This window comes from Sceloporus undulatus, chromosome 2, assembly GCF_019175285.1.
Source record: "Sceloporus undulatus isolate JIND9_A2432 ecotype Alabama chromosome 2, SceUnd_v1.1, whole genome shotgun sequence".
NCBI lineage: Eukaryota > Metazoa > Chordata > Lepidosauria > Squamata > Phrynosomatidae > Sceloporus > Sceloporus undulatus.
The window spans coordinates 113,208,574-113,280,662 of record NC_056523.1 but is presented as its reverse complement, the minus strand read 5'-3'; the positions used below and the strand labels follow the sequence as shown (position 1 = coordinate 113,280,662).

General features: G+C 44.1%; 1 protein-coding gene across 1 annotated transcript; it reads right to left on the bottom strand.

Moving 5' to 3' along the window:
- Positions 1 to 33,432: 33,432 nt before the first annotated feature.
- Positions 33,433 to 39,513, bottom strand: LOC121922685 (sulfate transporter-like). The gene is made up of 2 exons (XM_042452396.1): positions 38,908 to 39,513; positions 33,433 to 36,633 (listed from the first exon to the last, which is right to left on the bottom strand). The coding sequence occupies exons 1-2, from the start codon at positions 39,508 to 39,510 to the stop codon at positions 35,017 to 35,019; spliced, it is 2,220 nt and encodes a 739-aa protein (XP_042308330.1). The 5' UTR covers positions 39,511 to 39,513; the 3' UTR covers positions 33,433 to 35,016.
- Between the last annotated feature and the right edge of the window lie 32,576 nt (positions 39,514 to 72,089).

Below are 72,089 nucleotides of genomic sequence, written 5' to 3'. Positions count from 1 at the left end.
AAAGTAGTTCACACGCAATTAATTCTGTACAAAGGAGAGAAGAGAGGAGATGAAGGGCCGAATCTTATCCTTTCGTAGAGGCTCAGGCAAAAGCAAACTGATGCAGCCTCTCCTACTTGTGTGTTTTTCCTCCTTAATAACTTTTGTCATCTTGACCACACTCTGATGTTGTTTGGCCACACATGTCCAGGTTTTCGTCTGTGAAATGCTGCAAGATTTGTAAAGAAACTCTTTGCTTCATGTTCTGGCAACATAAAAATCTCAGTGTTGATTTTGTGCTAAAGTTCCAGGACTCATAGCAATGGAAATAGAATTGGAATCATCTCCATGGATTGTATTTATTTGTTTGTTTAAGTATACAACAATATTTATCTTAAGACAGATTTAGAAGCTATACTTTGTATTTGTTTCTCTCTCTCCCTTGCTCCCTCCTTCTCTCTCCACTTTTTAATAGTTCTTTTTGCAGACCTTGCAGTTGTTGGCTAAGAGCTAGTGAGGTAGTCAGCGCTGTGAACAGATGATAAACATAATTTGTCACACACAGCTTTGCAATTTGTTGCAAAGTTTCCATAACCATCCTGCCACCCTGGGGAGGGGATTCAATCTGGCAGAAGTGTGTGTGTGTCTTCTGTACTTGACTTCTTTGTTGCTCTGCTTCAGAGCTGTTAGTTCACAGATTTATCAGTTTACAATAGTGTTTACTAATTTTTGAAACCCATGTGCATGAATAGGTCTTTAAGAAATTCATGGAATATGTGACACCAGAGGTATGTGTGCATGCACACCCATGCACATACATACAGTCGTCACCACCCTCCTTGCTTTCATATACATCTGAACACGGCATTTGATAAGGCTTTTCACAATTTGGCCTTATTAGCATTGGGAAATACAGTATGCTTCGTTCAAGGCACAAATGTAGGCCTGTTGATGGAAGCAGAAATAGTTACATGTGTAACCTCAAGAGATATGCAAATATTTGCAGGGTATGGGCCTTGTTTGCATTTCATAACTGACATGCAGTCAATTACATGATTAGACCAGTATACAAGTTATTTCTATTTTTACTTTGTTTGTCTACTGCATTGTGCAGCAATGTATTAAAGGTAAACCAAAGGGCATCATTTCTTCTTTCTAAATGAAAGTGAAATATAAGAAGGACTTCCTTGTTTCTTCTGTCTCCCAGGTTCCGTGAGTCACAAGAAAAGTCTAGGTATGCTGTGAAAGGCAAACAGGGAAGAGATCCCAATTCCTTTACTCCTATGACTGACCAACCATTTCTCAAAAGGTAATATTTAAAGGAGCCCCCCCCCCCCCAATATATGCTTGCCTGGGGGCTGAGATATCTGTCCCACTAGTGGGAGCAATACACTATGTGAGGACTTGAGAAAGGATCTTCTTTGCTGAGGCACCCTGGTTGTGGAATGCATCAATATTGGTTTCATTCCAGGACCAAATTAAGACTCTGCTTTTTATTTAAAACTTTGTGGCCTAATGATTTGATCAAGATTTGTGTCAGCAGCACTGTTCAACCTTTCCAACTGTTTCCGTTGTTTAATATGCCTTTAGAGTGTTTGAATTATTTTTAGTATTTTATTGTTTTAAATTTTCAATTGTTTAAACTGATTTTATTGTAAGTTTCCCATAGAGAGCCAGCGTGATGCGGTGGTTTGAATGTGGAACCAAGAATCTGGAGGCCAGGGCTTGAATCCCGGCTCAGCCATGAAAAACCCACTGGATGATCCTGGGCGTATCACACTCTCTCAGCCTCAAGGGATGGCAATGGCAAAACTCCTCTGAAGAAATGTGCCAAGAAAACCCCATGGCAGGGTCACCTTAGGGTCATAAATGACTCGAAGGCACACAGCAACAAGCCCATAGGGTGAGATATAAAATAGATAGGATATAGGGTGGGATATAAAAATTTAAAATCAATAAAATCAATAAAAGAAATGAGGCTATTCAACTGACTATTAAGTGCTGCTGCTCATGTTTCAATAGCAAGGACTAGCACAATCTGCACTACTAGAATGCAGAGGGAAAGTGTCACCACCAGTGCTGTGTGTTTAATGTTTAATCCTATCTTTTATATCTGTTGGAGAGCACAGCTTGAGAATAGGTTGTAAGGTAAGACTGTTTTAGTTGGGTTTTAAGTAAAAGCATCTTATAAAAACAAATAGTAGTTCATCCTGGAGAACAGGAGAGAGTTATCCCTTAGTGCCAGATATTAGCACACATAGACACTGCTGTGGTATATATGTGCAAGACACAAACTCAGATTTTATTATATTTACTTAATAATCTGATCTAGATATTGTCTCTCCACTCCCTATATCCAAATAACCAATAACAAACAAGCAATTGTCTTAGTTCTGCTGGTTGTTATGTGCACATGATTTTGAACACCGTCTGTTGTTTCTAGAGCACTACGAAGACTCAGTTGTGAGCAACCCCGCTATTAACATGTGAGCATAAATAAATAAGGCTGATGACTCAGTTGTTCCTGTTCTTTCATCTTGGGGAAATTTGTACTGTACTGTTAACCTATGCCAAAAATTCCAGGATTCGATTGTGATGTTTTTCTCTGAATGTGTTACTAAAATTTTCCGCAGAAACTATCAAATAAATAGCCATTCACAGACCAAGGGTTCAACTAGATGTGACAGAGAAAATCCATTATTATGATCTCTCTGTCATCGTGTCATCATGTAGCATCCTAGGACTCCTTCCCTACTTTGATTCCACTTTAACTCCATGGCTGCATCCTAAGGAATCCACACTCCCTCTGGCTGATAGTCCCTTCTTAAACTGCAAATTCTGGGATTTCATTGGATGTTAACATGGCTCTTAAACTGGAATCATAGTGCTATAATTGTGTAGTGTGAAAGGGCTACTAGATAGCAGGTATGTTCATATGGCAGTGCTAGAGATGGAGAGAGGCGCTTGAGGGATCTTCTACATAGACAAGTTGGAGGAGGTTTAGAAAAAGTCAACAATGATGTTCAGAAATATGGAGAACAAAGCATATAAGGAAAAGTTGAAGAAGCTGGGCATGTTCAGCCTGGTGACAAGAAGACTGAGGGGTGACATGTTTAAATATCTAAAGAGCTGTCACAGAGAGGAGGGTGCACACTTGTTCTCAGAAGGTAGAACCAGATATAATGGTTTTAAGTTACAGGAGAGTACATTTTGATTGAACATTAGAAGGAATTTCTTGATGGTAGGAGCAGGTCAGCAACTGAGCCAATTATTTAGAGAGATGCTATGGTCTCTGTTTCTGTAAATGTCTTCAGAAAAAGTCTGGATAGCTACCTGCTGGGGATGCTCTATCTGGAGTTCCTGAACTAAGCAGGGGGTGGACTCAATAGCCTATGGAGCCCCTTCCAACTTCATATAAATCTGTCTTGCTGTGTTCCTTATCTTTTATAGGCGGGGTCATCATTTGCTACTGTCCGACTTAGACAGCAAACTGTCTTGGGCTATCTGCCTAGAAAAACTCTTGGTTTACATAGCACAGGGGTGGAATCTTGCAGCCATCCAGATGTTGTTGGTCTGGAACTCCCAGAATGTATTACCATTGTTTCTGCTGGCTATGCTCTGGTTGCTGGGATTTTTGCCTAGCACTTTTTCTCCTAGTCAAATTATCTCATCTCTGCCTCAGTTTTAAATTTTGGGGACACTGCAATATGTAGACCATCTTTATGACAGTGTTTGAGTGGAAGCCAGTTAGGGTTCCTAGAGTGAAAACTGGGGAGAGCTTCTGCATCTTGAATAGTTGTACAGAAGAAGATATTTCAGCAAATGTTGCATTTTACCTGGTTGCACAACAAGCAACACCTGCTGAAATTCCTTCTACATCACGATTAAAGTTATAAGAGTCCTGTCCAACTTTCATTCTGACAACCCTAAATAATTTGAACATGAAGCTCTACTTGCTCAGAAACCTATTACATTAATTCATCCCTCAGAGAATGATTTAATAAGCTAGTTGAGTCCCCAGATAACTGAAGCTTCCAGCTGAATTTATGGCTTCCATATACAAAAATTAGTGTGTGCCTGAGTGATGCAACTAAGTTTTTGAAAAGCACTTAGTCCATCGGGCCTGGCCTGAACTAAGAAGCAGAGCCCTCCTTCCAGTCCATCTGATACCATCCGGCCTCGAAGAGAATAATTTCTGGTACCTGATCCTCTTCCCCACTGACATTCCCTTCTCTTTTTGTGTTATGTCTTTTTAGATTGTAAGCCTGAGGGCAGGGAACCATCTAATTAACTATTTGTAAGCTGCTCTGAAAGCCTTTCTGGCTGAAGAGCAGGGTGTAAATACTCTAAATAAATAAATAAAAGCATATACAAACATTTAACTCTTGCTGACTTTTTCTCCAGTATGAAAGCCATTACAAAGAGAAAGAGGAAAGGGGTGAGGAAAGGAGGAGGAAAACAAACAAAGTGAAACTCAAGACAAACACAAAAAGGAGGAAGGAAACAGGTTGTCCACACGGGCTGAAAGAAATAGCCCCACCCTGTTTCAGAAGTCAACTGTTTAAATGATGCATGGGGCCAAAACAAGAGGAAAATTGACCCAAGCCACACTCCAAGACTTAACACTGGAGCAAAATAAATCCCAGTTTGCTCCCAGTCAGAAAAAGTGAACTATCGCACCAGGGTGCAGATTGTGCACCAGTGTAGACAGGCAAGATGCCATTGTGGGCTATAACTATTTTATTACTCAACCATGAATCAATTACACAAGTGCATGAGTGGGCAGCTACATCATCGACCCATTGTACAACAAACACATCAGGTTACCACCAATACAATGGACATAATAAAAAAATTAACTGGCCGGTCCAACAGGGGGGCATGTGGGGACAGGGAGAAAGGGGGTATGTATGGGGGAGGGGGGCACCATGATCATATTGTGGCAATGTGTCACTGGATACACTAATGAGCCATACAGGCAGTTGATTGATCATGCAATCATGCAGCTGGTTGTGTAGGGCATCTAGTGGGCTGGTGGCTTGGTGGGATTGGCAAGCAATTGTCACCATCTGGTGCTATGTTATTATATGTGAAGAACTTCAGAGTGTGTAATGTGTGATAAAGCCAGGATATCTATGACAATGTCCTTGGAAGGAGCCAGACCACCAATGTGTATTGGACTGCACCTGTAACTGTATGAGTAATGTCTAACTGTATGATGTAATGCATGAGCAACCCTGTCTAGAGGTTGCATCAGCCAAGAGTACAGTGAGCCCTTGCTTTAGGCGGGGGATCTGTTCCAGACTCCCCCACGTAAAGCAAATTCCACCTATGCTCATGCCCCATTTAAATGAATGGGGCTCGTGCATGTGGTGGTGCGGCGGCACACATGCGCCACAGGTGCACGCCCCACTAGTCCCTATGGGACACGCCGCCACTTCTCCCTGCGGTGCTTTCAGCATATGATGAAAGCGGCGTAAAGCGTGCCCGCTTATGACATGGGCGCACTGTATAAAAATGTCACAACTCAGAGAAAGCGCAGTGGTTAAAGCCTGTACTGCAGCCATTCACTCAAAACCACAAGGTTGCGAGTTCAAGACCAGCAAAAGGGCCCAAGCTCGACTCAGGCTTGCATCCTTCCGAGGTCACTAAAATGAGTACCCAGACTGTTGGGGGCAAATTAGCTTACTTGCTAATTAGCTTACTTGCTGTTCACCGCTATGATCTTTGGAATAGCGGTATATAAATAAAACAAATTAATTGTTAATTGTGGAGAGACAGTGTAGTGTATGTATGTTAGCGAGTAGTCTGAAGAATTCCTGTATTGTTCTGTGTTGTTGAGAGCTGGAGAAGGAGGAAGCCTGCATTTTATTTTCATCCTGGAACTCTCCTCTGTATCTGTATATAGTCATCTCCTCTGTAAATAAATCCTTCACCTTGAGCAGCTGGTCCCATTTCTTTCTTTGGAGACTATCTCAAGGTCCTGCTGAAATACTGAAGCACATTCATGCCAAGCCTCAGCATGACAGCAATTGCTGGTAAAGCATTTGTGTGCTCATGCACATATGTTTGTAATGGAATTGGAGGGGGGATTAATGACACAGCTTGTAGCCATGAATGCTCCATTATGGTCAGTCCTTCCTCGTAGCGGGGGGGGGGGGACAATCCAAAATACATGTCAGTTATTGGGCTGTTGTGGGAGCTGGCAATGTGGTTAGTGATTTCATCCTGTGAATCAGGAAACTCTAAAACATATTTAGGTGCGTTACAGACCGCCAAGAAGCGGCGGTCTGCCACCACTGCCGGTTGCAGCATCCGGCAACCGCAGCAGCCAAACGGCACGGTTCCTGGATGCTGCCAAGAAGGAGCGTGAAAATCGCGCTCCTTCTTGTGGCCTGGAAGAGATGCCGCAAGGTGCTAGTCGTGCACTCGTGACGTCACTTCCGCCGCACGACATGCAGACGCACAGCGTCCGCTACGTCAAAATGGCAGCGGCCATGTGGAACGGCCGCCACCATTTGTTACAGACTCTGTCCATAATAGGAGTAGGGGCCTTGTGAATCTGAGCAGATGCACTTGTATCGGAAGGTTTGGCTGTAAACAATAAATTTGGCACAGTGTTCTGGGTGGAAACTGAAGTATGTGTCGTGATCAATTGGGTTTTGATAGAGTGTGATGCTTAGATGTTCATTTTTGCAGTTGCACAGTGGTGTCAAGAAAGTGAATTTGTTGGGTGGATTGTTCCAGGTTCTGGATTATGGTAGGGTGGAATTTGCTGAAATCCTGGTGAAACTTGTGAAGTGGTTGTTTTCCATGTGTCGAAATACAGATTTATATAGTAGAATTCAGGGAGAGAAGAACCCAAATTATCTCTCAGTAGAGTTGATGGACTGACCCTACTTCCCAAGTCTTTCTGTCAGTCACTCCTTTTGTCCCTCCCTCTCACTACCCCTCTCAAGATAGCACAATATGTCAGAAGGTTACACTATTTATTTGGGATTTTTTAAAAAAAAAAAAAAGCCACATGTTTCTGTTGTTCCAGACTGGTGAAACGTTTTATTCCCACTCTCAAGTGCATTTCTTCTTAATGTTGGAACAAAAATAATTCCCTTTCTTTCTTCTTCTTCATTTTAAAATTATCTTAGAATTATAGTACATCAGTGAAATGACACTTTTGTACTATGACCATAACTTTAAGAATTAAAAAAAAATCAAAGGAGAAAATTTGCCCTTCAAGCCATAGGATTAGTTCAGCAAACCATTTGCCAGTCTTCAGAAATTATCTTGGACTACTCTGGGCCTGACTTAGAAGCACAGTCAGAGGACTCAGACTCTGAAGGCATGGAGGATGCTGAGACAGGGGCAGATCTGGAGATGCCTGGATCAGAAGTCCCTGAGCAGGCTCAGGAAGCTACAGAAGGAGAAACAGACTCTAAACTCTTGGGTGCAGGTGCTAGGTCCTGTGGAGCAAAGACAGGTCAAGGAGTCTTTGAGGCATTCTTTCAGGCTAGAAGCCAAGAGGAGAGCTAATAGGTGTCAGCTGAGAGAAGCAGAGGCCTTTTAAAAGACCTCCAGCTGCAGTGCGTCCTTGCAGCTGATAACCAGTTTTGCATCTTTCTTGTTCCTTGCTCTTGATTCATGACTCTGGTTATCTGACCCCTGGACTTGCCTTGTGACTATGCTCTTGCCTCTGCCCTTTGCTCTGACTGACTGACTGACTGACTGGTATTATGTGACTTTTGGACTGGACTCCTTGTATATTCCCCTGCTGTGCTGCTCTCAGTAGAGGTAAGCAGTACGGAAATCTTGGGAATAGCCCTAGTGCACATCCGAGAAATTGTAACAACAGCCTCCTAAGAAAAATAGAACAAGTGGAATGCAGAGGCTCAAAGTCTGGATAGTGCTCTCCTCTCAACAGACACAGTAGAAAGACCCTGCTTCTCATATCTCCCTAGTGTAATTCCTATCCTGCTAGCAATATTAGCCCTAGTGAGGTATTTTGTATCTTGGGATACTACTGCGCCAAATGCGCGAGCCCCATTACTTCAAATGGGGCTCCAGCATACGCTGATTTCCCCTTATGTGGAGGGATCCGGAATGGATCCCCACGTAAGGCGAGGGCCTACTGTATCTAGACTACTACTAATAATAATAATAATAATAATAAAATTTATTTATATACGGCTATTCCAAATTCCAAATTCGATCACAGCAATGTACAGCTAAAAGTGATACAAGATAGCAACAACAGGTATCACCAACAACATATTAAAAACATCTCAATACAGCAATAAAACTTATAAACATACAAACTGTTAAAAACACACGAACAGAACTAGCTGGGTAACAATTGCATGTCAGGGGGGGAGAACAGCATAACATCAGAACACATGGGGGAAGGCTTGTCGGAAGAGAAAGGTCTTTAGTTTCTTCCTGAAAAGATCAAGGGAGGTGATGGAGCGGAGCTCGTCGGGAAGGGAGTTCCAGATCTGCGAGGTCGAGATGGAAAATGCCCTTTGTGAAGACGAGGTATATTTCGTCTTAGGAACCCTCAACAATTGCTTCCCGACTGATCTGAGAGTGCGGGGCGGATTATATGGGGAGAGGCGGTCCTCCAAGTACCCTGGGCCCAAGCCATTTAGGGCTTTATAGGTAATAACCAACACCTTGTATTGCGCCCGGAAGCGAAAAGGCAGCCAATGTAGGTCTTGCAAAATAGGTGTTATATGGCTAGTCCTGGAACAACCAGTGACCAACCTTGCTGCCATATTCTGTACTAATGGAAGCTTCCGGGTATGGTACAAGGGTTGCCCCATGTAGAGCGCATTACAGAAATCCAACCGAGAGGTTACCAGAGCATGTACAACCGTTTCAAGGTCCCCCCGGTCCAGGTAGGGTCGCAGCTGGCGTATCAGCCGAAGCTGGTAACAGGTGCTCTTGACTGTCGCATCCACCTGAGATGTCAGGTGAAGCGACGAGTCCAGAAGCACCCCCAGACTGTGAACAGAGTCCTTCAAGGGGAGCGTGACCCCATTCAGGACAGGTGGACACATCTCCTTTCCTGGGCCAGGAGAACCTATGACGAGTGCTTCCATTTTCTCTGGATTCAGACTGAGTCTGTTTTCCCTCATCCAGCCCATTACCGACTCTAAGCAGTTGGTACCCTTCTCCCCCTCCATAATCTGTGTACAGCGCACCCGTGTCATACGCGGGCGCACCATACGCGGCCTTGAGCATACGCGCTCAAGCCGCGGGGTGTGCGCAGGGAGGAAGGGGCGGCGCGTCCCATTCAATTGAATGGGCGCGCGCGCCGGTTGCGCCCCACGCACACCCGCGCCGACGCGCACGAGCCCCATTGTTTCCAATGGGGCTCGAGCATAGGCGGAATTCGCCTTACGCGGAGGGATCCGGAACGGATCCCCCGCGTAAGGCGAGGACGGACTGTAATTCATTTCTGTGAAGTGTCCTTTTTACTAGAGAGCTTGTATATTTTCATATATAAAGGTTGTCCATATTCCAGTTATTTAGCATTGTTGGACAAATATGGCACATAAATCAGTTATCAGCTAAATGTTGTTTGAGTAGGAGACATGTTTCCAACAGACGCTTTATATTCTGCAATGTGCATGACCTCCGGTGAGCTTTTCATTGGAGTGCAGCATAATCAGAGACTTTCCCTCTTTAAATTCACCTACTGTAAAAGTCCCATCTATCTCCTAGGAGGCAAAATAGTGCAGTGGCAGCCAGAAAGTTCCACTGAGACTGGAGATTAATTGGTTTTAAAATGCAAGACCTTTCATGTTGCAGAGTTGGCAGACTTTAGTTTGTGGAATCTTCTCCTTTTAAAAAAATTCTTTTACTAGAACTCTGAGGACTACCTACTCTGTGTGTGAGTGTGTGTGCCTTCAAGTCACCTGTTGACTTTTGTGACCCCATGAATTTCATAGACTTTTCTTAGGCAAGGAATATTCAGAAGTGTTTTTTCCTCCTTCCTTCCTCTGATATACAGCCTACAGCACCTGGTACTCATTAGCTATCTTCCATCCAAGTACTAACAAGGGCTGATCCTGCTTAGCTTCCAAGATCAGACATGCACTTAGAATGAGGTTTCTGCCACACTGCAAAATTAATACAGTTTGACACTGCTTTAACTGTCATGGTTCCATCCTATGGAATCGTGGAATTTGTAGTTTGTTGTGGTACCAGTGGTCTCTGACAGAGAAGGCTAAAAATCTCACAGAACTACAAATCCCACAATTCCATAGTGTGTGTCAAGCTACATTAATTCTGCAGTTTAGATACAGCCCAAATACATTCTGAGTTGAGCCTTTTCTGAACACTGTGTTGGAATAAAGATCAGTCTTTTTACATAAAAATCTACTACCTGTTGCCCAAGGTTTTCTCAAATCCAGCAGTAGAATTTAGGGTATAGGGGACCATGTTTAAATGTCTGCAACATTTAAACAACTATGGATTTTATCACATCAGCCTGCTGTCTGGCTCTGTTGTGTTAACCTAAGGAAATGGAAGCATCCCAGTTTGGGAACAGTATCACACTTCTCTGCAATAGTGCTAGGTGCTGCTTTGGCAATGTATGATTTTATGCTCTCTCTTCTGCATAGTCTCTATAACCCTGTCTTCTGCCATATGGCCAGCATGCATTTTGGGTATTATTAGTATTATTATTACTGCAATTGCATAATTATGGCAGTGGAATTAAAAAAAATGAAAATGAAAGGAAAATAGCCTGCTTGCACATAGCAAAGTGGAAACTGGAGAAGGGGAAAGGAGCAGAATCATACCCATTCATATCATATGACTGCCTGAGAACCAGAACTGTAGGAGGAAGCACTTATTTCAAGGAAATCCATAATGGAAAAGCAGTGCAATTGGGAAGCTGAAAAAGAGCACTCTGGGAATTGAGGGAATGCAAAGCAGTACCGGGACTGACATGACATTGTTACGGCAGATAAGTACTCAAGGAAAGACACTTTTGTCCTGTTGAAATTTCATTTTCCTACCCTTGTGTGATGAACTCCTAAGAATCAGAAAGTATTGCTGAACAAAAATAAAAATTAAAAAATCTCCTTCTCTGTCACACCTGACAAAAAAATCACGCACACACACACAAATTTTGTGTTCCTAGATTCTCCTCAGTCACATACATGCTGTTCCCAACAGTGCTGGAGATCTGCATAGGGTGAAGCATGTGCTGTTTTTGTGGTATCCTTGACTGAAAAATAAAGAAGAAAACCACTAACAATAAAAAGCAGTTTCAGCCGAGTATGTGCTTGCTAGGGCATTCCTAAGTTTCTCTTGCTTGCTTCCCATGTAAAAGCGTAACAGTACACATGGTACTTGAGCAGCTGGGAGAATGTGTGCTATTTACTTAGCATCACATTTATTTCAGGAAGTCTTATATCAGAGATTTGGCTCTGCAAGATTCATATTATGCAGATTCTAATGCAAATAACCACTGGGATCAGATGCTAGCATAGAATCATAGAGTTGGAAGAGACCACAAGGGCCATCCAGTCCAACCCCCTGCCATGCAGGAAATCACAATCAAAGCATCCCTGACAGATGGCCATCCAGTCTCTGCTCGAAGACCTCCAAGGAAGGAGACTCCACTACACTCTGAGGGAGTGTGTGCCACTGTCGAACAGCCCTTACTGTCACGAACTTCCTCCTAATGTTGAGGTGAAATCTCTTTACCTGTAGCTTGCATCCATTGTTCTGGGTCCTGTCCTCTGGAGCAGCAGAAAACAAGTCAGCTCCCTCCTCATCCCTTCAAGTATTTAAACAGGGCTAAACATCCCCAGCTCCTTAAGTTGTTCCTCATAGAGCATGGTTTCGAGACCTTTCACCATTTTAGTCGCCCTCCTTTGGACATGTTCCAGTTTTTCAACATCCTTTTTAAATTGTGGTGCCCAGAACTGGACACAATATTCCAGGTGGGGCCTGACCAAAGCAGAATAGAGTGGCACTGTTACTTCTCTTGATCTAGACACTATACTTTTATTGATGCAGCCTAAAATTGCATTGGCCTTTTTGGCTAATGCATCACACTGTTGACTCATGTTCAACTTGTGGTCTACTTGGACTCCCAGATCCCTTTCACATGTAGTTTCATTCAGCCAGGTGTCCCCCATCCTATATTTGTGCATTTCATTTTTCCTCCCTAAGTGCAGTACCTTACATTTCTCCTTGTTGAAGTTTATTTTGTTAGCTGTGGCCCAACTTTCTAGTTTATTCAGGTCATTTTGAATTTTGATCCTGTCCTCTGGGGTGCTAGCTACTCCTCCTAATTTGGTGTCATCTGTAAATTTGATAAGTATGCTCCTAATTCTGTCATCCAAGTCGTTGATAAAGATGTTCAATAGCACTGGGCCCAGGACAGAGCCCTGTGGGACTCCACTGGTCACTTCTCTCCAGGATGAAAAGGAGCCATTGTTGAGCACCCTTTGGGTTCGGCCGGTCAACCAATTACAGATCCATTTAACAGTTTCTTTGTCTAGCCCACATTTTACAAGCTTGTTTGCAAGAATGTCATGGGAAACCTTGTCAAAGGCCTTATTGAAATCAAGATATACTATATCCACAGCATTCCCTTCATCTACCAAGCTGGTAATTTTATGAAAGAAAGAGATCAGATATCTGGCATGACTTCTTTCTCTGAAACCCATGTTGATTTTTTGTGATTATGACATTGCTTTCTAGATGTTCTCAGACTCTCTGTTTAAAGATCTGCTCTAGAATCTTTCCTGGTATTGATGTCAGACTAACTGGACGATAATTGTTGGGATCCTCTTTTTTTCCCTTTTTGAAGATGGAGACAACGTTTGCCCTCCTCCAGTCTGTTGGGATTTCTCCTGTTCTCCAGGAGTTCTCAAAGATTATTAGCAATGGCTTCAATATTACTTTTGCCAGTTCTTTTAAATACCCTTGGATGTAGTTCATCTGGTCCTGGAGATTTATACTCGTTTAGATTAATCAGATATTCCTAAACTATTTCTTTACTTATTCTGTGTTGAAATTCCCCTATTCTTTCCTCCGCTCCATTATCCTCATGTTGAGCACCCTTTGCCTTTTCTGAGACGACTGAGGCAAAGAAAGTGTTGAGTAATTCTGCTCCTTGGAAGTGTGAAGAAGACGACATGCCCTCTCGACCCTTGCCCATTGTGGTTGACCATTGGGGGGGGGGGGGATGGGATGAAAATGTTGTTACATCTTATAATTAATACATCCCTTAAAGAGGGAATTTTCCCATCCGAATTAAAACAAGCAATAGTCAAACTACTATTGAAAAAAACCCTGTTTAGATCCCCTGATCAGAAATAACTACAGACCGGTTCCCTGTTACCATTCTTGGGCAAGGTTATCGAGAAGGCAGTATCCCTTCAACTCCAAGCTGTTTTGGATGAAACCAATTATCTGGACCCATTTCAAACCGGCTTCAGGGCAGGATACGGAGTTGAGACAGCCATGGTCGCCTTAGTCGATGATCTCCATCTGGGTATCAGTGAGGGAAGTGTGGCCTTGTTGATGCTCTTGGACATCTCAGCGGCTTTCGATACCATCAACCATGGTATCCTTCTGAAACGCCTGAGGGAGTTAGGTGTCGGGGGCACTGCGCTTCAGTGGATCCGTTCCTACCTCTCAGGCAGATTCCAGATGGTGATGCTGGGGGACTCATGCTCTTCCAAAAGAGAGCTGACATCTGGCGTCCCTCAGGGCGCCATCTTGTCCCCCATGCTGTTTAACATTTACATGAAACCGCTGGGAGAGATCATCTGAAGACATGGGGCATGGTGTTATCAGTACGCTGATGACACCCAAATTTATTTTTCTATGTCTCCGACTGCTGCAGTGACTAAGGATGGCATCTCTACTCTGGACACTAGCCTTGAGTTGGTAATGGGCTGGGTGAGGGAAAACAAACTCAGGCTGAATCCAGAGAAAACGGAGGTACTTGCAATAGGTTCCCCAACTCCAGGGATGGTGATTTGTCAACCAGTCCTGGATGGGGTAACACTTCCTGTAAAGGACAAAGTGCACAGTCTGGGGGTTCTTTTGGATCCATCACTACAATTATCATCTCAAGTAGATGCGATGGCCAGAAGTGCCTGGTACCAACTTCAGTTGATACGCCAACTGCGTCCCTACCTGGACCGAAAGGACCTTGAAGCAGTGGTGCATGCACTGGTAATCTCTTGTTTTGCCTTCTGTAATGCGCTCTATATGGGGCTACCTTTGTATCAAGTTCAGAAACTTCAATTAGTACAAAATGCAGCAGCCAGACTGGTCACTGGTACACCTAGGACTGACCATATAACACCAGTCTTAAGATCTCTTCACTGGCTGCCAATTAGTTTCTGGGCGCAGTACAAAGTGTTGGTCATTACCTTTAAAGCCCCATATGGCTTGGGCCCGAGTTACTTGAAGGAATGCATCTCCCTACACAATCCACCCCGCACGCTCAGAACTACAGGGAAGAACCTATTGGACTGCCCGAAGACTAGATTAAGATCTACTTCCCACAGGGCATTCACTGTGATGGCTCCCAAATTGTGGAATGGCTTGTCAGAGGAGATCCGTCTCATTACTACCTTAGATACCTTTAAGAAAGGCAATCAAGACAGATTTCTTCCGGCGAGCCTACCCCCCCAGACCTGCTTTAACAGCCTAAGATGATACTCCACTCAGAACTTGATGAGGAACCAGAATTTGATATTGCACATGTACAGGTATTTTAACGTGTTTTTAAATTTTGTTTTGTATAATGAGAATGTATTTTAACTATGTGTAAATGTATATATGTGCTGTTCTCCCGCCTTGAACCGTAGGGAGAGATGGGATATATAAATAAAAATTATTATTATTATTATTATTATTATTATTATTATTATTATTTTCTCTGTCCCCTGTTAGCATTTTGCCATCTTCTCCATGCAGTGACCCTACCGTTTCCTTTTTCTTCCTTTTGCAAAAAGCCCTTTTTGTTGTTCTTAACCTCTCTAGCAAGCCTGAGTTCATTCTGCGCTTTAGCTTTTCTGACTTTACCCTACATGTGCTTGCTATTTGTTTGAATTCCTCTTTGGTGATTTCTCCGTTTTTCCATTTCTTATACATGTTCTGTTTAAAACTTAGCTCAGTTGTAAGTTCTTTAGTCATCCATCCTGGTTTATTGAGACATCTCCCATTTTTCTTCCTCATTGGAACTGTTTGAAATTGTACCTTCAGTATCTCTCCTTTCAGAAACTCCCATCCATCTTGAACTCCCTTCTCTTTTAGTATTCCTGACTATGGGATCACCCCCAGTATTTCTCTAAGGCAGGTTACAGGCCGCCGCCAGTTAGTCCGCGGGGGAGCCGGAGCCTCCACACGGTGCGGCTCCCGTGCGGACCGAAAAAGAAGCTCCAAAATGGAGCTTCTTTTAAAGTCGCGTTTGCAACGTAGCGAGGTGCCAGGGGCGCACTCGCTACGTCACAAAGGACGCGACGCGTACGGACGCTCAGCGTCCGATACACAAAGATGGCGCCGGCCATGTAGAAGGGCCGGCGCCATCTTGTACGGACGGAGTCCGTATTAGGCCCAGGGGCGTCTAGAAGAGACGCCCCTTTTTTAAAATGGGATGTCCTCTGGACGTCCCAAATGCCGGTTTGTAACCGGCCTTTGTTTACTAAAATCAGCTTTCCTAAAGTCTAGAATGCATGTCTGACTATGTCTGGCTTCTCTTTTCCATTGTATAACAAACTCCAGGAGAACATAGTCACTTCCACCTAAGGATCCCACCACTTGCACCCCATTAACCAAGTCATCCTTGTTGGTTAGGATCAGATCTAAAATAGCTGACCCCCCCATTGCCTCTTCCACCTTTTGGACAATGAAATTGTCTCCAAGGCAAGTGAGGAATTTGCTAGACCTTGAGGATTTGGCTGAGTTTAACTTCCAGCAAACATCAAGATAGCTGAAGTCAACCATCACTAGTACATCTCTCTTTTCTGAATGTGTGGTCATCTGTTCTAGAAAGACATCATCCAATTCCTCAGTCTGACTTGGGGGGGGGGGCATATTTTGCAAAGTTACACCAAGAATGAAGCAGAGCAAAACATGCAAACCATGAAACAGAGAGCCAAAAGTTTTCCCATCGTGTAATTGGAAAGATTTGTGGCTAACATATATTCATACTATTTTTGACTTCTCAGAAAACATTTCCTTGCCTTTTCCAGTCATGTTGTTGTGAACTCACAATGCCATCTTGTGGATATTCAGTTTACACAACCAACATTGCTTTCTTATTATGCATCCTGACTATCTGCTTGAGTATAATATATAGAGAGAATCTTTGTAACATAAGATACAAGCAAAGCAACATGGCAGTTCCTCACACAAGCATGGCAGCTTGAAACAAGTGCTGGTGGAATAACAGAAATTGCTATCCATTAATGTTAACAACATAACATTTTCTTCAAAACAATGGTTGGTAGTGATTTCTGTTATTCTCTGGGAAACTGTTAGTGATTTCTGTCATTTAGTTATTTAACACTTGTGCTAATAATACAGTGAGCCCATGGTATCCATTGAAGTAAAATCAATGGGTGTTCAATTCCCATGGCAAAGGAAAAAGGTATTACTTATATAAAATGGCAACATTTTAATTGGTTTAATAAAATTTATTATGAAAAATAAAATAAAATGGCAAAGTCAAGGTTTGTTTGTTTGCTTTTTAAAAATATTTTCAAGGCATGGATGGTTGAATCTGTGGATGAGAATCCATAGATATGGAAGGCCAACTGTATACATAAGTGGCAATTCTGTGTATGTTTGCCGGGAAGTCCCGTGGAACTCTGTCCCCTTGAACTTGGAGAAACTTATTTCTGAGTAGCGCTTGTAGAAGTGTGCTGCTCATTTAAACACACACACAGAGAGAGAGAGAGAAAAAAAGAGAGAGTCCTATAAACATACTTGCTATGTAGAATTTGTCAGACAGTCTCTGTTACACATTCCCCTTCACTAACCTTGCCCCAGGCACATAAGATTTGTTTGTAGTTAAACATACTTATGGCATGAAGCAGAGCACTGGGATGCCAACCCATGAGTGAGTAGTCATCCATAAGTATCCCAGCCTCTGTTTCAAGCACCAAGCTTTCAAGAATTATTGTGTGGTAATTATAAACTCTCCAACGAGACAGTGGCTTCTCCAAGTTGCAGAAGTAGATGTCTAAATATAATGAACTGTAGGCTGCCCCAGCTGTGATCAGGTACCTGAAAGAAAGCCCAAAACCCCTTTGCACCTTGAATAAACATGGAGAAGACTGGGTTGAAATTGGATTAAAATCTCTGGGAACTTTGACCATAAATCCCAGTGCTGATCCTGTTATGTCTTCCAAGCATATAAAAGGATTTGCAGCAAGCTCATAAGACTATATTTGGTTTCTCTCTTCTTTAACGGAAGCAGTCCATCATGTACACTTTCAGTAAAACAACATCTGTGATGTGAGTACTGTTCTGAAACTTCCTGATATTTTCCTGCTGCATGGAACAGGACATTAATATTAATCAATATTGTTAACAATAACCTTAAGGACAAATGTCTAAAAAAAGAAGTTATGCAAGGGTGAGGACAAATAATGTGAGTTCTATGATATTTTGTTTTGTTGTTAACTGTCCTAGAGTTGATCCCAGCTCATGGATGAGACATCTCCAAGACCCCCTATCAACCACTGCTCTGTTTAGATCCTGCAAGCTCAGGCCCACAACCTCCCTGTCTGGCCATCTGATGTGAGGTCTTACTCACTCTACCTTTCCAAGCATTATTGTCTTTGCTGATGAGTTGTCCTCCTCATGATGTGTCCAAAGTATGACAGCCTCAGTTTGATCGTCTTGGCTTCCAGGGAGAATTCAGGCTTGAATTGTTCAAGGCCCCTTTGTTGGTCTTTTGGGCCATCCATGGTATCCTAAGCAGTCTTCTCCTGCACAACATCTTGAATGAGTTGATTTTCTTCTTATCAGCCCTCTTCTCTGTTTAGCTCTCACATCCATATATGGTGATGAGGAATACAATGGCTTGGATGATTCTAACTTTAGTACCCAGTTGCATTGAATTATTTCCCACACTTCCTCCTTCCCAAAATGCCAATAGCTTAATTTTGAGGTAAAAGATAGGCACAAAACCTACTCTTTCCTCCATTTCAACAGACATGTGCACAAGCACACTGAGAGAAATTTCAGTAACAGAAGATCATGAAAGGAAGGTATAAAAACAGAGATTTTCACCACTGCTGCTCAAGATCAGTCCACTCCTGTGGGCTTTTATGGTGAGAAGCATTCAGATGTGGATCTCCAATATTATGTATAGGTGGCCTCCCACATCACAAGTATTTTGGCCTTTAAAAACACAGCAAGTATTTCAGAAAAGATGCTTTCATCGTTATAGTGGCAACCCAGCTCTTGCTGATACATAATGGAAGCTGCAGTCTCTCCTTAAATGAACTGCTAAGTTGAGGAGGGAAACTAGGGAAATGATAACCTGTCAGTTGTGTTTGTCAGAAACCCATCTAGATCAGCTTGGAGATATTTTTCTCATTCCATATGGAAATTTGCATCCATTTTGGTACACATTTTTAAGAGTCAACATATTTTTCCTCCACTAATTAAAGCATGTTTGGTCACATTTTTAAAGTATGCACATTTTAGTTATGTATGGAATTTGTGTATATATTCAGAGAAATAGCAGTGTTAACATATAACAATGTAAAATAGATAGAAAAGAATCCTGTAGCATCTTTGAGTGTGAAAGAAAGAAGCCTCTATCATAAGCTTGCATAGACTCAGACTACTTTATCAGATGCTATACATCAAGTTAGTTGTACCCACCTGTACACAACAAAAATGGGCATATTTGGAAAAATGTGCCTAAACATGCTTTAGGCACTGAAAGGCAGTGAAAGGAATATACATAATTCAGAAAAGTATATACAGTCGGCCCTTCTTATACACAAAATTTTTTTTATACACGGATTCAAGCATCCACGATTTGAAAATGTTCCCAAAAAAAAGTATAAATTTCAAATATCAAGCCTTGATTTTCCATTTTTTATAAGGGGCACCATCTTTCTGTCATTATATTTAATGGGACTTGAGCATCCATGGATTTTGTTATCCACGGGGAATCTTGGTCCACTGTACCAAAATTATTGCTTGTGTATAGTTTGAAATAATAAAATAAAATAAAAAGAATTTGACCCTCATATTTTTCCTCCTAATGATGGGGAACTGAAATATATCTACATAATTTTTTTAACTGCCTTGTAGACTACAAAGTGGATACATTTTATTTTAATAATCTTCGTCAATATGAATTTCTTTCCCATCTCTATGATGCTGCCATATGGTTTCCCATATGGTAATTCCACCACTAGTTTCTTTTTTAAAAATTTAAATAAATTTTATTAGTCTATATATTGTAAAACATATTCATACAAATACAAATACATTCATACAAATACAATCAATAAAATTAGATCAGAGCATCAATAATAGAGCAGAGGCAAAACAAAGATATAATACATTGGTAATAATCACTTATTGCATTCTTCTTTATCATTGTGTCATCTCGGGTTTATCTCGTCTTGCCGTCTTCATCATTTCTTCAATTCCTCGTATACATCTATTCTACCTTTAGTACCTTTCATTCTTTTCCACAAACATACAACTTCCTCCCCCCTTAGTAACAAATCTATGAACTCTCTGATATCCTATTATCCAGCTTTTAATTAATATTTGTACTATAATTATAATCTATCCTAACATATCAAGTTATATATCCAGTTGTCTAATATATATTAAACAAATTGTAATTCTATGGATAAACTATTTGTCTACCCAGTCGTTTTCTCAAAATCAAGTTAGCTCCAAGAGATTACATATCTATTTCTGTGTTATTCTTTTACTAGCTATTCTTGTAGTCTAAAACATGTTTCCATCTATAGATTTCTTTAAGAAAAAGGATTGAGGTATTTAGATAGTCATAATCAAGATTGCGAGTCTAATCAATGTAATTATATAATTATGTAATTAATATAAAATCAGCTGATGACCCCACATCTTCTTTATAAATTTTAATACTTTCCTCCATTCGTCTGTTATTTCCCATGCTAGTTTCTTAACTAAATCCTAGTTTCTTAACAACAGATTGGCAACTGTAGAAGATCTGGGGCCACATATTAGTCTGTGCAAAGGCTGCACATCCTTATTTTTTATGTTAGTTAAAATTCAGGGGGAGGGGACCATTAAATGTATTAATTAAATGTATAAGTGCTACTGAAGATTAAATTCATTAAATTAATTTAAAACAAATTAACAGTAATTGAATTCATCAAAATTAATTCTTGGAGTCTCTGGTTAATTAAGGTTGAGGAATTTAAATTTAATTTATCTTGCTTGATTACTTGGGATGACACACTCTGTGGCTGCCAACATAATAAGCACATGGACTTCTTCAGTAGCAGAACTCTATGGCAGTTGAGGGAGGCCTGCTGGCGCCTTTTCCCCCCCTGCAGGGAAGTCATAGCCGCCAAACTGCGTGGCTTCCCTGCGGAGAAAAAAAAGGACCTGCGAAAAGCGGGTTCTTTTTGTGCCGCGCCAGTTACGCCTGAGTGCGCCAATGGTGCATTCGTGATGTAACTGGCACGGCGTGATTTGTGGATGCTATGCATCTGTCATGTCACAATGGCGGTGCCTGTATACGCAGGGCACCACCATTGTTACGGCGCCACACAATCCCTTAACCCTAGTACACCACCAGCACGGTGCATTTGGCCCATCTGGACCTGGCCATAGTTTATAAGTTGAATCTGTGCAATTAAATTTATTCCACCAAAGTATCGATATATTCCCTTTCTACCATACCCACAATCCTTGCACTTGCATTCTGGAACAAATGAAATTTGCAGAGACTCTTCAGACTGCACATGACAGATAATGTTGTTTTCTTATCCTGTCTAAAGGCATTGACGTACACTACAAAACAGATCCACAAGCACATTTTTCAGAACCATAGAGTCCACTGATCTCAATTCATAAAATTCTATAGAGCTAACATGGAAGCAACTATCCATTTTGGATGCTGTCAGTTGAGCAAATGCAAAGACCATATGCTGAGCACTGCTCCTTTGTATGATAGTTTGTTTTGTGTTTCCAGTTAATCACTGACTAACAGTAGTGTGACTCTGCGGTCATTGCCAGCTGTTAAGTGGCCTAGGAGATACAATGCAGCAGCTATAAATCTCTCCTTTGAGTTACTGAACTACTTCCTGTGGAAGGAAATGAAGACTGCAAGGATCATAAATCAGGTGGACCTTCCATTATCAATTCCATATAAAGAGCTTTAGAACGTGATCTAGTGGTTTGGACTATGACTCTAGAAACCAGGGTTCAAATCCCCACCTGGCCATGGAAACCCATTGGATAAGTCACTCTCTCTCAGCCTCAGAGGAAGACAAGGGGTCTGAACAAATCTTGCCAAAAGAGCCTATGACAGAATCACCTTAGGTTCACCATAAATCAGAAATGACTTGAAGGCACACAACAACAAGAGACAACTTACATTCCAATATGGAGTAGCATCATCTAGGCTAATGTCTAAGTCTGAAAAAACCCTCCTGGGACCACATATCTTTGGCTGTAGACTTGATCCACTTTCTTGATTTGACCCCCTTTTCACAAATAGCCAACTGGCTTGAAATGGCTTTGCTAGTTTACATCTTTGTTTTTTGTCATGTAAAGAAAAGGGAGACATATATTTCACTTCTGATTGGCTGCATGGACCATCCCAGATGGATCTCATTTTGCAAGTACTTCAAACAGCACTTTTATCTCAGAAAGAAAGCTAGCTTCCAAAGGCTTTAAATTCCTACATATATGCCGGGTTGGAGGCAGGGCAGCCTCACTGGCAGTCCCGATGGCTCCAACCCGGCGCTTTTCCTGGCCACAGAGAAGCAGCAAAATGCTGCTTCCCCGTGGCCTGGAAAAGGGGTGTCCTTGGGGCTTCATGCCCCAGGACACCCCAACAGCCACAGCCAGAGGAGAAAGGGGCCCTGTGGCCACTTGCTCCCTGGCACCATTCTGATAGCCATTTGGTGGCTGTGGGAACAAGGCATGTGCCAGAAGGAGCTCCATTTCGGAGGTGCCTTATGTCGCTGCCTGCATGTACTAGGGTTAGGGAGCATGTACATGGTGCCCCCCCCCCCACTTTCTACCCAGCCTAGAATGACCATGGGTTCAGGGACCAGCTAGCTCTAGAAGTTTAGGCCTTCAACTCCCATTAGCAATTTAGCATAACCAGTGGAAAAGGACTGTGGAAGTTGTAGCCCAAAATATCTGGTAGGCCAAAAGTTTCACACCTCTGAAGTAGATGGACTAGTGATCATAGTAATACAAAACAGTTTTTGATGTTCCTTCATATAACACTACCACATGTAAGTGACTCTGTGGGACTGGGAGGCAGCAAGCAGTATTGCACTAGTGCTACACTCCATGAACCAGTACTAAACCACAAGCCATCATCAGCTGGGCCCTGAAGAATTTTCAGAAAGAAAGAAACAGTTGGGACCAATGGGCACAAATCTGGTATTGATTCCTGGCACATGGGTGGGTGGGGGTGGGGGAATTGCTGATCCCCCATATCAGATAGCTTGAGATGCCCTGTCATATGAATTGAACATTCAGCTTTGCTGTAGGATGGATCTTTCTAGGATTGTGGATGTACATAGCTATTCATGAGGCACATTAACAGAAGAACAACTCAGACTATCTTCTCTACTGCAGATGATCTGCTTCCTTCACATGCAGTTGGTATAGCAAACACAAAATAATGCACTTAATATTGCTCTTGAAAAGCCCCAGTGGGGGGAAATACAAACCCTTAAAAGGATTTAAATCTATCCAGCCGCTTTCAGAACGTAATTAACAGCTGCTGTACAATCTGCTGCCACTTGTAGCACATGATGCTGTCTAAAATATTGTTCTCTTGGGAAGAGGCAGCCTATAAATCTTAGTGATGACAAGCACGCCCTGGGTTTTCATGTAACCAGGAGATGCAAGCTTCTAGAATGACCTGGGACAGCCAGGGAGAGAGCAGAATGAAGCAGCAGCAGAGCACAGACCACAGTAAACCTGAACATTGGTAAAGCAGCATATTTTAAGGGTCTGAAAATGCAGTAGCTTTATGTAAAGGTGAAGGTAGTCCCTTGACATGAATGTCTAGTCATAACTGACTGTAGGGGGGTAGTGCTCATCTCTGTTACTAAGTCAAAGAACCAGCCTTGTCCAAGGACTACTCTGGTGGTCATGTGGCCAGCATGACTGCAGCAAACGCTCTTACCTTCCCACTGAGAAGTGATACCTATTTATCTACTTGCATTTGCATGCTTTTGAACTGCTAGGCTGGCAGAAGCTGGGACTAGTGACAAGAGCTCATCCCATCATGCAGCACTCGGGCCTCGAACTGCCAACCTTCTAATCTTCTGATCATCAGAATTGGTGTCTTAACTACTTATCAGGTTGGTGCGGGACAGACCGCCAAGAAACGGCAGTCTGCCGGTGCCCATTTTTGCTCCTCAGGGACAGTGCAGCCCCCAAACAGCGTGCCACCACTGCAGAGGAAAAAGAACCCAGAATTTCCCGATTCTTTGCGCGGTGCCGCAGTGACGTCACGAGTGATCCATTGGTGCAGTCACAACGTAAGCAACATGCAGTGGTGTGGGATGCTGCACAGTGCTTACGTCACAATGGTGGCACCCGTGTACACAGGGCATCGCCATTGTTATGCTACCGCCACGTCGTAGGGTTGCGGGGCGTGCGGTTGCTCCACCCCCAGGCAATGCTACTATGTGTCCAGGCCAGTGCAAAGCACCAGTCTGGATTAGGCTGTTGTATCACACCATGCCCCATTTCATAATGAAGCCTCCCATTGCATAGTTGGACATCACATGGTACATCCCAATATTTGTTGTTGTTGTTGTTGTTGTTGTTGTTGTTGTTGTTGTTGTGTGCCTTCAAGTCCTTTTTGCCTTTACGGCAACTGTAAACTAAACCTATCATGTGGTTTTTGTGGGAGGATTTGTTCAGAGGTGGTTTGCCCTTGCCATCCTCTGATGCTGAGAGTGTGACTTGCCCATGGTCGTCCAGTGGGTTTCATAGCCAAGCTGGGAATTGAACCCTGATCTCCAGAGTCATAGTCCAATGCTCAGTGCATCATAAATTTGATGTATAAACTGTAGCTTCGGGATCACCACCACAATTTTTATTAGTTATATATAAACATAACAATAATAAAACAGTAGCATTCATAAAATTAATTTGGCCAATGTGACATTTCTGATAGCACAGTCCTTATCATGTGGAGTTTAATAAGTTCTTATTATGGAAAAGTAAGTTCATAAGTTTATTAGTTTTTGATGATATATTTATTGTTGTATCTTGAGGACTACCTGACAGTGCATCTTTCCATTGCTAGCCATGTGAAGTTGGAGGACTTATTTGTTAATGTGTTTTGCAAAGTGAAGTCAAAGGAACTGCAGGTTTAACTTCTCTATCATTCAAGAACAGGAATCAGACTTTTAAAAATATTTGTTCTTGCATATTAGTGGTGGAGCTGTTTCTACAGTGGAATCTTTTTGGTGCTGTATCTGGAAACACCAGATGGTGTTCAGTATATTCTCTGTAACAACTAACTAAAATAGGAAATTTGGTGACTTGTTCATTGTTGTTTGTTATCTGGATTTATTGATAGGGTGAGAGACACCTTGTCAAGCTGAAGGCAATTAAGCTTGAAATTCAAAACGGAGAAATGTAAGGTACTGCACTTAGGGCGGAAAAATGAAATGCACAGATATAGGATGGGAGACACTGAACGAGACTACATGTAAAAGGGATCTGGGAGTTCAAGTAGACCACAAGTTGAACATGAGTCAACAGTGCAATGCGGCAGCTAAAAAGGCCAATGCAATTTTAGGCTGCATCAATAGAAGTATAGTGTCTAGATCAAGGGAAGTAATAGTGCCACTCTATTCTGCTTTGGTCAGGCCCCACCTGGAATATTGTGTCCAGTTCTGGGCATCACAATTTAAAAAGGATGTTGAGAAACTGGAGCGTGTCCAAAGGAGGGTGACTAAAATGGTGAAGGGTCTGGAAACCATGTCCTATGAGGAACCATTTAGGGAGCTGGGAATGGTTAATAGGTGATATGATAGCCCTGTTTAAATATTTGAAGGGATGTCATATTGAGGAGGGAGCAAGCTTGTTTTCTGCTGCTCCAGAGAACAAGACCCGGAACAATGGATGCAAGCTCCAGGAAAAGAGATTCCACCTCAACATTAGGAGGAACTTCCTGATAGTAAGGGCTGTTCGACAGTGGAATGCACTCCCTCAGAGTGTAGTGGAGTCTCCTTCCTTGGTTGTCTTTAAGCAGAGGCTGGATGGCCATCTGTTGGGGATGCTTTGATTTGGATTTCCTGCATGGCAGGGGGTTAGACTGGATGGCCCCTGTGGTCTCTTCCAACTCTACGATTCTATGATTCTATGAAAATGAGAAGACTTAAGAAAACAGAGAGGGTTTTGTCACCTAGGAAGAAACAACTTATTGGATTCAGCTCAGATATTACATAGAAATTTGGGCTCAGATCAGGGGTGTACAACTTGGTACATGTATGTTGTGCATGTTTTTGTCCTTGGGGCAGAGCAGCCACCTGTAGACTTAGGGCAACCCCATGGATTTCATTGGCTTTTTTCTTAGGCAACGAATACTTAGAGTAGGTTTTGCCACTTCCTTCCTCTAAAATATATCCCATAGCTCAGGGGTCGGCAACCTCCAGCCCGCGGGCCGGATGCAGCCCACAGAGGCCTTTCAGCTGGCCCCTGCGCACTCCCGCCACTGCCGCTGCTGATTGCGGCTTTTCAGCGCTCCGGGCTCCGCCATTTTGTTTCTCAAAATGGCGGCGAAGTCTTGCGCGACCTTTCCCGTGGTCACACGAGACTTCGCCTTTAGGCTGCCACCATTTTGTTTCTCAAAATGGTGGTGGCCTAGAGGTGAAGTCTCGCGCGACCACGGGAAAGGTCGCGTGAGACTTCGCTGTCATTGGCGACGGCCTCTAGGAGGCCCTTTGCAGTGGCCGGGGCCCTGCAACAGGGCTCCGGTGGTGGCAGGAGGCCCGTTGCTGTCGCTGGGGCCTTCCAACAGGGCTCTGGCGGTGGCAGCAGGCCACTAGGAGGCCCATTGCCATCGCTGGGGCCCTCCAATAGGGCTCCGGCGGCGGCAGCAGGCCTCTAGGACTTTTTTGCCGACCATTAGGGGACGGCAAAGAGGAGGAGGCCTTCAGCGCTGGTGGCCCCCGCCTGCTTTTTTGCCAGAGGAGGCCTCCTGCACTGGCAGCCCCCACTGGCTTTTTTGGCGGCCTCTGACAGGGCCTGGGGCCCCGTCAGGGGCCGGCAAAGAGAAGGAGGCCTGGCCCCCGGAGGGTGGAAGCTCCGCCCCTGGCATACGGCCCTGCCCCCGAAGTGTGGAAGCTCCACCCTGGCAAGCAGCCCCGCCCCCGTAGGGTGGAAGCTCCACCCCCCGGCTTCGGCCCCCCAGTTGTCTGAGGGACAGCAACCCGGCCCCCAGCTCAAAAAGGTTGCCTACCCCTGCCATAGCTCCTGGTGGTTTCCAGGGCTGACCCTGCTCAGCTTCCAAGATTAGATGGGATCTGGTGTCTTTAGTGTACACTGCTCCCTCGGGTTACGAAATTAATTCGTTCCGCGGCCGCTTTCGTAACCCGAAAAGCCTTCGTAAGCCGAATTGCCATAGGCGCTAATGGGGAAAAGCCGCGTTTCGTGCGAAAAAGAGCCGAAAAGCACCAAAAATTTTTTTCGTAACCCGAAAAAAATTCGTAACCCGGAACAATTATTTCCAATGGGATTTTTTCGTATCCCGGAAATTTCGTAACCTGGGTATTTCGTATCCCGAGGTACCACTGTATTTAGGCCCTGTAGCAGATGAATCAGGCTTATATAAAGGCCATCTGAAGTCTCACAAAAGAAACCTGGCTTCTTATGAGAGTTCTGGGCTCCTGTGAGATTTCTAATCTTATGAAAGTCTGTATTTCTTGTGAGACTTGAAACAGGCTTTATACAGCATATGTCTCACATACACTGGACAGTCTTGTGTTGGCTTGGCAAAAAGAGGGTTGTTCCATATTGTTGTTTGGAAAAAATGCCCCCCCCCAAAAAAAACCCCACATTCAGTGTGGCCCAAACCCACTCATGGTAGCCCTGGCTGGGAGCACCATCCCACTGCTGTGTCAATGAACTTGGTACTGTACCTCCAACGCCACCTCACTATATCCCTTTAAAACTAGGTACACATTTTGAGCATATCTTGTTTTTAAGATGAATTTTTCTTCTGAGAGCAACTCTACCTGAATACAAGGTACATGCTGCTCAAACAGTTGTTTTAAAGTTATAATTTGAGCGGTTGCCAATATTGCTGGTCTGGTAGTAGTTGGGTGGGTGGGATGTCATGTCATACAGAAACAATATTTGGGCCACATTAGTCTACAGTGCCTGGCAGTAATTCTCTGTGGTCCTAAAAGGTAGACTTTCCTAAATTTGCCTAGAGATACCTGACTAAAGCTGTCACTTTCTTTATGCAAAGCTTATATTCTAACAGAGAGTTATAGCTGGCTATCTTTGGTCGGCCACAGATATGAATGAGCAAAGTTTATGAATACCTTGTATTTGCTTAGTGGGTGAAAAAATAGGGGTGGGAACTTGTGGCCCTCTAGATGTTATTTGACTACAGTTGCCATCAGTCCCAGACAGCATGACTAATGGTCAGTGAGGGTAGCAGTTATAGTCCAGGATCATTTGGAGAGCCGCACATTCCTCACTCTGTGGTAAAAGATCACTTGCTAAAGTCTGGAAGCTACAGAGACAAAAGCAGTGACTTGTGGGAAGCTTTTAAACATAATACGTTGCATATCTATAAAACATGAAAGATTTTCCTTCTCTTTAAAAAAAAATGAAATGCATACCAGACCCTATCCCATAGGGTCCAGTTAGGTTAGAATATTTTTACTCCTTGTTTGCCTTTTTAACATTCCAGAACCCTTACATGCCACAAATCAATTATTTTAAACATCTAATAATTAGAGAAAAAATATCCCTCCACATCACAATAGTGTTTTTGTCACAAATGCACTTCCACAGAAGTTAGTCCCACTGAGTACACTGCAATTGTTAGTCCATGTGCTGCAACTTTTAAAGGTCTCAGTCTGTCTGCTATAGTGATACTTTCCTTGTGTCTGTGAATCCCTAAGATTGTTTTATGCTTCTTGTTGAGAATTTATGCTCTGTGTTATACATGCATTCAAAGGCTGACAATTTAATCTCCCCCATAAATGTCCTTGCTAAGTTAAAGAAGACGACATTCCCAAATGTAACATCCTTCCGAGCAGTTTTCAATCTGCAAGTTCAGGAGCTTCTATTGAACTCAGCTGGGCTTTCTTCCAAGCAAACCTTTTGAGGGGCCCATTCACACCCAAAAATAACCTGGTGTGGAAACCAAGTTATTTCCATGAAATGCCACAATCGAATCTCTCTGTGGCATTGATTTGCCATGATCCTAGCGGGCATTTTATCCCAGATTCTGTTCACATTGGCAACGGGATAAAATGCCACGATCCTACCGAGAGGGAGGGAGGAGGAAGGGGAGGAAGAGCTGAGGTGCCAGGGAGAGAGAAATCGGAGGAAGGGCAGGGACGTAGCCAGGATTTTGGGAAGGGGGGTCCAGACTAAGTGCCAACATTTTGAGAGACTAAGAGCCTTCCCCCCAACACAGAAAGAGGGTTGAGTGTTTACCTCAGGAAGGAGAAAGAGGAGGGGAAGAAGGGGAGGGGGCTGCTCCGCTTCAGAGCCATGCCAAGGGCTCCTCAGGTTCATTCAGGGGAAAGGAGAGGCAGGAGAGTCATCTTTTGTGGAGAAGGAAAAATAAAGTCACATGGTGTCATTGTCTCCTCTTCTCCCCTGTTCTTCCCCCCTTGCTATTCCCAAGTAGTCTGATTCCCTTTGTTATTATTATTTTCCAATTTCTTTCATGTGTTTTTTAAAATTTCAATCACAGTAGCAAAGCACCAGAATTTCATGAAAAATAAATAAAACCCAAAGGGTTTTTTAAAAAAAATAAAATAAAATAAAACCCAAAGGGGCTGAGGGGGAGTGTAGAAGAGAGCATGGTGGTGGCAGCAGCAGCAGTTGTGTCATTGAAAAGACCTGCAGTGATGGCTGCTCTGAAAGTGGCATGTTTGGATTTTTAAAAAACTGACACAATTGTTGTAAAAATAGGGCATTAATGTCCCTAGGCTGAGAGAGTGCAACTTGCCCCTGTTCTGTCACAAAGTGACAGACAGAGAAAATTTCCACACTTGCCTGCATCTCTGCTAAAATGTCCCTGAAATGTCACCCAAAGGTGACGCTCCCTCCTTAGCGTCCCTGAAATGTTCCTGGAGAGCAGATTTCCTATGAAGGCAAAGTTTGCGTCCATAGGAAATCTGCTCCCCTTGTTGTGATTCAGGGATGCTAGAGGGAACGACAATTCCCTGACAATTGAGGAAGTGCTCCTTTGAGCGATGTTTCAGGGATGTTTTAGCAGTGATGCAGGCAAGTGTTCCTGTTCTTTCTTTGAGTCCCTCAAAGGCATTTGAAAACAAGATTGTGAATCACACAAAGACTAAAGTACTCATGAGAATGACAGAGCCATGGACATCTCACAAAGGACAGTCCTAACTTTAGTAATCTTTACATTTCAGGATATTATCTAGTTCTTTCATAGCTGCCCTTCCAAGTCTTAGCCTTCTTCTGATTTCTTGATTGATATCTATATTTTGATTAAGGACTGAGCCAAGGTATGGAAAATCTTGGACTATTTCAATGTCTTCATTGTCTCCTTTAAAGTTATGTAAATCGTCTGTGGTTATTATTTTTGTTTTCTTCATGCTCAACTATAAGCCTACCTTAGCACATTGGTCCTTGACTTTCTTCTGCTAATATTTTCTGCTAGTGGTATGGTGTGATCTGCATATCTTAAATTCTTGATGTTCCTTCCTCCAATTTTCACACCTCCTTCATCCGAGTCTAATTCTGCTTTATGTATGATATGTTCAGGATACAATTTAAACAGATAGGGTGATAAAATGCAGCCATGACTGTCCCCCTTGCTAATTAGAAACTCTCCCATTTCTCTGTATTCTGTCTTGACAATAGCCTCTTGTCCTCTGTTCAGGTTATGCTTCGGGACAATTAAATGTTGAGGCACATCCATTTCTATAAGAATGAGCCATAGTTTTTCATGATCTACACACAATCAAAGGCTTTGATGGGGCTATCCTTGTACCTAGTCCGGAAACTTCAATTGGTCCAAAATATGGCAGCCAGACTAGTTACTGGAAGAGCTAGAGATGCTCATATCTTAACACCTATCTTAAAATCTTTACACTGGCTGCAATTAGTTTCCGGGCACAGTACAAGGTGTTGGTGATGACCTTGACAGTACAAGGTGTTGGTGATGTGGTGGACTGGCAGTTATGTTTTTCCCAGAGTGCTAGAGATCAGCATTATATTTGTGTCTGTGAGCTACATTTTTTCTTCTTCCCCAGAAACTCTCCAGAGACCAGAAGCCAATGGCTTGTGGACTAGATTTGGTTCATGGGCTACCGCTTTGAGTAACACTAGCGCAGATGATATTTTGAACCCACCACTATGTAGTCATGTTCTTAGTAAATCAAAAACTAACCACATTCATTCTGTGAATGACTTAGTGTATTCTTTATAATATTCAATATAATTCCTTTCTCTGCTGATGAGTAGTACCTTGGAGTTGATGGTCTTCTATTATTGTGCTATTCAATCAATAATTTTATTGGTAACAATTTTATCACAGAGTTGCTTGTTCTAAAAGTATTCTGAAAACTATACATCATTATCCCATTCATGTTTATGAAGAACTAAGCTTCACCAGAAGCAAAGTATTTATTTTCTTCAAGTTTAGCATACAAGGAGATTGCTGTGTTCTTACAACAAAGTCTTCAGGGCTGTGTGGTTTCCATTACTTCCCACACTGTATTCTGGTTAGTAATGCTATACTGTATATGACTTTTTTTGGTGTCATCCTTGCACCCTCTGGTGGTTAAGAAAAAGTAGCACTACTATTTTTGTTTTTATTTAGACTGATTTCATTCTAATACTGACTTCAAATATCTGAATTATTGCCATGCACAATACTATTCTCTGTTGTTCCAATGTGAAGTAGAAGTGGTTTGAAACTGCAGGAAAAACAATTTCAGCTAAACATGAGGAGAAACTACCTAATGGTAAGAGCAGCTCAGCAATGTATCAGACTGCTTGACAAGTTAGAGGGCTTTCCTGTACTGGAAGTATTTCAACACAGGCTAGATGGCCATCATTCAGGGATCCTACAAAATAACACAGCGCTAGATTAGGTAATCTCCATCTAAAATGTTTTGGGTTCCTCCAAGAACTCTAGTAACATAGGTGACTCATTGTACCTCCTGCCCCAGAAAGTCAAATATTTGCTTAGCAAAGAAGTTTCCATGTTATCAGCCAAACTGATTCTCAAGGATGTCATGAGAATATAAAGGGGAATTGTATGTGTCACCTTGAGCAAACTGGAGAAAGGGAAGAAATAAAAATTAAACACAAGGATTTTTTTTTAAAAAAAAGATTTCATTAGGACATAAGAAAACAAAGAGGAGAGAGAAAAGGAAGCATTTATAGGAGCAACAATGATTAATAAATAAATAAGACTACATTGATAGAAAGCAGAAAAATCTCTCCAAAACTGGATTGCTAAACCCTTCTAATATTTTTAATGCTTTGAATATACCATATACATTTAAATCACAACTAATCCCTGTTCCTGGCAAATCGTCTCTGCTTCCCCCTCACCAACTGTGTTTCTTTGAGTATGGCTGCAAGTCAACAGCCTTTCAGTGTAGTGTAAATAACTGCATGCAGAGGTATATTGCACTAGTACTCTGCAACCCCCAGAATGGCCATATTGTACAACACGTTAATGATCTGGTGCTGTTGTACAATGCACAGTGCACAACCACAGTGTACAACATTGTATGTGCAACTTTGCTTCCGTTGCTGTCAGCAGAATAGGTCTGTTACTCCATGGTGAATAATTCACCACATACGTGTAGTGTGATTTGCGTGTGCATATCTCACAAACAGAATGTCAGCCTATGTCATTGGCTTTTCATTTAGTTCTTTCCCACCCACATGTCTATTATACCCTATGGTATACTACTTACAAGAAGCTTGTAGGACACTATCAGCCAATCTGAGGCTAAAAAGCAGAGGGCATACAGTTTAAGGATAGGCAGGAGTAAAAAAAGGCACACTTTGCCTCTCCCCCTGTTGTACATTAAGCAGGTGGCTTTCTAAATTTGTCTTCAGAATATCTTCAAAACGGAGTTGAAGACCATCCTGTTCAGAGAAACGTTCCCAGGCCTTGCATAATTCTCGCTTGCCTCCCTGGATGAAGATTAACCATCCATTATGAAGCCAAGCCCTCCCTCCAGTCCACCTCCCTTGGTCCAGGCCTTGGAGGTAGAGAGGAACTGCTGGACATCATCCCCTTCCCCTCCACCACTCCCTTCTCCTTTTGTGTGGTGTCTTTTTAGATTGTAAGCCTGAGGGCAGGGAACCGCCCAATTAAAAAGACTGTATGTACAGCGCTGTGTAAATTTACAGCGCTTTATAAATAAAGATTAATAATAATAAATAATAATAATATACCATGGTATATATTATTATTATTATTAATATATACTGTAGGCTCCCTTTACCTCTGCTGAGATCCAGCTTGCATGTCTGGCTCTGCAGAAAACTGTTCTAAGCAAAGCAAGGCTCACTCTACTGAGAACTAAGGCAGAAGAAAACAGTCTTACAAATGGCTACACTAGAGACTTGAACAGAAAGTGTTGGATAAATTTCCTTAACTATTACTAAACTCAAAAATCCAATCCAATTATATAAATGCTGGATGAGGGCAAAGTTAAGCATGTTCAGTTGTCATTCTGTTAATCATTAATGCTGATTATCAAACTCTTATCAAAATTTAGAAAAAATGGTGTAAAACACAACTGATACGGGATTACAAAGGATATAGACTGAACAGGGGTTGTAGTATTACAACCTGGCTGTGTCCATTTGTCTCCACTAGGTGTCCACAAGTCAAGACTTGTAGCTGCTTTATCACACTAGGGGGCAAAGAGGATTTAAACGAGAGTTAAACTAGAGAAAACCAGGAAATGTCATGTGATAAACATCAGACATTTCCTGGTTTTCTCTAGTTTAACTCTCATTTAAATCCTCTTTGCCCCCTAGTGTGATAAAGCAACTTAGGTGTCCATTTGATGCATGACTCTTAATTTTTAAAAATAATGTTTTGCAACTCCATCCAAAACCTCCCCTGATTCCAGCAGCTGTCAAGCCTTGTTGGTGCTGAGTACTAACAAGGAGAGGAGAAACTGAGAGACATTATTTAAGTGATGAAGAAGAGGCAGGACAGCTCCATGGGGAAGGGAATGATGACATATTCCATTTGGGAGCCTACCCTCATTTCTTTTCCCTGGATCTGAGATCAGACATGTCTTCTTCCTCTAAGTTGCCTTCCCATTCCCTCCTCTTCTCACTGTTAAGCTGCAGCAGTCCTCCAGCCCTTCAGAACTACCTTTACTCCCATGTCTGAACAAACCTACCTTGTAATGAGCACACAAAATTACACCCTATGGTATACTACTGGAAAAAAATGTGTTCCTACATTAAACTGTACTTGGGATTGAAGGATTCAACCCAACAACAAAGACTTGCACAGTTTGACAAGACACTCACACACACACACACACACACTTTCTCTCTCTCTCTCTCTCTCCATTTCTTTTTATATGTGTTTTCTGAAGTGTTTTGTATTCTTCCCAAGACTAAGTTATTTCTGTTTGCATTCAGACAGTATTGTGAATGTGTTGCGACTGCTTTATTTGTAGTTTATCTTTTCCCAAAGCTGGGACCCAAGGCAACTTACAGGATAAAAAAGAAATGCATTTAAAGAAACTTGTAGATAAAACCATACAAAAAGCTGTATGTAATATGCCATTAATTTGTCTATAGAATTAAAACCATTTAAAAGAAAAGATACTAATTTAAAAGTTAAAAAAGCCCCCATCTTTATATAAAATATTCAGTTCCCAAATAAGTCAGGGAAGTATAGTGACTAGAATATTGGGGTTGAACTGCTTCTGGTCCCTGTTCAGCTATTGAAAGGAGGTCTGGCTTATCCATATAATGATATGAATGGAATGTACCGTTTCAAACTGTAGTAGGGAAGATCACATATTTCAGTGCTCCTCTCCATCAAAATTGCCTTGCAAAGAGACACTCAGAACAGCCAGACTGGACTAGAGTATCTATGTCCCCTGACCCCCAGTAGCGTGTTAGTTTTCTGTTTACAGAGATTTTGTTCTTTGCTTGACTAAGCCCTCAAAGAGGAGTCTCTCATCTAGAGTCTGATGCCAATACTGTCATTTCAGCAGCTATTCTGTAAACAAATCTGCATCTTAACCTGGTATATTTGTTTCCTAGCCTCATTGGATGGAACTAGGTAAGTCACTACCTATCAGCCTACTGTGTTTTTATGATGATTAAGTGCTGCCTCCACTTCCATGTAAGATGAAAATATAACCTTTCCTTCCTGGTCTTGGTCCTATATCCTTAACAGTAGCCTGACTCAATGAAAGCAAGCAGGTGAAGCTTTATCTCCATGCCAAGTATTATACAGTAATGCTGTCCCCATCCAGATTATTACAATGCAAAGGCCTTCATCTTGGCCTGGCAAATGTAGAATGCCAATGAAATTCGCAGCTTAAAATGTATAAGGCAAGTTCCTTATTATTATACAATATGCTCTGCCCAGGCTTACAGCGGCCCTTCCACACTTGAATCTACTAAGCTGTCCTGGGGTTCTGGGCTTAGAAAAGTACCTCTGGCTACTTCATTCTCCATCACTTGAGTTTGGCCCTGTTTCTCAGCAAACTGTACAGCAGCATGTATACTGTGAAAGGACAGCAACTCTGAATCTTCCATCCCTGTGAGCCAACCACCTGCCTGGAGGCGGCGCCGGATGGACGGATTACAGTTGGCCAACAACAGCTGGATGCCAATCTTCTGATAGTCTTGGCGAGTCTCCTTCAGCGTACTGAGACCCACACTGTCTATGAATTGCATGGCCCCACAGTCAATTATTAAGGTGTGGATGTCAATGATTGGAGCAGAGACATCTGCTGTAACTTGTGTGACACTTGTCCTTGTGACCTTTAGGCAGTTCAGTTTAGAAGGGAAACAGTTTTCATTGTTGCCCAGAATTGCCTTTGCTTTTGCTTCAGCCTTTTTCTGCATGGCAGCAATCAGGAAAGGATTTATTCCTATTTTCTGGGAAAGTGAACTTTTGAAGTAGTCCTTGTTTGCATAGTAAAGTGAGGTATCAAAGCGAAAGATCTTGATGTTTGCAACACTGTTGATCTGCTTGTAAGTGAACTGGTCCTCATAAATTTCTGAATCATTCACCTTACCTAGAAGAGTGGCCCGGGGCCTCTGAGTACGGAAGATGATGCAGAGGAGAGCAAAGCAGACCCCTACCAAAAGGCCTAGCTCTGTAGAGATCAGTGATGAGGACAGCATGGTGACCCACCAGACCACAGTGTCCATCTTGCTGATCCTCCACATCTTGGGAGTGTCAGCAAACTTCCGCAAACCTCCCCTGAGGTTCACAATGGTAACCACACCCAAGATGCAGGTTTGCAATGAATAGAAAAGAGGGGCAATCCACAACAACACCAGAAGCATCACAACTGAAGATACCAGGCTTGATAGCTGAGTTTGGCATCCTGTGGACTCCTTCAGCAAGGTCTTTGTCAAGGCTGCAGAAATAGCAAAGCAGGAGAAGAAAGATGGGATCAGATTCCCCATGCCAATGGCAATCATTTCTTGGTTGGCCCGAACAGGGTAGCCATACTTCTTGCCAAATATTTCTGCCAATGAGACAGTCATTGCAAAACCAATGATAGCAATGGGTAGAGCATCAAGTGCCAGGTTTGACAAAAGGTTCAAATCAGGAACAGCAGGTGGCTTGAAACCAGTGGGAATGTCACCACAGATTTTGGACTTGTATCTGGCATTGAAGTCAAAGAAATAGGAGAACAGAGTCGCTGCAATGACCACCAGGAGTTCGATGGGAAATGGAGCCTTCATTTTGTCCTTAAAGTAGTTATTGATTTCTTTTACTGGCACAATAAGGACCAAAGAAATTAGGCTGGTAACTAGGTCACAGATGTTAGTCTTGTTAATGTATCTGAAGATGTCAACCCATGTTAAGACAAGGGAGCCCACTCCATCATGGCGAGGGATTTTTATTCCCAGAAGGAGATTCACTTGGGAGGTGAGGATGGTAAGTGAAGATCCAGTTACAAAGCCACTCAAGAGAGGTTCTGAAAGATATACAGATATGAAGCCCAGCTGGAAAACCCCTAGAAGTATCTGAAAGATAAAGCAAGTTGAATTTATGAATCACGAGTCTAGGCACAGTGAGCAAGGAGGAGATATTGCTAACATGTGTTATTTGTTATCGTAAAACAGGCTGCTTATGTGAAAAAGAGAATTCTATTTGTGATGAGCAGCTAGTCTCAGAAATAGTTCAAAATATATCTTGATAAAAGTATTCATCCAAGGCAGCTGTGACATGCAAAGGGACCTAGATTCAATTCTGGTATCTCTCCATGATGGCCATGGAAAAACTGTTTGAAACCCTAAAGAGTAACAACCATCAGTGATAATACTGACAATACAGGAGGGTTTCCTTGTACTCAAGTCCTGTTTCTAAATTTTTCAGAAGCATCTCTTGACTAGTGTTGCAGAAGAATTATGGACCAGAAAAGCCTTTGGTCTGATCCAGCAGAACTCTTTTTAGGTTCTTAGTGCTGAGCTGGGTAAATCAAGAACTTGTCAATATAACACACTTCCCTTCATTCCTGAGTTAGAAAGAATGATGTTGCAGATTATGGGATTATGGTTGACACTCACGCACCTATCACTTGATAGTTCATCACCTGATTCAGCTTAATGTGCAGACTGGACCTCTTGGAAAACTGATGTGATATGAGCTGATGTGATAGTTTGTTCTATGGTGTTTAGTTTCATACTGCTTTACCACACTAGGGAGCAAATAGGATTTAAATGAGAGTTAAACGAGAGTTAAACAGGAAATGTTGTGTGATAAACACTAGTGTGATAAAGCAGTTAGTGAAGTCACCAACTGGTGCTATTGTCATCAGGTGTATGTGTGTGTCAGGCTGATATCCATGATCTGTAATATAGAAAGCCATTTATTTTTTATGTGAAAGGGTCTCTCAACACATCAAGTCACCCTATCAAAAACTGGTCAACCATCAGATTTTCTGCATTTCAGAACTCTTTTTTTGTGCAAAATATACTGTTTGGAGGGGGGGATGCGAAAGTGAAAATTTTGCAAAACTCTAAATTGTGAAAAATAATTGGAAAATAGAGAAATAAAAACACTTATGATCTTGCCCAGTGGAAAGAAAACATCTGAAATTCTTCATTTTTTGTAGGTAAGAATGAAATAAGACTTGAATTCAAAGTTGAAATGTAAATATCTGTGTATCTGACAGTGGAACACACTCCCTCGGAGTGTAGTGGAGTCTCCTTCCTTGGAGGTCTTTAAACACAGGCTGGATGGCCATCTGTCAGGGATGCTTTGATTGTGAGTTCCTGCATGGCAGGGGGTTGGACTGGATGGCCTTTGGGGTCTCTTCCAATTCTATGATTCTATGATTCTATTTTAAAACCATTTGTTATTGTTAATGTATGAGTATAACAACCTCAACATTATCAGTATGTTACACAGTAATTTTAAAAATGGTTCCATAAGGTACCATTTAAATGTTTGGGCAGTTATAGTTGGTCAGAACAATGAACTAAACAGGTATATAAGGTTCTCCTGCACAAAAAGTAGGGCTGAGATATTGCAGTGCAGAGATACATTATAAAAGATCTGCAGGTGGAAGTATGCTATATCTCCTCTCTCATGTCCCCTAGGACAAACCTTTTAGCTACTGCAATGCAGTGGCATCCTTGCAATGGGTGATACCTGGTGTGGGAATGGGACTTCCGGGGTGGGCAGGACTTCCGACCCCTGACTTTTGGTGGGATTTCCAGAAGTCTGGTGCCAGAAGGATGTCTGTGAGGAAGAACAAGTGTGGTCCGGGGGAGTGCTGGCATGGCCCAGAGCAGCTCCTGCGAGGGGGAGGTGCCCCTGTGTGGGCCAAAACAACGCTCACAAGAGTGGGGAGATGACTAGGTGTCAGTCCCCCATCCTGGGGTGTCCCATCTTCTGAGGTGTCATCTGGTGTGGCCCACACACCCCAATGATGCTACTGCTGCAGTACCCATTCCACAGCCATTTAGTGGCCAGTGGTGGGGGGGGGGGACATAGAAGAAACATCTGACAGCATCACTATAGCCAGAAACAGAATACTGACATCATATGCTAAGGCCTCTGGAGGACTTCCTGATAATTGACATCCTTTCTTCTGCTACTGTAGATGGGAAGCATTTTAAGAAATCCAGTGGAGGCAGGGTCAGAACACCTTTGCCCATTCATCATTTAAAGCCAAAATGGCCAAAAACTAAAAGATAGACTCTAACATCCCTCTGGCTACAGAGGAAGTAGCATTGGCTCTTCAGTTTGCACACAAAATATTAAGAAGATAATATTCTAACAAGTTATCTTACCTGATATATTCCAACCAAAAATGTTAGGGCAGTTGCCACAGTGATAGCATAGCAGCCTTTGTCACAGAACACTGTCCCATTCAGTGTGGCATTAACCACTCTGTCAGCTCCAGTGTCTGACTCATATCCTGCCAACCTCAGTTGCCGGTTTACTGATTCCCCAATCATTAAGCACAGGACCCCAAAAGACCCTACACAATTATGGCGTGAGGTAGCCATGGCGAAGTAGATGATGCCACAGAAGAAGTTGGTATAGAGGCCATAAATGGGATCCTGGCTTGCAAGGAGGGCATATGAGATTGACTGTGGGATGGCAACTATTCCAACCAGTAAGCCTGAGATGATGTCACCAAGCAGTTGTTTCTTGAGACTGTAACGAGGAAGCCACTCTACAACAGGGAACAGCTTGAGGAAGAAGCTGAGGATACTTTGTTGGTCACACTTGCAACTCTCTTTGGCTTTCTTGAGGAGTTTCGTGACACTGAATCCTGGTGTTTCATATTCTTCAAGCTTGACAGGTACATAAGGACAAGGTGGCTGTGGTGAAGGTGACCATGGCATATTATTCTGTTCACAGTTTGGTGTAGTAGTATCACTCTCCATGGTTCCAAGGCAGCTAAAAGGAACATAAGCATGTATGTTACATCCCACTGATGGATTTTTATTGACCTGACATACATTTTAGTCTACAGAGAGGAAGATTACAATTACAGAACATCATGCACAGATATAAAACCTCAGGGCTCATTACATTTTGAGGTATAAAATCTCCTCCTGTATACTGTCAGCCCTCCATATTCTCTGGGATTGAGGGCACATGATCCCCATGAAAATGGAAAAACTGCAAATAATTCTACCACCCCCCCCCCACCCTCAACCATATTTAGCACTCACAAAAAGTATGATCTGCAGAGTCAACCCACTGTGAATGCCTTTGAGGTTGTGGGGTTCCTTCACAAGGCACAAGCAGATGGCTTGTAGGACCTGTCACTGCTTCTGCTACTGTTCTATACCATTTTTATAAAGGACTTACAAGCTTCAGCACACATTCACAGTCTCTCAGTCTTATGAGGCTTGTAGTTCCTATGAAAAATGGCATAGGACAGCAGTGAAGGCTGCAGCAAATAATCCATAAATAATCAAATCTGCAAAGGTCAAACTTGTAAATGTGAAGGGCCAACTGTAACTGGTTAAACCATTTGTTATGCAGAAAGGTCCAATCATCTTTAATAAACTTTAAACAATTTCATAATAGTACAAAAGAAATAAAGTTAGTCTTTATTATCCACCAGCCTTCTGTTCCACCCACCCCCATCATGAATATTAAAGACCATGGGACTTCAAGTCCCATGGTTTTTAATGGTGACGTAGGTTGGCCACGCTGCCACAGCTATGTGCACTTCTTGCCTCTATTAGGGCCAATGGGACTTGCCATCCACAGATGCTCAAATCCATAGAGGGCAAGCCTGCTGTTGGGGCAGGCAGGCTGTACTTACGATAACTGAATGACTCTTCCCTTGAGTTTGCACCAGCTCAAGTGGCTACAGGACAATAGGAACCAAGCTTTTTTGACAACCTAGCATTGTACTTTCACTAGTTAATTCAGACAACATTTTGGGTGGTTAATTGCTGTTTTTGTCTATTGACACATTTTGTTTGGGTGTCACTCATAGGCATAATTGGTAGGAGATCAAAAGTTATTTGTAAATAACATATCTATACCTCTGCCTGCCTGCCTGCCTGCCTGCCCATCCGTCCATCCATCCATCCATCCATCCATCTCCAATTGTGGTGAAAGAAATTTGTAGGTTCACACATATACCATTTTTAGCCATTCAAAAAATCTCAAAATATGATTTATAAAACGTGTGATAAACATAAAGTAGGATCATTATTTAATTTACAAAGATTCCTCTCTGATCTTGATGCCTTTGGAGTAAAAAGAAGAAAACCCCTAGGCCATATTTTAAAACTCTGACAATTAAGATGTTCCCATTCAAACTAAAGAGTACAAAACTATTTGGTTCTTCATTGAGTACTGCATCCTGTAGTCTGTGGATAAATTTGCACTACATTTTCCAAGTTTTTGTGCATTTGAAGTTATAGGCCTGCCATCTAGGAGAGGGGGAAATTGGATAAATGAAGTGGGAACACTAAGATCGTATCTACCATCACCTGATCTAAAAGAGCTTGAAAATGTATGGAACTGACACTGTTAATGGTCCTATTTATATTGTTTTATACATTAAACTCTTTCTTGTCTCATAAGAAGGCACAGTGTGACACTCAGTGAATTGTTTGAATTTGTCTGAGGCTGTTGAAACAGCCACTAGCATGAATAGTCCCTCTGATGGAAAGTTGCTGGGAACCTCAGATAAAAGCTGAATAAGAGAGAGCAATGTGTGCTGTTTGCCTAGATTCAGTGTTCTTATTTACTTTATTATATAGATAATCAGATTGTAAACCTAAACAAATATTGTTTATGTGAAATTCAGCTTCCTTTAACCTTTTCATATGTTTCTGAGCAGAAAAGACATCTGTAAAGTCCACATCTCATAGAATCTAGTCCACCTTTGCCCATGTGCAAATATATACACATTCTATAGAACAATAAAGGGGCATGCCACGGTTTTCCATTTCTTCTTTCTGTGGACCAAAACTTTTTTATTCCTTTATTCCTAGGTAACAACCTGTTCCTTACACCTTCCTGATCAGAAACAACATCCTTCCAATCTCATCCTGAACTAACTTTTTCTTGGCTTTTGCACACATGACACCTTAGAAATGTTATATGATTCTCCTGAAGGGGCTTCACAGCTACAAAATCAATTTGTATTCTTTTTTTTTTTTTTTACCCTTCTTTGTTTCAGCAGATTTCTTGTTCCAAACTCCTGTAAGAAGCTTCAAGCCAAAGGGAGAAGGCACAATGCATTCCAATAATAATAATAATAATAAGTTTTATTTATAAACCGCTATTCCGTGTTGATCATAGCGGTATTCCAAGGATGAGTAGCATCCCTATCATCCATATGATTTCTTGTTTGTTGTCTGTGGCATACCTAGTATATTCAGCACCTGTTGCAGATCATTTTTAGTACTCCCACCCACTTTTCTTCAGCAGAATTTTTCAAGTCTAGCAGAGCTGCTGAGCAAGTGGCAAAGGGAAATGACTCTCTTTTACTGACTGGCCAGCAGAGCCACCAGACCGAGAAGGCAGTCCAGTCCCACCAATGGCTGCTGGTAGGAGTGGGCTGCTCCTCTTGACCTGCTGGGTGCGTGGGGGTGTGGGGAGACTCACTTTCCTCCCTGGCCAGGAGAACCACCAAACCTGGAAGGCAGCCCAGTCCTAGCAGTGGCCACTGGTGAAGGTGAGCTGGTCCTGCCATACCACAGCCTTTTCTAGGTCTGGTTGAGCTGCTGGCCAGGAAAAGAGGGAGGAAGCTCACTTTGCAACCTGGCAGCAGAGCCACCAGACTTGGAAGGCAGCCCATTCTCACCAGTGCACCCCCTATCTCCTAGTGATTCCCCTGTTTGTTGTCATTGTGTTCTGTCTCCAACTCATGGCACTATATCATAAGGTTTTCCTGGCAAGAGTTTTTCAGAGGAGGTTTACCATTGCTTTCCCCTAAAGCTGAGAGACCATGACTTGTCCAAAGCCACCCTGTAGATTTCCATAGCTTTAAATCCTGGCCTCAAACAGTCCTAGTCCAACACTCAAACCACAACACCACATTGGCTCTCATGACTGATGGATATTCTTCAATAGTTATTTTGCTAATGGCCAAAGTAGTGAACCCATCCTTATAGACCAGTGGTGGCGAACCTATGGCACATGTGCCAGAGGTGGCACTCAGAGCCCTCTCTGTGGGCACATGCACCATCATCCCAACACAGAGTTTGTTACTAGAAATCCAGAGAGACGCGGCACTTTGCAATAAATAAGTGGAGTTTGGGTTGCAGTTTGGGCATTTGGTCTCTAAAAGGTTCTCCATCATTGTTATAGACAGATTGCACAAAGTAGTGGATAAACAGACTACTAATCAGGAAGTCCCTTGTTCAGATCTTCCCTCTGCCATGAACTCACCAGAGGAAAATTTTCTAGTTATATTCTTTCAGCCTTTACAACCTCCCATCTTCCCCACAATATGGTGAATAATAACAACCACAGGTGGGCAGCAAGAGCAGATGAAGTGCTCTTATTTGACACTATTAGGAACTCTGGGAAACATTGGTTAAGAAGAGGCCAGGTGGATGGGAACTTCCGGAAGATGGCGAGGTAGCAAGTCATTTGCGACACAGTAGGGGTAGCAACAATGACCTCTTTTTGCAAGGCTGATTAGCTCAAAAATAACAGAAGATAAGAAGAGCTAGAGATCACCCCGAGGTACGGGAATCCGGACGGGTCCAGAGGGGTCCCAGGAAGGGTGATCTCAACATCCTCTCCCGTCCATGAGGGCCCTGTGGGAACCCTGGGGACGAGGAACACCGCGCGGCCAAGATAAAGGGCTATCATGGTAGCAAACTTCGCTGAACCCCCCCATAAATGCTCAAAAAGCTGTGGGTGGAAAGTTGGTGGAGTGTGGTAAGAAAGATCTCACTGTGAAAAAAAACGGCATCGGAAAGCAAAGCAGTAAAGGTCAGGGATGGATTGCGAAAGGGATAAGAAGGAGAGAGCAGTGATCAACATGGAGGGCGAGCATAGTATGATGAGAAGAGAAGCAGATAGTAGACTATTAAGAAAATCACAAAAGCAAATGGTAAGTAAAATAAAGGAAGAAGGCAAGTTGCAAGGCCAAAACAAGTATAAGGGAGAGAGGAAAGAGAGGAAAAGGAAAAAAATACTGACAGCAAAGAAGAGGGAGAGAAACGGATCTGGGGGGAGATGATGCCAGAAAGGAAGAGAAGATTAAAATAATGTGTTTTGTGTAGGAGCCGGAAAGCCTGAGGTGAGCCGACAAAATATAGACAGGAACGAGAGCAGAGATTTGGCCAGCCAGGAGTGGAGAAGGGAAGGAGGAATGGTGAAGTGGAAAAACTTAGACCCAGGACGAAGAAGCAGACGAAACGGAGCACAGCAAGCCATCGGACCAGGACGCGAGAACGCCAGACGGAAAGGACAGACACGGACCCAGGATGCCGAGAAGAGACTGGAAACGGCACCAGCCCAGACCCGGGACCCGGACGCGACAGCAGAAGCCGACGTAAGCAGCCAATGGCACTAGGACGCGACGCCGAAGCCAGCCCACGCCCGAGCAAGAAAGCCCTCGCACCAAGACGGGACACAGGACTGTAAGCAGCCAGACGGTTGGGCACGCCCAAAAAGCCAGCACAGTTCCAGAAGACACGGGACGCCCACAGAGGGCCACCCAAAAGAAGCTTATTTGTGAGGCAGGACTTTGGTACGAGGGCCAATGTAAGATAAAACCGTTGGGGCCCCAAGAGGGCGAAAATCGACGGAATCGCGATAGATCACCACACCAAAAAAGGCGAGCAACCTGGTAACAACAGCAAACTAGACCAAGGGTTTAACGCGGCTGAGCGTGGGAGATGGTTTCGGCATACACCTCACTGCAGGACAAAGCAGACAGCCTGCCTGGGGTTTTCCCAAGGTCCGACAAGCCACATGGGTGAGCGGGAAATGATTTAGTGGAAATTAGGAATTCAGTCAAGGGACGTGACGTAAGAGTAAGAAAAGATTAGGTAGCAAGAGAAAGAGGATAGACGGCTGGAGAAAAAGGGAGTGAAATAGGGGACACCTAGCGGCCTGGAGAGTTACTGTCAACTAATGAGTAGAATAAACCCTGTGTTTTGTAAACATCCTATATCTCCCAGGTCTTGAAAGCTGTGAAACATAATGGAACTAGCCTTAGGCTAGAAGGGGGCTAAAGAACCTTAAGCTGATACTCGATAAACAACAACCTCTAAGCTTAAGTATTGGATGAAACTTATAAATTGTGATTGATACAAACTTAAATAATCAAATAGCTCAAGCTATTGGGACTTTCTCGTGTATAGTTTTTGAACACTTCTCGCTAGCTTAACAATTAAAACAAGGAGGGAAAGCACTATTGTTACCCCAACAACTAACAATGACCACAAGAAAAATGCTACAAAATGTCAGAGGCAAAACAAAGCGTAACAGAAAGAGAAGACCAGTCAATTGAATTAAAAATGGGATCCAAATGCTAAAGTGATGGAAATGGGAACAGAGAATGGAAAGAAAAAATATTGCGAAAAAGTAGAGGAGAAATATTAAAACAAGAAATTAAAGGAATCACGAAAATGAAATTACGGAAAGACGTTTACAAACAGGAAAACATAGCTGACGTTGAAAAGGAAACAATGAGAGGAATAAACACGAACGACCGTGAAGCAAATAAGTGGGAAAGTTGAAGAATTTAGAGAGGAGGACAACAGAGCAGTGAGAAAGAAGAAAACCAACTAAAAGCAATAACTACAAGAGACCCAGGAACAAAAGCAGAGACTACTGCACACGACCTGAACCGAGGGCAGAGACAGGCAAAACAGACCAATGTATTAAAATAACCGACGGCACGTAAAGAACAAGCGGGGAAGGAAGGAAGAGTTATACCAGGGTACTGGGAAGGAAACAGGTTTACGCAACAGGATGGATAGGAAAAAAAATTAGGGAATCAGGGGACGAAGCGGGACGAAAAAAATGGGCTTTCCAGGTGAGGAAGGGCCAAGGCAGGAGGCTGAAGGGGGTAGGGAAAGGGGGGAACAAAAAATTGAACGAGGAAAAGTACGAGCAGAATAGCGAGCGAAATAATAGGAATATTGACGGGAAGCGATCAAGAGAACAGATTCAAGCATAGCCAGAAACAGAAGCCTGACCCAGAGACAAGGTGGTGATCGAATGACGAGAGAAAGGAATCAAAAGCCAAAAAAAGAATCCAGGGCAAGGTAACGGAAAAAGAAGATATGTGTGGATGGGGATGAACTTAAAATTTTTAAGGAATGTGCCGTCTGATGTATTGAGAAGGGAGAAGACGACATAATACGGAACATTGACAAAGATGTGACAAACTGAAGCAGGTGAGAATATCGGTGGAGACCGAGTGAAGGCAGATTACGTTTTACTTGAGAGGCAAAGGGACAATCAAGATTGATACAACTGAGAAAGCCAGAAGATTTTATAATGATGGGTTCAAAGGAAGAGGGAAGGAGGAAAAGAAAAGAGAATCAAGAAGGAAGAGACGAAAGGGGAAAGGAAGAGAAGAATGAGGAAGAAATGCCCCAGAGAGGAAGAAACACGGAACTGGGACAGCGGAGATGAAATAAACAGAATAGACGATGAAGAATATTACTCTGGGAGTCGGGGGGGAGGGGGGAAATGGGGGAATGGACTTAAACCCAGGACAAGGAAGCTTAAGTGACTGTGAAAGGGGAGGAAGAGAAGTCAGGTAAAGGAGGGTTTAGGGAAACCAGAGAAAGAAAAAGCTGAATAAAAGAAATAAATGGAAATTTTTTCTCTTGGAACATTAAGGGACGAGAACGCAGCCTAAAGAGAAAAAGAATATTTTCATATTTTAAGAAAAAGAAAATGGGGGATAGATCAGTAATCAGGAAACTAGAATCAGCGAGAAAACAGAGGAAAAAGGAGAAAAATATCTAAGGAACCCGAAAGCTAGGACAAATATTAGTAGTGGCAGGAAAACAAAAAAAGAAAAATGGTGAGAGTGATATAGGCTTAAAAATCAAATCCCGGCAAAAGAAATAATAAAATGATGCGGAGGGGGAGGGTAGATATGGTTGGGAATTGAGGATAACAGTAAATAATAAAAAAACCTTAGTGCTTGGAATATATGGGTCATACAGGCTAAAAGCGTGTTTTAATAAGAAAACGACTTAACTTGTTGAAAAACACTTAACTAGGAACACTTATAAATAATGGGGGATTGGAAGGGGGGTACTAAAAACCTCAGGAATGGACAGAACAATCAAAAGAAAAAGAATCCAGAGACAAACAAGGGGAAATTACCTAACAAAATGTTTTTCCGAAATGCAAGATGCACGGTCAAATTAAGACCCCTGGAGACACAAAGTCCCACAAACAAAAAAAAAAGATTATACCGTTTTCCTCAATGCCACATAAAAATCTCTGCTTCCAGAATAGATATGTTTTTGATCTCCAAGGTTATGCCTCAAAGATATAAAGAGAGTTTAAGATAAAAAACAAAAAATAAAGCATCAGACCCACAACCCATTTAGCAGAAAAGTAAAACAATAGGGAAAGAATTCATTGGAAACTAAATGAAAACATGTTTAAGAACAGGACAAACAAAAGAACAAACTAAAGAAACAAGAAAGAATTATTTTAAAGACAACAGATGCTCTGAAGTGGAGAATGACAACGATAGGGAAGCTTCAAAAGCAGAGTTTATCCCGGAGGGTCCTAATGAAGAAAGGGCTTTGAAGGAAAATAAACAAAGAAAGGAGATACAAGAATTATCAGATAAAATCCAAAAGAAAGAGATAGGAATTGATTTGGAAATAGCACAAAGGAAGGAAGAAGAAAATAAGTAAGAGATTTGGATTGTTACTTAAAAAAGAATTGGAACAGTAAGCTAACAAGAAGAAGTTAGAATAAAAAAGTAATGGGGGAGAATAGAGTACTAAAGAGAGGGAACAGAGGGGATTTTGAAGGGGGAAACAAAGTGGGGGAAAAAGGAAATTACTGGCCTACAAAAATAAGGAAGAAAAAAGAGCGAAACATAATTACAGAAAACAAGATGGGGATAAAAGAGATACAGAAAGTGGGGGAAATCAAAAAGGTATTTTGCAATTTTTTTTCAAATCTAACTGATAAACAAGACTCAAGAGCTATAGAAGAGAAAAAATTAAAATAATATTTGTGAGAAGGTTCATAAATTAGATTTAACGAAGGAAGAGAAAGAAAAATTGAATGGAGAAAATTACACAAACAGAAATCACAACAGGGTCAAATAGCTAAGGCAAAAAGTGGAAAAAAAAGCAACGCAGACCGGACGGGTTCACGATGGGATACTATAAGACCTTTCCAAGATTTTTACTAGACCCACCAAGAAAAACATTAAGCAATTTTAGAAGAGTGGGATACACCAGTCATGGAGAGAAGGCCAACATAGTTTCTGATAGAAAAAGAAGGTTAAAGCTAGATCACTCCCACAAAGCTACAGACCTATCTCACTGCTAAATAACGACTACAACAAAGTTTTGCAAACAGAGTGGCGGTGAAGAATAAAGAAAATCTTGATTAGTTGGATAACATAAAGATCAGAATGTGGCTTTTCTTAACCAAAAAGACATGTAAAACAACATATTAGAACAAGGTCGTTAAGTTTAAGGAATTGCATGTTAATAGAAACAACCCAGGGAAAAGAACATAAGTGATGTTAAGCGTAGATGCAGAGAAAGCAAGATCGATAATTTTGAAATGGGGATTTCTATTTTGGATTTATTAGAAAAATTGGATATGGAGTTAGAAAATTACATACAAGTGGGGAATGAGAACAAATATACCAAGAACAAAATGAGGAAAAACAAGAATCAGAATTAACGGGTTTCCAAAACGACAAAGTGAAAATAACCAAAAGGCACAAGACAAGGTTGTCCGCTCTCTCCACTGCTCTTTATACTATGTTAGAAATATTAATGTAAAAAAATGGAAGAGAACAACCCACAGATCAGAGGATAAGCAGATAAGGGAACGAAATAAAAAAATATGTGCAGTACAGCGGACGATTTGTTAATTATGAGTTGAAGGACATCAAAATGAAGGGCCTACCCAAAGCATGTGAAAATGTTGAAGAATAGGGAGCACTAGCCGGGGATGAAATAAACAAGGATAAAAAATCATCTATGCTGTGTAGTAAACACGGATGGCGGAAGGCAGGGAAACAATATACTGTCAAGAGGTAACGAAGATTGTAAATACAAAAGTAAAAATAAAAAATATCTGCGGAATAAATCTGACGAAAAGAAAAAACGGGGGCGGAAAACTATTGACAACAATTATAAAAAAACATGGGTGTGAAATTAAAAATAAATCTAACCAAATGGCAGGATTTACAGATTTCACTATTGGGGAAAAATAATCTAGTATTAAAATGAATATATTACCAAAAATAATGTAACTTTTTCAAAACTGCACAAGATCTTAAAGGATCAACTAGTTAACCAATGGAAAAAAAGATATTTCAAAAGGTTTATATGGGCGGGACGTAAACCAAGGAGAAAGGGAGGATACTTAACTGATTTGAAAGAAAGAGGTGGCGTTGCGGCTGCCCAGACCATTTAAGATATATTAGGAGGCAAATTGTTTTTTAGACTGGTTGAGAGAGTGGGATAAACTTAGAAAATGAAAGCTTATTGAATTTTAGAGGGGTTTAAAAAAATAAAGAGATATGGATGGCAACGCATATATGTGGAATGGGAAGACAGATCAAAACAAACAATTCAAGGATCATATTAACGTAGGTCATTACTTAAAACTTGGGGAGAAATATAAAAAGAAATTATATAGAAGAATTCACCTATGGAAATCCTCCACACGAAAGCCTTTATGATTAGAGGGAAACTTTGAGTTGTGGAGAAGGCCTGGCTCAAATAGAAAGATAACTTGAATGAAAAAGGAGAATGGTAGAATAAAAAGTAGAGAAGAGAGTTAGGGAAAAAAACAGGGGGTATAACAATTTAAGAGGTTTGGTTCCAGTACTGTATATGCAATTGGAGTACAAGATTACAATTGGATAGGAGCCAGGGAAGAGAATAGCGATGGAAAAAAAAATGAAGCTGGATAGGATTTGAGAAGGGGAAACAAGGGAATAATCTAAAGAATATATAAAAAGGAGTATAAAACTGGAATTGTGAAGAAGAAACGAATAAAAGGTGTGTAGGTTAGAAAAGGGCGAACAAAAATGTAAACAGGAAATATACAGTTGGGAAAAGATGGGAAAGGGCATGGGGGGGTAGAGAACCTGAAACTTTAACGTGTGTGTGTAGACCTAAAGGAAAATTTATGATGAACAATGATGCACAGGTGGCATAATTCCCCCCTCAAGGCTGGTAAGATGGTTAAAAATGGACAGGATAGAGTTGGAGGTGGGTTGTAACAGTCACTATGGTTGGCTATCGAAATAAGTGGGGTGGAACAGGCCCAGATGGGTGAAGTAAGTACGGAAAAAAGTACAGGAGATAATTGAGGAAATATTACCAAATATATAAGAGTGGAACAGAGAATAATGTTACTAAACATGAGTTGAAGACGATACACAAGAAAATATAGAAAATTTATGGGTTGAGTCGTAAGTAACAACAGCAAGGATGGGACTACGTTAGCGAAAAAATTGGAAAAAGATGGGAGATGTAGGGACATAGATTGAGTGGTATTTAAAGGCCCCTAGAGGCCATGGAGATGGAGACTCTAACGATTGGTTACGGGACGAGTGGGACAGGCATCTTAAATGAAGAAATGTGGAAACCATAGGGTAGTCTGCAAGAGAGATGGAAAAACCAGACATAAAGTTCCCCACGTGTCTTAAGCAAACAGACATAAAATGTTAGTTTCAGAGATAGGAGGGTAGATTGGAAGGATGATTCTGTTTAGTTAACTAAGATAGAAACGGCGAAGATATAATCAAAGTTATGGAAATATGACTGCATAAAAAAGAACCAAGAAGATGTTATTAGGGTGAGCTGGGTTAGATTTTGTATACAGGAATAGAGGAATAATTTCTTACACTGTAATCGCTCAATAAGCGAGGGAGAGTGGTAATAAATTATCGGAGCGTTGTGGTCATCGGTGCTGGAGGGGGAAAGGGAAAAACCGACAGAAAGGGTCCAGAGGAGGCCCAACAAAGGAAAACGTCAGAATCGAACGGAATATTAGGAGGTTTTTGTTTTATTTACTGTATATATGTAATAAAAATTTCTATTAAAAAAAAAAAAAAGAAGAGGCCAGGTGGGTATCTCTTTTCTCTAATCCCCTCAGGGAGATAAGCAGTAGAAAAGAAGGAGAGTTCAGTGGTACAACTGTTCCCTGGAGACATCACCACCTCCTGGAGCCAGAAACAGGTGGGGGTTCCCCATTGTTATTTGTTTGAGAGTATTCTGCCCCAGAGCTGCCCCAAATTCACTGTGTTAATGCCACACCTACTCATAATAGGTAAACTTGGTCTGCTAAGAAATTGTAGCATAAACTTTTGTAGACATGGTCTACCTCTTCAGCCTCAAAGTTGCTGCAAGACCCCTTTGCAGACTAAGACTAGGAAAGCTTATGCTACAACTTATTTTGCACAGTGAGGGGCTTGATAGACAGCCCTTAAGGGGTGGCCTCCAGCTGCCCCTTTTCTAGCCAGATCAGAGCCATGGCAACCTCACACTGGGGCCCCAATCTGACCTTTTGAGGGCATGGCTATATGGTGCCTCTTTGGTGCTGCATCATCTGGACGCAGCGCCAGAGCAAGTCATGATGCCACATGCCATCTGGGGTGGCACACAGTCTCAGAGCAGGGGAGGGGAGGCGGCAGGCATGCATTGTCAGGAAGCTGCACCCCAACTCTACCCCCAGGCCAGCCTTTGTCTCAAAGGTGCTCCAATATCCCTGTGCATACAAATATCCTCATTGGCAACTAGGGAGGGTGGATGGGACAGAAGCTATTGCCCAGCAATGGGCATTTATATGGTTGCTAGAATAAATTTATATGATTGCTAGGATGCATTTATATGGCTGCTAGGACATGGCTGCTAGGACAGAGGTGCATTACCGCTATCCAGAAACATAAATTTTAAAGCTCTGTGAGGAATTGGATTAAGTACCCTTAATGCAGTGGTTCTCAGATTTTTTACCCTTGTGACCCCCTTTGTTTACTGTGCATATTTTCATCCACACATTTATGTATACTGTATATACTCAACTATAAGTCAAGAGGTTTATGCTCCAAAATTGACCCTGGCTTCCTATGGAAAAAAACTCTCCATTTAAATCCACTTGCTTCCTTTCTCAATCTGATGTTAAAACCTCTTCTCCAGCCACTTGGGAATTGGTTGGGAGAGGTCCAGAGAAGGAGAAGGAGGGACAGAAGTGGTATTTCCTTCTTTCCATCCTTCTTTATAGCCCCCTAGGTTTTATCCTCAACTTATCCACAGGTCATATCAAAATCCAGGATTTTGACCCTGAAACCTTCCCTCAACTTATAAATGAGGTCGACTTGTACACGGGTATATACAATATTCATATTTCAACATTTTATAAGGAAACAGCTATCCTTCTCCTCCTTCCCCCATAGCCAAAGGCTCCAAGAAACCTCCTTGCCTTTCTCTTCCTCTCCAGGACAGAAAAGGTTTGGGAGAAAGAGGAATCAGGGCCTCCACATCTTGCACCTCCTTGAGCAATTCTCAGAGCCTTCCTGGGGGTCCTGCCCTATAGTTTGAGAACCACTGCCTTAATGGATTTGTGTAAATATTCAGAAGACTGGTAAATTATATCCCCAGCATCTCTCTCCAAGTAAAAAGAAATGGGAGCAAAATAAGGTCAGTATGTTACCAAGGACTGCTATCAGAAAATAGGGACAGTTTAACCACTGGTGGCGCAGTGGTTAAATGCCTGTACTGCAGCCACTCACTTAAAACCACAAGGTTGTGAGTTCAAGACCAGCAAAGGGGCTCAAGCTTGACTCATGCTTACATCCTTCCAAGGTTGCTAAAATGAGTATCCAGATTGTTGGGAGCAAATTAGCTTACAATTGTAAACCGTTTAGGCACTGCTTAGGCGGTATGAAGCAGTATATAAATGAAGCTTGTTTGTGAAGTTGAACGCTTTCGTGGCCGGCATCCATGGTTTTTTGTGTGTTTTTCAGGCTATGTGGCCATGTTCTAGAAGATTTTCTCTGAAGATGCCAGCCACAGATGCTGGCGAAACGTCAGGAAGAAAATCTTCTAGAACATGGTCACATAGCCTGAGAAAACCCACAAAAAACCATGAAGATTGTTTGTTTGTTTTGTTTGTTTGACAGATCAATAGAGATAATTGTAGCATGTGCCTTTCTCCATAGACGCAAGTTGCCTGCAGCAGACCTTTTCAGCCTGGTGGCTTCCAGATGTGCTTGACTACAATTCTCATCATTAATACCAGAAGGGCCGTGATACTAGGATATATAGTCCAACATATTTAGAAGGTACTGGATTGGGGAAGGCTGAGCTTCAGCCTTTAAGCTGCCTCCTATAAGTTATATTGTCCTGAAATGAAGAAAGCAAAAGAAAAAAAAGGAAAGGGAGAGTGTAAAGGTATTTTGTGCCAAACCTTTGGTGATCTCCTCCTCCTCCTTGTGTGCTGTGCACCATTCTGAGACGAGAAGATGAGTGGCCTTGGATGCAGTCCCTTGGCCTTTTTATCTATCTCTACATTATTGCAAGATCCTGTCTAACTGCTCTCAGCTATATTTTGAAAACAAACATCATTTAAGCAGAATATTTTTATGAAAACTTGTGTCCATTAATTTTTATTTTGAGAGTTTAAACAAATAGCAGGGCAATGTCACATGCCAGAACATGTTTGCTAAACAAAAGTGAGTTGTTTGCACTATCACTCCCCATCTCCACCCCCACCTGGACACACCATTGTCCCTTCCTCATCTTTGGGGGAAAGAAAAATAGGTAAAGGGATGATAGCCCTGTTTATGTATTTGAAGGGGCATCATATTGAGGCTGGAGCAGCAAGCTTGTTTTCTGCGGTTCCAGAGAATAGGACATGGAACAATACATTTAAACTACAGGAAAAGAGATTCCACCTAAACATTAGGAGAAACTTCCTGACAGTAAGAGCTGTTCAACAGGGCACATACTCGGAGTATGATGGAGTCTCTTTCTTTGGAGATCTTTAAATAGAGGCTGGATGGCCTTGCATTGGGGAGCTTTTATTCTGTGTTCCTGTATAGCAGAAGGTTGGACTGGATGGTCCTTGGGGTCTCTTTCAGCTCTATGATTCTATGAAATCATTTCTGACTTATGGCAACCCTAAAGTGACCCTATGAGTTTTTCTTGGCATTTGTTCAGAGGAGGTTTTCCATTGCCTTCCCCTGCGGCTGAGAAAATTTATCCAGTGGGATTCATGGTATCACATGTAACTAAGATGCTAAGTTACTGTTAAACTCTAAATGGCCAAATCTTTTTAACTGTGTTACAGAGCTATAAACTTTATCACACCAAGCTCCTAAGACACCACTTTCCCATTAGTGCAAGAAATGCAAATATATCAGGTTGGGGACAGTGATTATTCCACAGCTCTTCCAAAAAATTGCCACGGTTCTGCCTTGGCTTTTGTGTTTTGCACAATGGCATCCACAGTCTATCTCCTTGCCCTATGCATTTCCCAGCCTTCCTTTATTTATTTCTATTTATTTTTATTTTTAGTACAATTTCACAATCATGGCAATCTATTCAGTTAAAAAAAAGAAAATAAATGGGTGAGAGAAAAATAGTCTGCTTGGGGATAGCGAGCGGGAGGGGGAGAGGCGCAGAATCACATCCACTCACAGCACAGGACCACCCACATATAAGAAATGCTTTGAAAGGAACTTATCATGCATGAACTAACACTGGAAAAGCAGTGCAATTGGAGCACCCCCACAACAGATGAACTACAGATTAGCTACTGGACAGATACAGCATCATGTGGTAAGGTATGGTCACAGACACCACTATCCTGTTCTGATTCCATTTTTCAAGCTTTGTGTGATAAATTCCAGAGTCTCCTCTTATCTAGCTTGGTGCTGCCTCAACATGCAAAAGAAATGAAGGCAAAAACGTGTCACAGCTTAAGCCAGAACTTGAACCATATCATATTCTTCCTCAACCATTTAGTGAGGCCACAGCCCCATAACTATAAACACAACTTAAATATTACAGCTATACCATGAAAGGAGTGATCCTATACCTTACTACATTATAGCGGTAATGTGATTTACTTGTGCCTTCATTATTGAAAATGGAAACTTTTATAATTAATTATCTGTAATTAGTTATTTGCATGCTCTGAAGGAAATGAGTCACTAATCTTAACTGCACCGACCTCAAATGTCTTTTGGATTCCCAGCTCTATTTTGTTTCCCATTACGAAAATATGAAAAGTCTGCTTCAAAGCAAATGTACATTCCCAGAATGTGCTCTGCTCATTAGGAGCACATGCTTCAATTCCAGGAAAGAGGCTTCTGGCATCTTGTACAGGGCTAATCCTTATTGTGATTTAAAGTGCCTGAGTGGGAACTTCTTTTCTCTTTTTTTTGGGTCACGCTCATTGTTTCAATCCCTTGGGGAAAATGTCTGCTCTCTCTTAGTGAAAAATTTAAAGTGATCAATTTTAATCCCTCAAGTGCCGTATTATTTAAGGTTGTGTGTGTGGCTGGAGGCAGAGTTTGTCAAGATCTGACAACTGGTCATGGCCTGCCATCTGTGTCATTATATAATATATAATATAATTATATATATTATAATTATATATATATATCAATATAATTATGAGTCCCCTTAGGTAAGCAGTTCAAATCCTCCACCCGCATCTGAAAACTTGGATCTGGTTCTGTTTCTCCGCATTATTGGGGTGTTGTTTTTTTCCTTCAGTACATAAGATGACTATCTGGAAAAGTTGGAAGGGAATCCTGTAGCACGTTAGAAATTTAGAGGCTGGACAGACTGCCCGGAAATGGGGGGCTGGAGCTGCTTGTTTTTGTTCTCGAGGGATGCCTCAGCAGCCAAACTGCACAGCGTCCCTCTGTATCAAAAAGAATCTGGAAAAAACAGGTTCTTTTAAGTCTGCACGGCGGACATCACAAGTGTGCCATTGGCATACTCTGGCACATCAGTTACATAAGCGATGATTTTTTATTTTAAATTTACTTTTTAAAAACCCTGGGCCTCTCCTTTCTCTTCCCACTGAGCCTTGCCCCACTAAAACCATCCCTTTAGTGTTTTAAAGGGACGCAGATGAATACCAGAGCCCATTTTTTCCAGAAGGCAAATGTTTGGGGAACAGTGGTGTCACCCCCCTCCTTTACATTGTCACCTGGTGTGGCCTGAACCCCCTGCACCCACTAGTGACATCCTTGGTGACAAGTTTCTTTTGGAACTTAAAGGTATTTTGATATGCGTCACTCCATCGTCTGATGGCATTTAGGAAAAGAACTGAAAGGAGCCTCTCCTGGCAAGAGAAAAAGAAGTCTTTGGGAGACTGCTGTATGCAAACAAATAGCAATAGCAAGCACATTTCTATACCACTTATCAGTGCACTTAACAATCTGGGTAAACATCTGGGTACTCATTGTAGCGACCTTAGAAGGATGCAAGCCTGAGTCGAGCTTCAGCCCTTTTGCTAGTATTGAACTCGCAACCTTATGGTTTGTGGGTGAGTGGCTGTAGTAAAGGCATTTAACCACTGCACCACCAGGGTAAGTATAGTGTGGCCTAAATCCTATTGATTTGTCCCAATGAAGATAGACCCATTGAAGTCAGTGTTGAAGGATTTGAACACATAGGTAAATTGAATTGACTCATCTACTCTAATAAGAATTAGCAATAAGAATTCAGGCCTGTGTGTCCTCATACTTACTAAGGGCGGTGTTGCTGGGCCTATGACTGCTCCAGTTGGTGAAGAGTGTGGGTGTGGGTCCAAGGCGCAATAAAGCGCAGACGCTTGAGGATGCTTAACTTTCTTTATTCCAACTTAACAGTTCCCAAACGAGGAAACATGAAAAGACTGGTTACTTCACCATCCGTTTATAACTTCCACCCAAACTCAGTCAAAGGGCTGGTGCCTTCCTCTTCAGGCCCCATCTCTCCAGCAGCTACTCTGGCACAAGCTCCACAGTCAGCAGGCCATCACCTTCCATGTATGTCCCAGAAGAGCCATGGGCCCGGGCCTATTATAGGTCTGGCTTGATAGGGCCCTCTGGTCTTTTCCAAAGCCAAGGGGTGCACCCTTTTAGCAAAGAAGCCTTCTACAGGACAGTCCTGCTCATTCCCACGTCCGCTTCCCTCGCACCTGCCTCACAGGTATCAGCACCCTATCTCTGCCGTCCACGCATCCCTCACCCGGGCCATGATCTCCTCTTCATAGCCTTTCTCCAATCCCCCTTCTGGCGTCTTTCTCCCTCTCCTCTTTTCTAGCCCGCAGACCCGACTCCTCCCCGGACCCCGCCCCGGGCCCAGCTGCCTCCCCTGAGACTATCACCCACCCCTCCTCAACAGCTTCCCCATGGTCCTCTTGTCCATCATCTTCAGGTGTGGGACCCCAACCCAACTCCTTCCCTTTGTCCACGCTTTCACAGGGGGTTATTACTGGATCACTGCTGGGACACATTGAAAAAAGGGAGAGACACTGAAAGGTATGAGAGAAGTGGGAAGAATGCCTTCCTCCCCACCTTGATGAGCTTGAGCTCTTTCTCTTCCAGTGTTTGACTCTCATTGGCCTGTTACAGACAGCCAAAATAAAGCTGCTTCGAGTCACAGTGGAGGTATGGTGTTTCAATGATGCATGCGTCCTAAAAGTCTAGAAGCTTCACCAAAGCTACGCCCCAGTCCTTAGGGCTGGAGCGTGGCTTTGGTGCGACTTCTGGACTCTTAGGACGCATGCATCATTGAAACACCATACCTCCACTGTGACTCGAAGCAGCTTTATTTTGGCTGTCTGTAACAGGCCTCTGTTTGTTCACCAGGAACACCAGAGACATTGGGAGAGATGTGCAGGTCTATCATTTCCTGGGAGAAAGAAAGTTGTGTCCTCCTGTCCTTTCTAGTATAGACAGCTGCTTGCCTAGAGGAGCCCATGAAAAAGGATGACAAGCTTCATGGATGGCCTGAAGCTTGCACACCACTTAGTATACAAGACCCACTAGCAGCTCTGGCTCAGCACAATGCTACTGAAGTGCAGCTTCTTCCTAAATTGAACTGAGTAAAATACAGTCACATCTTGTAACTCCTGGGTACCCTCCTGATGATAAAACTGAAAAAGACCAGGAGTTTAAACAATGATGATAAGGCAGTGTCACCAAATATTAAGCAAAGCAGACTGAACAAATATGAGCTGCTGCCAGTAAATAAGTCTTGTCTGGGGGAACTGCCAAAGTGTTTTTTCAAACTGATCCAGTACACTAAAAAATGGATGAGGCGGTTACTCTTGTTTTTGGATGGGTAGAGGAGGAGAAGTTCAGTCTTTATGCAACCTCTGTGCCTTACATTTATCCTTCTTATCTTACCAGTTGAATACAGTATTCTAGATGGATATCCTTGGAGAGCAGTATCTCACAGAGCAAGACAGTTCAGACTAGATGAAACTATTACTCTGCATTGTTGGGAAGCTGGGCAGTTAAACTAGTCGACAGATTTTATCTGCTATGCACTCCACAACACTGAGATGGGACAAATGCAAGAAAGTAACAACCCAGCACTTTATTCCAGGTAATTGCAGTCTTCAGTTCAAGTGAGTTGCCTGGAATAATATACTTAACATACTCTTAGCATACTGTTCCTTGTCTTTAGAGCAAATAATATGAAACCATTACTAGGTCTTTCTATGGACAATTTAGATTTAAATTCAGTTAAGGAGCTTTCAGATCACAGGCAATTACTAAAAACACTTCAAACCTTAAAACACAACAGATTCCATCTTTAGTTATGAAAAGGAGGCCAAAAAGGATGCCCTCATCACATGCGAGAGGCGGGGCTTCTAGATGTCCCTCGCATGTGACGAGGGTGTCCTCACTGTGCGACGACGAATAGATGGTGCGCATAGCGATGATGTTACTGCTGCGTAACCTGCAGATGGAGCTGCGCAGCAGCAACATGCTCGCATTGCCGCCAGCTGTTTGCAGCGGTGCAAAAAAGAGCCGCTTTTTAGCAGTCCTTTTTTCTTGTATAGCCGCGTCACGCAATTTAGCTGCTGTGGCACGGCTACGCAAAAAAAGAGAGGTGGCTTTCTGGTGATCTGTACCCCGCCAGAGTGTCTCCATTTTGACATTTTGAAAACATAGGAAGGTCTTTATGGCTTCTAAAAAGAAAAATATGAGGCTTTCTATCTAGATTTGTCACCCTTTTATGTGGGAGCAACTATAATAGATGGGAATCTGCTTTCTGAAAGAGGAATACAGTAGTTGTTTCCAGAATCTGGAGAATTTGGCTTCCTCACTGGACTGGACTGCAATACACTATGGCTGGAATTCCACTTATGTAGCAGAAAGCCCTAAGGAACACAGCAGACACTTACAAGACTGCACTGCATAACTTTTACAAATGGATATGACAGCTGGCAGCTCCCATGTCAGGGGAACAGCAGTTCCACTCTGGATTTTAGACTGAATGTTAGAGCTATCCCAGATTAGAGTTAGATTTCAGAAGCTTGGATAGCTTTTTCAAAGTTCACTCTGGATTCACTGACCCCTGTCTGAGAACTCACCATCTGGCACTGTAAATACTGCTAAAGACCTGGATATTTCTTTTAAAAGTGCCACATTTCATTTTATGAAAGAAATCTGGTGTGTGGAGAAGGAGCATCACAAGTCAGTGGTGCAGTTTCAAATACCTGGTTGCTCTTTCTACAATTGATTCTTGACTCCTTCTACATGAGGTCCACCACCTTTTTATCTGCTACATTGCGAGAGGATGGTTCAGAAAGGATTTTATTGAAGCCAGAGGGAGGGAGGAAAGTAGGGAGGGGAAGCACTATTTCTTTAAAGTATCTCTTCAAGGTGAAGATGATATCTGTAGGATAAGATTCTACACTTTGGATAGCTTCTTCCAAATTCAGACTATAATCTACTGTCCTACTAACCCACTGACATGGAAGTCACTAGCCACCACTGTTCTCAGGAGAAGTGCATAAAGCCACTTCTCTTGCTTCCTATATCCACCTTTCCTGTGACATCTTTTGGCACAGCCCCTAGCTCCCAAGTGTCACTGTGTAAACAAACATCAATACGTACAACTGGCTACATAATACTTCCCTGTTTCCCTCTATCTCACCTTCCTCTGTTCATCTGCTGCACTTAAATCTTTGGCTGTAAGCTTCTCAGGGGAGGAACCTATATTTTTTATGTTGTAAAGCACCCAGCACAAGTGTCATCCTCTGAACCCATATTTTATTTCCCCTCTCTCATGTACTAGAACACTTCAGTTCAGAAATCTAGGCTTGAGTAGTGAAAACCAGAAAACATTGATTCAGCAACTATGGAGCAGTACAGAGTGTCAATAAGAGGTGCCGGGGAGGCTCCTCTCCTTGCTCCACAGCAGCGCCGTAGCAACCAAATTGTGTGGCGCTGCTGCACAGCAAGAACGGAGCATGCGGAAGTGTGTGCGATGACGTGCCGGCAGCGCAGCCCCGTTTGGACGCTGTGCTGCTGGCACATCATCGCTGCGTGCACCATCTGCATGGTGCCGTGCAGCTGCTGCGCGCCCATGATGTTCTAGGGTTGGGGGCATGTGCATGCCTCACCCCTGAGCAACCCTAGCACGTCATGGGCATGCCACAAAGGGCCTGTCTGTACTGGCCCTATAAATGTTCTCCATAGACATACATTGCCAGGACTGAGAAACCATTGTTAACACAGTACAATGAAAGCATACAGTAATTCAAATATTGAGCAGGCTGACACCCCATTTACCCATCAGATCAAATAATCTCACTTTCTCCTGTTTTCCCCAACTGCCTCACCTTTCACCCTGTACCATGCATTCTCATGTGACTGACTTTGAAACTCCAGGCACAGTCTCCCCACCCTTTCCCATCCACTTGTTAACCACCAAAGGAATATGAGCAACAGCCTTACCAATTAACTATATCTCCCATCATCCAGTATTCGTACCATATAATATGTTGCAAGCAACCAAAGCAAAGCTATGGCAGGCAAACCTGACCCTATTAAACATGGCGGACAACTTGAAAGACTCCACTCCTGACATTCTCTGGATTGGATTGAAAAACTGAAGGCAAGTGGCAACTATCTACAGCCCTATCTAATCAAGGAGGCCTCCAGATGTTAGCCAGGGTCTTAGACAGGGTCTGTTTTATCCAAGCATAGCAAGATCTTCATTTTCTAGTTTAGGTTCTGCTTCAAAAGCTTCTAGCACGTGAAGTCTGCTGGCAGACGTTCTGTGCTATGACTCACTCCCTAAAGCGTGCAATAAGAATGACTTTTTAAAATGATAACCATCACACAGTTTAAGTTTGGTAGATTAACTTCACACACTTGCTAAACAAAGGTCACCTGAGTTGCCTATGTTTGTTTTGAGGGCTGTCGTCTTTTATAGTTCTGTACTGCCAGCATATACTTGCTGAATTGTGTAGATTTCTGTTCTGAACAGGTTCAACTGGTACCAGCTTGAGTGATACAAAGACAGCAGAAACAACTTGCTTGAGGGAATGTCTTCATATTATTTTTTCCAGCAGGAGTAAGTTTAGAACAATCACATGGCACAATGCCTCACTTTGTTACGAGGTTGTAAGGAGAAAGTACCTACAACAGTCTTAGAGACAGTACAGTAACAGGAGATGGGCATACATCTGGGGAAGAACACCACCAACATTGTTCAACTGTCAGTTTTTCCTTAGTTTGGGCATGATATGTTACAGTGACAGGTTCTCTGTGGAACACATATCCAACATTCGGTTAGGGACATACACAGGCATAACTTGCATTAAGCATTCTGAGTATTTTTATTGGACATTGCACAGAGCTGGATGGCTGACAGGAATGGAAATGGAGGTCTACCTTAGGAACATTAGAGGCCCCACTATGGAGCATGCATAGACCCAATGCAGATGACATACCACTACACATCATATTGCAAACTGTAATTGTACAACAGCATGTCTGCCTTGTGCATTTAGCAGTGATCCACATACGTTGTGCTACAGTGGCATCCAACATTTGTTGTTGCTTTTTGTTGTTAACTGCCTTCATGTTGACTTTGATCTATGGCGACCCTTTGAATGAGAGACTTCCAAGTCACCCTCTCCTATACAGCCCAGTTCAGCTCTTGCAGATTCATGGCTGTGGCTTTTCTGAATCTATCCATCTGGAATGCAGTTTTCTTTTCCTGTTGCCCTTAACTTTAAAAAACATTATACAGTGCATGCTTTCCTTATGTGGGGGTCTGTTCCGCCCCCCCCCCCCCCACGTAAGGCAAAAAATGCTGGAGCCCGATTAGAAGTAATGGGTCTCATTCCCATGGTGCGCCACGGGTCATGCGCCCCATTACTTCTTCCAGACATGCCAAAGCTTCTCTGGCGCAGGCTTCCAGCGTATGTTGGAAGCTGCATATGGTGTGTCGGCATATGGAGTGCCCATGTATAACACAGGCGCACTGTAGTTTCTTTTAGGGGCTCTACAGACCAGCCAAAAAGGCCGGCATGGGGTGGAATGGTGGCATGGTGGTCACATGCCCTGACTCCACCCCAAACTGCCATCATGCTGCCTGCCCACCCACCTGCCTGCCCAGACAATGGGTAGCCTCGTGGCATTGTGACAGCTTGGCAACTACATGCCGCACACCAAAAGGAGCACCAAAAAGTGCCACCGTGTGACAAGGGTGGCTTTTTTCCATTCCTAAAAGGAGAGGCATTTTGCTGCTTCTTTTGGGGGCAGAAAAATGCCAGATTGGGGCCATGGCATGTGGTTGCCACAGCCCCGATCCAGTGAGCAAGGGGGGGGTGCAGAGCAGCTCCTTGGGGGCAGTCTATTTTGCCCCTAAGTGAGTCATCTTTGCTCAGGCCTAATTTGTTCTAGGACCAACCCATTGGTCTTTTTAGCTGTCCATGGTATTCTAAGAACTCCAATGTATACAACATAACCATTGTGTAATGCTAGCAGAATATACAGTTAATATCCTTGAGTGCGCAATGCAGATTCTTGGCCATCTGTTGCTGTAAAGTACCCACCACTTCTCACCTCACTTATCGTGTGACATCTGTAGATTGTTGTGGAAAGAAAAGTGGAGTGTGGGTGGCATGTCTAATTGCTCAGTAGTGAACAAACCTTCAAAACAAACATATGTGGTTTGCTTTGATATTTGGAAAGTAAATCTGGCCACAGAATTTCTGGAGCTACATATCTTTATTTTACACTGAATTACTTTCCTTCTTGCTCTCAAACTGGGATTCAAGGTGGCTTATAAAAGGACTAAACCTAGGTAAAGTCTAAAAAAAAATCATGTTTTAATACTAGAACAAAATGAAACAAGCTATATTCTCAGAAGTTGTTGCTGTGGGCCTTCAAGTCATTTCTGACTTATGAGAACCTATCATGTGGCTTTCTGGGGCTGAGAGCATGTGACTCACCCAAGGTCACCCAATGGGTTTCTATGGCCAAGTGGGAGAATCCAACCCCGATCTCTAGAGTCCAATGCTCAAATCACTACATCATGCTGGCTCTCAATATCAGAATACCACTGAATTAAAAGTACAACAGTAAGAAATGTACAGCATCAGCCATTAAAAGCCTTTTCCTCGGCAGCCAGGCACTTGTTAATAGCTCACTCAAAGGAGGTCTTTGTCTGCTGGTGGAAGAACAAAAGGAAGGTCAGCCTAGCTTCCCTGGAAAGGAATTCCACAGCCTGAGATTAGCCAGTAATACAATTCTTCCCTGTGTCCTCTGAGAGTGGCAGGACTTAGAGCAGTGATTCCCAAACTATGGTCCTCCAGCTGTTTTGGACTTCAGTTCCCAGAAGCCCCAGCCAGCTTGGCCAACAGTCAAGAGGTCTGGGACCTGGAGTCCAAAACCTCTGGAATACCAAAGTTTGGGAACCACTGACTTAGAGGAAGTTCTCCTCTGCATATGATAGCATCTGCATGTGATTCAAAAATGTCCAACTTGCTGAAGTTTAAAGGAAATGCTGCTGTGAAGCTGCAACCATGTCTGTATAGCTAAGGTCCTGTTTGGATCCTCCACCTATCTACCCTCCTCCCTAACTGTCATCGTTCGGCCTCTGAGGGAGAGAGAAGGCTGGCCCAGTACCATCAGGGGCTAGCCTCAAGAAAGAGGCTCCTCCCTCCCTGTCATCTTTTGGCTTCTGAGGGAGAGAGAAGGCTGGTCCAGTACCATCAGGGGCTAGCCTGAAGAAGGAGGCTCCTCCCTCCCTAACTGTCATCTTTCTGAGGGAGAGAGAAGGCTGCGCCCAGTACCATCAGGGACTAGCCTGAAGAAAGAGGCTCCTCCCTCCCTAACTGTCATCTTTCGCCCTCTGAGGGATGAGAGAAGCGCTGGCCCAGACCATCAGGGGCGAGCCTGAAGAAAGGAGCTCCTCCCTCCCTAACTGTCATCTTTGGCTCTGAGGGGAGAGAAGGCTGGCCCAGTTCCATCAGGGCGGCCTGAAAAGAAGGCTCCTCCCTCCCTAACCTGTCATCTTTTGGCCTCGAGAGAGTAGGCTGGCCCATACCCATCAGGGGTGGCCTGAAGAAGGAGGCTCCTCCCCCCTAACTGTCATCTCTTCGGCTCTGAGGGAGAGAGTAGGCTGGGCCCAGTTCCATCAGGGCTAGCCGTAGACGGAAGGCTCCCCTCCCTAACTGTCATCTTTCGGCCTCTGAGGGAGAGAGAAGGCTGGCCCAGTACCATCAGGGGCTAGCCTAAGAAAGAGGCTCCTCCTCCCTAACTGTCATCCTTCGGCCTCTGAGGGAGAGAGAAGGCTGGCCCAGTACCATCAGGGCTACCCAAAGAAAGAGGCCCTCCCCTCCCTAACTGTCATCTTTGGGCCTCTGAGGGAGAGAGAAAGGCTGGCCGACCATCAGGGGCTAGCCGAAGAAGGAGGCCCTCCCTCCCTAACTGTCATCTTTTTGCCTCTGAGGGAGAGAGAAGCTGGCCCATCCATCAGGGGCTACCAAGAAAGGCTCCTCCCTCCCTAACTGTCATCTTTTGGCCTCTGAGAAGAAATCCCTACATCAGGGGCAGCCGAAGAAGGAGGCTCCTCCCTCCCTGTGATGACTGGTTCTCCAGTCACCTGAGGCTTCTCCTGAACTGAACAAAGGGTTAATTGTGGGAGGAGGTGCATGCTAATGAGAGATGACATCACATGCTAATGAGCTGTGGCATCATAGCTGAAGAAGGCTCACTTGGCCAATCAACAGAGCCAGAGCGGCAGTTTTCAAAAAGTTTACAAGAAGGGCTTTAAATACCCCCTGTAGGACCATGTGTCCTTGTTCTCCTCCATCTTGATCCTCTCCTGAGGGGGGAACCAGATGCTGTCTCTTGGAGTCTGGAGACACAGACTCAGGGGACGCAGGTCGAGAGGCAAGGGGCCCTCCCTGCATCCAGGACCTCAAAAGAATACAACCCATCTTCTGTGAGTAGTTAGGATGTGTTAGCTGTGCGTTTAGGCCTTTTGTTATTTTTAACAATGGCTTGTGGAAATGAACTCTTTGCAACTATGCTTTTCTAGACCTGCATAAGCAAGGTGGCCTCTGCACGAATGATATCTTCCTATCCATGCTATTTCTTTAAATAAACTCCTTTCTTTTTAAAGTATCAGCTGTCTCTCTCTTGCTCCTGTACCGTGCCTGGAACTCGGCTACTGATTGCTCTGGGGTAGTACAGACAGAAACTAATCTCTCTCCTCTCCTCTCTCTTATTCCTCACAAGTCCCAGTGGTGTGTGGGGAAGGGGTAGCTGTGGAGCTACTATAAATATAATTAATAATTTAATGTTCATTCACTGGGGGGGTGGCAGCGCGACTAGGGACCTCCGGGGTCTCATTCTGCTCCAACAGGGAGCAAGAATGGAGATCTAGGAGATCCAAGAGGAAAAGTGGTGACAAGAGGGGACTCCCTGGGAGTAAGGGCCACGCACAGGCGCCAAGGGCTCCAGGAAAGGCCCCCAAGTCCACCACCCATGGTTGGCAGCAGTGGTTTTCGGACTTTGGAAGCATTGGTTGCTAGGCAAGGGGTGTTTCCGCTTTGGGAGCTAAGTGCAGCTAGGTACTTTAAAGAGAGGTTGGTTCTTTGGCTCTGGTCTCTCTCTTCTCTCACTCTCTCTTCTTCTCTGCTCGTGGGGGCGGGAAAAGAAAACTCTGCTGAATTCTTCTCTTTCTGTTTCCTCTCTCTCCCTTACAGGTGGGGGGAGAGGGAAGGAGGATTTTATTCTTTTCTTTTGCTCTGGTGTGAGGAAAAGGGGGGTACCCTGCCTTTTCACACAGAGAGTAGGCTTGTGGGTGTTTTTTTTTTCCCCTTTGGTTCTTTTCCTCGTCTCTTGGTGGGACAAGAGGGGGAAAGAGGCACAAGGTTAGAGGACCCCTGTTGCCTGTGGTGTGTTTGCGGCTGTTGTGCTAGGAGACGAGGGGGGGGCAAGTGTTTGCCCGCAGCATCCTTCAAGCAAACAGCCGGGCTTGAGTTTGCTGAAGCGGTATCTGATCGCTGGGTACAGACAAGGAATTGCAGTTGCCAGTGAGATTTTTCTTTCTCTCTCTTTTTCTCTCTCCCGAAAGGGGAGAGGAGCCAGAGGTCCTTTGATCTCGGGCTTGGCTGGCAAACAGGGCAATATAAGTTGGTATTTATGGCCTAGGAAGGATGTTTCTGGTGTCCTTCTTCCTCTTTCTGACTAGGAAAGGGGAGGGGGATTTTTAGCCCACTCAAGGAGGGGCTGTTTCTTTTCTCTGGCTAAAGGAAAGGAGGGGTCAGTGGGCTTTCAAAAACAAAAGGACCATTTTTTTTTCCTGTGGCTACTGACACCTGGAAACACCATCTAGTGGTGGATTGAAAACTGCACGATATACAGTTGAGGTTTCTGATCGTTGTTTTCTCTCTTCTCCCTCTCACCTCTGGCTCACAGTGTGCAGTTGGTTACGCACACCCTCCCATTTCAGCAAGCCATTGTGGTTTTTTTTATTATTATTGCTTTCGCGTGCTTACATTATAGCTAGCAGTTAGTCCATTCTTCTGCGCTGTGGCAGGTCACGCCCATGAGCGGGAGAACCACCCTACCACACCCTCGGGGGGGGGGGTTCCACACCCTCAAGGAGGATGATGCATCGTCTACCACGAGCCACCTCCCCCCTTTCATGGATGTGTGGGCCCAATGACTAAGATGCTCACGGACGTGCAGCAGAAGATGTTCTCTGAACTGCACCGTCATGTGTGACCAGAACGCCATTGTGACTGAACTTGGCTAATCGGAGACCCAGAATCGAGCCTACACCTGCACCAAAACCAGTGCGGAATGAGGCCGACTACGAGACTTCCCCGTCTACAAGGAGGGCGAGACTTTGAAAGTTTCCTCATAGGTTTTCGGCGAGGCTTGTGCGCACCATGGGGTCCCTGAAGACCAATACATGCCATGAAATGCGCCCACACCTGTCTGGGGTCCTCCGACAAGTGGAAACCAGCATGTCGTAAGGAAATGGGCAACTTTCAACTCTTGTGGAAGCTGGCACGGAGAACGCCTAGGTGTCCCACACCTGAAGCAGCGAGGAAACGCTTCAGGCCAACATACAGAGAAAACCAACTTCATCTGAGATGGATCTGCGTATGAATCCAAGGTAGGAGAGAGCTCGTGGTTCAAGTGACTAAAGCGACTTCAGTGGAGGAGATCTGCATTCTCATTGACCTGGAGCAGTTCTTGGCACATTTCCTTCTGAGGTGGGCTTGTGCGGACGGATCCTGAGAAAGTTTGAAGGAGCGGCAAGGGCGGCGAGCAATACCGTGAATTAAGATGGGGACCAGCCGGAAGAAAGGAGGGGAGAAAGAAGGCTGGCCCAGTTCCATCAGGGGCTAGCCTGAAGAAGGAGGCCCCCCTCCCTAACTGTCATCTTTCGGCCTCTGAGGGAGGAGAGAGGCTGGCCCAGTACCATCAGGGGCTGAGCCTGTAGACGGAGGCTCCTCCCTCCATAACTGTCATCGCGGGGGCCTCTGAGGGAGAGAGAAGGCTAGCCCAAGTTCCATCAGGGGCTAGCCTGTAGACGGAGGCTCCTCCCTCCCTAACTGTCATCTTTCGGCCTCTGAGGGAGAGAGAGGGCGGCCCATACCACAGGGGCTAGCCTGTAGATGGATGCTCCTCCCTCCCTAACTGTCATCGTTCGGCCTCTGCGGGAGAGAGAAGGCTGGCCCAGTACCATCAGGGGCTAGCCTGAAGAAGGAGGCTCCTCCCCCCTAACTGTCATCTTTCGGCCTCTGAGGGAGAGAGAAGGCTGGCCCAGTTCCATCAGGGGGTAGCCTGAGAAGGAGGCTCCTCCCTCCCTAACTGTCATCTTTCGGCCTCTGAGGAGAGAGTAGGCTGGCCCAGGACCACCAGGGCACCCGAAGAGGAGGCTCCTCCCTCCATACTGTCATCTTTCGGCCTCTGAGGGAGAGAGAAAGGCTGGCCCAGTTCATCAGGGGCTAGCCTGGAGAAGGAGGCTCCTCCCTCCCTAACTGTAATCTTTCGGCCTCTGAGGGAGAGAGAAGGCTGGCCAGTACAATCAGGGGCTAGCCTGAGAAGGCGCTCCCCCCCTAACTGGTCATCGTTGGGGCCTCTGGGGAGAGAAAGGCTGGCCCGTTCCATCAGGGCTAGCCTGGAAAAGAGGCTCCTCCCTCCCTAACTGTCATCTTTCTGCCTCTGAGGAAGAGAGAAGGCTGGCCCATTAAATCAGGGGCTAGCCCGAAGAAAGATGCGCTCCGCTCCCTAACTGTCATCTTTGGCCTCTGAGGGAGAGAGAAGGCTGGCCCATTCCATCAGTGGCTAGCCTGAAGAAGGAGGCTCCTCCCTCCCTAACTGTCATCTTTCGGCCTCTGAGGGAGAGAAGTAGGCTGGCCCAGGACCATCAGGGGGCTAGCCCGAAGAAGGAGGCTCCTCCCTCCCTAACTGTCAGCCTTTCGGCCTCGAGGGATAGAGAGGCTGGCCCAGTTCCACCATCAGGGCTACCTGAAGAGGGCTCCTCTCTCCCTAATGTGTCACTCTTTCGGCCCTGAGGGGAAGAGAAGGCTGGCCCATTACCATTCAGGGGCTGGCCTGAAGAAGGAGGCTCCTCCCTCCCTAACTGTAATCTTTTGGCCTCTGAGGGAGAGAGAAGGCTGGCCAGACTCATCAGGGGCTAGCCGGTAACGGAGGCTCCTCCTCCATAACTGTCATCGTTGGGCTCTGAGGGAGAGAAGGCGTAGCCCAGTTCCATCAGGGGCTAGCCTGTAGAGGGATGCTTCCTCCCTCCATAACTGTCATCGTTGGTGCCGTCTGAGGGAGAGAGAAGGCTGGCCCAGTTCCATCAGGGGCTAGCCTGAAGAAGGAGGCTCCTCCCTCCCTAACTGTCATCTTTCGGCCTCTGGAGGCAGAGAGAAGGCTGGCCCAGTTCCATCAGGGGCTAGCCGAAGAAGGAGGCTCCTCCCCCATAACTGTCATCTTTCGGTCTCTGAGGGAGAGAGTAGGCTGGCCCAGTTCCATCAGGGGCTAGCCTGTAGATGGAGGCTCCTCCCTCCCTAACTGTCATCGTTCGGCACCTCTGGGGGAGAGAGAAGGCTGGCCAGTTTCCATCAGGGGCTAGCCTGTAGACGCAGGCTCCTCCCTCCCTAACTGTCATCGTTCGGCCTCTGAGGGAGAAGAAGGTGGCCCAGTTCCATCAGGGGCTAGCCTGAAGAAGGAGGCTCCTCCCTCCCTAACTACATCTTTGGCCTCTGAGGAGAGAGAAGGCTGGCCCAGTTCCATCAGGGGCTAGCCTGTAGACGGAGGCTCCTCCCTCCCAACTGTCATCGTTGGCCTCTGAGGGAGAGAGAAGGCAGCCCAGTTCCATCAGGGGCTAGCCGTGTAGTGGATGCTCCTCCCTCCATAACTGTCATCGTTGGGCCTCGTGAGGAGAGAGAAGGCTGGCCCAGTTCCATCAGGGGCTACCTGAAGAAGGAGGCTCCTCCCTCCCAACTGTCAGCTTCGGCCTCTGAGCAGAGAGAAGGCTGGCCCAGTTCCATCAGGGGCTAGCCTGAAGAAGGAGGCTCCTCCCTCCTAACTGTCATCTTTCGGCCTCTGAGGGAGAGAGTAGGCTGGCCCAGTTTCCATCAGGGGCTAGCCTGTAGATGGAGGCTCCTCCTCCCTAACTGTCATCGTTCGGCCTCTGAGGGAGAGAGAAGGCTGGCCCAGTTCCATCAGGGGCTAGCCTGTAGACGCAGGCTCCTCCCTCCCTACTGTCATCGTTCGGCCTCTGAAGGAGAGAGAAGGCTGGGCCCAGTTCCATAGGGGCTAGCCTGAAGAAGGAGGCTCCTCCCTCCCTAACGACGCTTTTCGGGCCTCTGAGGGAGAGAGAAGGCTGGCCCAGTTCCATCAGGGCTAGCCTGTAGACGGAGGCTCCTCCCTCCCTAACTGTCATCGTTGGGCCTCTGAGGGAGAGAGAAGGCTAAGCCCCATTCCATCAGGGCTAGCCTGTAGATGGATGCTCCTCCCTCCATAACTGTCATCGTGGGCCTCTGAGGGAGAGAGAGGCGTGGCCCAGTCCATCAGGGGCTAGAGCCCGAAGAAGAGGCTCCTCCTCCCTAACTGTCATCTTTCGGCTCTGAGGCCAGAGAGAAGGCTGGCCCATATCCAGCGGGCTAGCCTGAAAGGAGGCTCCTCCCCCATAACTGTCATCTTCGGTCTCTGAGGGAGAGAGTAGTGCTGCCCAGTTCACAGGGGCTAGCCGGTGATGAGCTCTTCCTCCCTAACTGTCATCGTTCGCCTCTGAGGAGGAGAAGGCTGGCCCAGTACCATCAGGGGCTAGCCGTAGACGCAGGCTCCTCCTCCCTAACTGTCATCGTTCGGACCTCTGAGGAGAGAGAAGGCTGGCCCAGTTCCATCAGGGGCTAGCCGAAGAAGGAGGCCCTCCCTCCCTAACTATCATCTTTCGGCCTCTGAGGGAGAGAGAAGGCTGGCCCAGTTCCATCAGGGGCTAGCCTGTAGACGGAGGCTCCTCCCTCCCTAACTGTCATCGTTCGGCCTCTGAGGGAGAGAGAAGGCTGGCCCGTACCATCAGGGGCTAGCCTGTAAGACGGAGGCTCCTCCCTCCCTAACGGTCATCGTTCGGCCTCTGAGGGAGAGAGAAGGCTGGCCCAGTACCATCAGGGGCATCCAAAGAAAAGAGGCTCCTCCCTCCCTAACTGTCATCTTTTGGCCTCTGAGGGAGAGAGAAGGCTGGCCCAGTTCCATCAGGGCTAGCCTGAAGAAGGAGGCTCTCCCTCCCTAACTGTCATCTTTAGCCTCTGAGGGAGAGAGTAGGCTGGCCCGGACCATCAGGGCTAGCCGAAGAAGGAGGCTCCTCCCTCCCTAACTGTCACTTTTGGCCTCTGAGGGAGAGAGAAGGCTGGCCCAGTTCCATCAGGGGCTAGCCTGAAGAAGGAGGCTCCTCCCTCCCTAACTGTCATCTTCGGCCTTGAGGGAGAGAGAAGGCTGGCCCAGTTACCATCAGGGGCTAGCCTGTAGAGGAGGCTCCTCCCTCCTAACTGTCATCGTTGGGCCTCTGAGGGAGAGAGAAGGCTGGCCCAGTTCCATCAGGGGCTAGCTTGAAGAGAGGCTCCTCCCTCCCTAACTGTCATCTTTCGGCCTCTGAGCAGAGAGAAGGCTGGCCCGTACCATCAGGGGCTAGCCTGTAGTGGGGCTCCTCCCTCCCTAACTGTCATCGGTCGGCCTCGATGAGAGAGAACGCTGTCCCAGTACCATCAGGGGCTAGACTGAAGAAAGAGGGTCCCCCCTCCCTAACGGTCATCTTTTGGCCTCTGAGGGAGAGAGAAGCTGGCCCAGTACCATCAGGGCTAGCCTGAAGAAGAGGCTCCTCCCTCCCAACTGTCATCTTTGCCTCTGAGGAGAGAGAAGGCTGGCCCAGTATCCATCAGGGGTAGCCTGAAGAAAGAGGCTCCTCCCTCCCTAACTGTCATCTTTTGGACTCTGAGGGAGAGAGAAGGCTGGCCCAGTTCCATCAGGGGCTAGCCGAAGAAGGAGGCTCCCCCTCCCTAACTGTCATCTTTTTGCCTCTGAGGGAGAGAGAAGGCTGGCCCAGTACCATCGGGGCTAGCCTGAAGAAGGAGGCTCCTCCCTCCCTAACTGCATCTTTTCGGCCTCTGAGGTGAGAGAGAAGGCTGGCCCAGTACCATCAGGGGCTACCCTGTAGGATGGAGGGCTCCTCCCTCCCTAAATGTCATCTTTTGGCCTCAGAGGGAGAGAGAAGCTGGCCCAGTACCATCAGGGGCTAAGCCCGAAAAAGAGGCTCCTCCCGCCCTAACTGTTCAA

What these genes read in the sequence shown, in the direction of transcription:
- LOC121922685 (XM_042452396.1), bottom strand. Translation starts at nt 39,510, where the DNA reads ATGGAGAGTGATACTACTACACCAAACTGTGAACAGAATAATATGCCA. An exon ending in TTTTGGTTGGAATATATCAG is followed by an intron (nt 36,634 to 38,907) that starts GTAAGATAACTT and finishes TTTATCTTTCAG; the next exon opens with ATACTTCTAGGGGTTTTCCA.